The 72,089-nt window shown below is 34.7% G+C and overlaps 2 protein-coding genes across 2 annotated transcripts; both read left to right on the plus strand.

The window, feature by feature from the left end:
• Positions 1 to 6,841: 6,841 nt before the first annotated feature.
• Smp_021280 (putative arv1) lies at positions 6,842 to 8,188 on the plus strand. The gene has a single exon (XM_018794609.1). The coding sequence runs from the start codon at positions 7,484 to 7,486 to the stop codon at positions 8,183 to 8,185; it is 702 nt and encodes a 233-aa protein (XP_018649004.1). The 5' UTR covers positions 6,842 to 7,483; the 3' UTR covers positions 8,186 to 8,188.
• A 58-nt stretch (positions 8,189 to 8,246) lies between these two features.
• On the plus strand, positions 8,247 to 49,356 carry Smp_133700 (putative udp-glucose glycoprotein:glucosyltransferase; the record flags this gene model as incomplete). Its single annotated transcript, XM_018794611.1, has 21 exons — positions 8,247 to 8,371; positions 8,669 to 9,120; positions 10,798 to 10,970; positions 11,688 to 11,784; positions 12,349 to 12,670; positions 16,194 to 16,407; positions 17,941 to 18,287; positions 18,980 to 19,298; positions 21,844 to 22,192; positions 28,420 to 28,835; positions 30,743 to 30,877; positions 33,722 to 33,908; positions 34,389 to 34,638; positions 35,850 to 36,216; positions 37,707 to 37,792; positions 39,625 to 39,777; positions 42,117 to 42,227; positions 44,322 to 44,589; positions 45,020 to 45,322; positions 46,958 to 47,276; positions 48,848 to 49,356. The coding sequence occupies 21 exons, from the start codon at positions 8,247 to 8,249 to the stop codon at positions 48,874 to 48,876; spliced, it is 5,022 nt and encodes a 1,673-aa protein (XP_018649005.1). The 3' UTR covers positions 48,877 to 49,356.
• Positions 49,357 to 72,089: the final 22,733 nt, after the last annotated feature.

Here is a 72,089-nt window from a genome sequence, read left to right on the forward strand (position 1 = left end):
CTATCATGATCATGGTTGAACCCTTTCACTATGTGTCCATTTCTTTACTCTCTCTTTTTTTTCCTTCTAAATAAATATTATTCTTAAGATTACGAAGCTTTGGATTAAGGCAATAACTTGTGTTACGCTGAAATCAACTTATCAGTCTCTTTTTATCTTCACTATGTATATACACCTCATACACATTGATTATCTTTTGCACTTAATTGAAACTTTCAGAGCATCACCCAAAACTATGACTGTGCTCGCACAAACACTTATTCTAACGTCATATCTTACCGCAATAATAAGTTATTTACTTATTAATTTATTCTGTTTTATTTTATTTTTATTACTCCTTTTTGCTATACATACATAGTTGTTTATTCTTGTTCTGCGTTAAGATATTTACGTCTTCCGCGTCTCCTTTATTTCTATTTCCTTAGTTTCTTCCTTTCCTCCTTCAAAATCAATTCAAAATTCTTGCTAATTACACAGAACCTCATTTATTATTACTATTCTATTATTAATATTTTATTTTCCTTTTCCTTCCTTTCTCAAACATGGCATATGTATTGTTAACATTATTGAAAATTGTGTATTATTGCATTTTTGAAGAAACCCGAAATGGTTTCTTCACAGCACTTATGTACCCATAAGGTGTTTGTGAATAATAATAATAATAATAATCTAGTGAAATGTTACGATTGTAACTACGAAGATCAATCGAAAGGACTTTTAATGCAGGTAAACTACAACCAATGTTTTCCACACGTCCAATGATCACGCCAACGTTGAAAGATAAATTGCCTAGACTAGCCACTTCTTTCTGTATCTATCAATTCAACTGCTCCTGTGGGGTAAGTTAGATAGGCAGACGTTCTAGGAATTTGTATACTCGGACTAGTGAACACCTTCCAGTGTGGTTAAGCAAAGGTGTACTCAGGACGGTTAACAGCTCTGTTTTAGCCCATTTAGTTCAGACGGGACATAGAGCCGACATCGAGCAATCTTTCACAGTAATATATCGTGTTAATAGAAGTCTACCTAATTCTGTCAGACAGAGAATCCTGCAGACGGCTGGGGCAATTGCTATTCGGATCACAAAGCCAGAGCTCTGCATCCAAAAGAAATATGTCCAGCCGCTCCTTTTACCCTGGCCAACTTCGGGGTCAACTTGTTAATAATCAATTTTGTAATATGGTGACATTAATATATAAGAACTCTCGTCTACATTAATTTGATTAATGTTCATTTTATATCTTAAACTTAGTTTATCTACACATCTTATCAGTCATTATTATTATTATTATCACACCTGCTAACCTTTTAGAGAAATTTATTCAGCGTCCACCCCCAATCTACCACATCTGACCTAATTTATATTATTCTACATATTACGTAATTTCTGATTTGTAATCCCATTTTTCTATCTCTCACCCCCCATGTCAACTATATATATTCTGATAATTTATCTTACGATTTTATTTCACCTATAAACCGATTCAAGTCAAAACTACATGTTAGTCATCCCAACATTAACGATTCGATCTTATTTTTATTTTATATGACAAACAATCCTTGATTCACATATTACAGTTACTTAAATAATGTACTCTGCCTTAAACTTGGCCAATTTTGTATGGATTATTAATTTATAATTGTAGAACCTGATGAGAAATTATTGAAAAGAATATTCTTCGTTCATATAATTGTGTTTATAAATTCTTGTACCAATTTGATGATAGTTGTAGTAGTTGTCAAAATTTCAGTTTCTTACGGTAGAACTGTGTTGACGTTCGTATTGAAGGTTGTGATTTTGATATTGGTTGACAGTTGTTTTGAGTCCCATATGTTCTTCAATTGTAGGAATGCGGTCCTTGTTTTGCCAATACTGGCCTTTACGTCTGCATTGGATCATCCTTGTTCATAAATGATGCTACTCAGATGCATGAAAATTTCCACCTCTTCAAGAGGTTCCCCATCGAGTGTGATGGCGTTTGCATCCTGCTTGCTGTGTTTGAGAACTTTCCCCTTGTAAATGTCGAAGCCCACTGCTTTAGAGGCTTTTGTTACACATCCACTGACTTTCTGAATTTTTTATTGATGCAGATATGATCTATCTGATTCGCTGTAGCGAGATCTGGTGAGATTGATGTAGTTTTGTGTATGCGTTTGTGTGGGAGCGTTGTGCCTCCTATAGCCGTTTCGGTGTATGTACATAAATTTTCAGACTTTTCTCTATTTTCGATCCTTTCTTCCAGTCTGACCATGTCGTCCTCAGATATTTTCATACCCGATGTTGTCTATCCCGACTTTGTCGCTCAAGTTTCTCATCAGGATGCTCAGGTCATTTGCTGTGCACTTCGCTATGATCGATTACAGACTCTCATAGAACTGATATCTGCCTTTGTTGTAGCTATCATTGGTGGATGCATAATATTGGATAAATTTCATTGTAATTCCCCCTGCCTTGTTTTGATGATCCTGGGCCCTTGGGATTCCCATCCTATAAATGCATTTCGCGCTTCTTTGGACAGCATCAGAGTAACTCCCTTAGCACGAGGAGCATTTTTCTCTCTGTCATCGGAATACAGTACCATCTCTCCCGAATCTATCGTTTTCTGTCCAGTTTAGGTCCAATGGCTTTTACTCATTCCGAGTACTGCCAAGTTATATCACCTCATTTTATCAGGTATTTGACTGGTCCTCCAGGTCAGCTACATTTTCCTGACATTCCATGCACCTATATTAATTGTTGCTATGGTAGTTAGAAAAAGCGTCACACTCGTGACCTCTGAAAAATCTGAGCTTTCATCATGAGGCGTCGCAACTCTTCTTTCAACTGGGAGGGCAGAGTTTATATGGTTTAAATTGTTCATTCTGGTTGGCGCTTGTTTGGCAAGATTGTTTTCTGTGGAATGGGATCGCTGACCCTGTGCCCAATCCTCCTTCTTTACCCTATCTTGGGACCGACAGTAATCGTAGAAGCGCTACATTGGAAGATATGAGATAAGTTGTGTCAAGTGTTGATCACGTGATGTGACTTTGACATGATGTAGGGGATTGTAATGATAGTAGCATGTGATAATTTTAAGTATTTGAATTGTATTATAAATTAGTAATCCCAGAAACAACGCAATCTAATCAAGAAGTATTAGATGACCACGAACAAATGAACGGTATTTGGAACTCGAAATCAAAACAGTCGTCAACACAAGGAAATCATTGGTTCATATAAACACCACATCCACCACAGCTCAAATTGGAGTGTAAGTGTCTGTAATCGATTGTACGTTTTCTTCTTAAGTTGATCTTACGTCTGTTCGATAGTGTATTGGAAATAGACTCTGTATTATCTAGAATGCACTCGTTAGTATTAGAATTAACAACCAAAATTAAAACGGACTCACCTGGGTCCTGGAATTGTATACAATCACCATGTCGGTTGTGTAGTGAAACCACTTATATCTAAAATTTGGACCATAGATTTTCCAACACTACCCTCCCCCACGAAATAATGTTGGATCTTCATATCCCTAAGTTATGAATAATATGGCTTCATTTAAAACATATTTCACATATTGACTAGAGTATTCATTAGAAGTGACTTCATGATAAGTATAAACAACAGTTGATATGAAGTTATCCGAATTGTGATGAAAATCAAGCTCACTTAGTATTCGTGCTTCGCATTCGATAAGTATCTCACAAGAAGCAAATGCATTATGAGAATAAATAATACATGATATGACAGCAGGATTTGATTTTTCTGAAATATTTCCCTCAAATTTATTAAGAGTTTTATCAAATAATAATGGATCATTAGAAAACTCAGCATCTATCAAGACTGAATCCGGATTGTGATCATGATTTGACTAATTTATTCTCAGAGTTGTAAGAAATTGCATCAGAAATATGCGAATTATTACGACAAACCATATCTGGCACAAAAACACCAGAAATATGGTAAGAATTTGGTTGATTAAAATCTTTTGTCTCATAATGATTCTGGGTTTCATTTAACTCGGGACTGTTATGTGACGTTATACCGCTTCTAGAGGTCTTGGATAAAGGTAAGTGATAATTGGGAACATCCAACTTAATAGGATCACAATCGCAAATTCTAGCATTAGCGAAATGAACCATGGTATTACAAACTGACTGAATGTGTCCAGATTGACCACATTTAGAGCATTCGGAATTAAGAAATACATATGAATTACAGGGGTGAAACATGCCATAGAACAAGCATTTACCAAACTTGTGCTCATCTTCGTGAACTGTTTCACAACTCAATGAATTGTTATCTGAATAACCTTGATTACGTATTAGACTGGGACGACGTAGAAAAGCAGTGAAATTCCTGATTTCCTGTAGAACCATTTCATTGAATTTTTCTCCTTCACCGCACTCGGAATTTGTATACTTTACATGGTCCAGTAATTGTTGCTTGAGAGTTGCATAAGAGAGTGAAATCGGTTTGTCTGGAAATGCCAAAGTCTGTAGTAAACTGTATGCTCCTTTTCCGATGAATGAAAGCAAATGAGAGATAATATTAAAATCCTCAATACCTTCCTTGGTCATAGCCTCTCCATGTATTTCTCAAAAGCATCAAAATCTGAAAGTATATCCAACCGTTCCATCACAGGCTCCATCACGACGCAAATGTAATTATTTGAAGTATTTGAATTGTATTATAAATTGGTAATCCTAGAAACAACGCAATCTGATCAAGAAGTATTAGATGACCACGAACAAATGAACAGTATTTTGAATTCAAAATCAAAACAGTCGTCAACACAAGGAAATCATTGGTTCATATAAACACCACATAAAATCACACGCGTTCCTAACCACACGATTCTTAAAGCTGAATATACAGCAACTAAGACTAATTACATCAACCGTTAAAAACTTGGATAAGGCCAGTAAACCCCGACGTAATAAAGACTACACGACTCTTCCATGAACGCGTGGTTACTCTGTATGCTTCCTATATTATCCAACCACTAGCCTAAATGTGTCCTGTCCAGAAATGTTTTCACGTACTTTTTGTACCCCACTAAACCATCCTGAGATTTCCATAAAGAGACGTGTGCTTTGTATGCATCTTTTTCCTTTTTCGCATTTTACGCGTGGTTTATTTTCATACATAAGATTACCTATGCTCAAATATTGTGAGTAGGTTGCGGCTTCTTCCCCTGTCTGGATCCTTCATAGTGTGTCTTCCTTAGTAAATGTACAAAAATCTATGTTTTCAAAACACTCTTGTAATGAACTTATTTTATTCCATTAGAATCATAGACCGGTCTAACTCAGACAACCACTGGTAACCTGGAAGCACAGTGTGGCTGCTTTACCCCAATATAGGACTCCTCAGAAACATTCCTATACCGCCTTGCTATAAGAAATCGAACCTAATACATACAGTCACATGAACGGACGATTAACCTCCAGAAACTGAGGTAGATTCATTAGTGGGTGAAATTAACATCAATCAGCCTAAGATATTGCATGAATGTCTTCCATTGTCTTCAGCAGCCACCTTCCTCACCTTGACACGGTTTGGCTTCATTGGTCATGGCTTATCACTGGAACTGTGAGATTTCCTCGAACTGACCACTCTTGACCTTGACAATATCCCAATGTGTAGTGACCAGCCCTCTGACAATGAAAATGTTTCCACGATTTGGTTATTACTTAGCGATGTCTTATTTACCATACAGGTCTATATTTCATCAGCATCATTGTATTTAATGGAGTCAATAGGGAAGTATGTAATACAACATTAACATACAAATTTTCTATGACTGCTTCCATGTAAATATGTCCTGTTTTTGCCCTGTTTAGGACTAGCGCCCTCCGAAAACATCACGAAAATGAACTAAGATCGAATGTAACCGGGTTACATTTCTGCCGTTCTTACTGAGTGGTCACTGTCTGGTGCTCCATACTCAGATGAATGGTAATGTCCACTTCCTCAATGCCTCTAAAAATAAACCTCTTACTTCCCCAAGCTATCGAAATAGGTTAAATAGCCTAATAACCCGACTAACGAAGATCGACAAACAAAATGTGGAGCTACATAGCTCGCGTGTGCTGTCTCCATGTATACAGAATACATACATTCACTTAACAGATTACCTCGTGTACTCAAATTAGTTTCATTTCAGCTGCTAAGTCAAATGGTGAGATTTATTCAGATACTACTTCATACCTTTATGACAGCCTTGGGGATCCAACAATCGTTTATCTTGTTACACGTCAACGCGGCAGTTATGAATATTTTACATATTGCTGTTTTTGATTGGGCCTCAGTGTTCATATTACCAATAGGAATTTATTGCTTATTTACCGCTTTTTACATTTGTTTATTATGTTTATGTTTGATTTTTGACTCATCATTACGTTATCTTGTGGTAACCAAGACACATACTCAAATGAACATGCTTCTCTTGTTTCATTTTTCCTTTGTTTAGTATCACTCGTCCAAATATTTTCGGCATCGCCTTAATGTCAGGTGACAACTGATAATGTTTCTTTTTATTTTGTCTTTTGAATTGCATACTATCAATGTTTTTGACCCAACTCGAAACTGTGTCTTGCGTCGTTGTTGATCAGTAAGATCTTCATGTCTATGTGTGCTGTAAGAGTTTTAAAACCACAACCTAATTTGATAGATCAAACAGAAAAATGACCCTGATCAGCTGGTAAGGGCGAACAGCTGAGTTACCAGGATGTTTGTTACATATTCCAGTCACCTTAGTCGGTTAAAGCTTATACTTTCACCAACCTATCTGGCAACTCTTGGGATTTTCGGACTTAGTGTATTTAATATCCAATTCTATGATCCTTTTGTCGCTTTCCGATTCATTCAAATGAAGCTTTCACCATGATTTTACTTCTAACAGTGGTTAAAGTATGTATTACAAAATAGTTTTCTGACCCAATATATTTTAGGTAGTAGTGGCTTGTACAGAGTCTCAAGCCTTGGCTTAATAAACAGTAGAGTCTAATTTTCTGTTTATCTCCAGAACTTCCTGTACAGTATCCAAAAATATCTTTTACCTAACCCACACGCGAATAAGAGCGTAGCTAAAAGCTGATTAGGTAAATCTGCACTTGGTAAATAAATCGCATAAGTTAAACTTAGTCAACTGGCGTAGCGAAATTTTGTGAAGCCCGTATCCAGTTGAACTAGTGTCCGTATTGTAAAACAATTGTTAAACTGTGTTACATATATCAGAATACATGTACCACTTAGTCGTCTATGAATCATGTAAATATAAGCTAAGCAAATCTTGATTTTCTCTTAAGGATCATCAACAATTTACCTTATAAATTCAATGTGAAATGATCCTGACAATCTCAAAAATCTATCTAGTGGATACCTTTGAAAATTTATGATGCAATACGTTTTTTTTTTACAGGTTGTCGTTCATAATTCGATTTCCATGTGATTACAACTTCCTCATATTTCATCATCCCATGAAACTACATAATGTCAGAAAATTCATATCACTGTATTTACTGCAATAGTCGTGTAACTGCTCTTTACACCCAATATGCTGAGGAAATAATTAAGATTGAACATTGTCCTAGATGTGGGAATGTTTCTGACAAATATATCGAATATGATTTGTTTCTAGTTATTATCGATCTTCTCATTGGTCGTCTTGAGGCGTATCGTCATGTTATTCATAATGTTCCCAGTCTCAGTCTTCAAAAGATACTTTCTATGTCTATTTTGTTGAATGCTTTTGTGTCTTGGCTTAGTGAGCAACCAAAAACTGAGAACAATCTGGCTAATCTTTCTTTTTCTTTCAATTCGGATCTATTTATTCACATTGTATCAATTTTCTGGTGGTGTTCTTGCTTTTGTTTAGCAATTATATTTTTGTTCCCGATCACTAAAATAACTACTGTATCCGAATTAATTAAAGTGTTGCTTATTGTTAACCTCAGCAGATTATTAACTTTCCTTCTAATTACGTGGAAGACTGAGTTCGATTCCATTTTTTTAGGAACATTACAGTTTTATCCTTTTGTTTCCACTTGTGTGGCATTAACACCATGTATACAAAGTTTAAGAGCTGTAAATAATCTCAATTTAACCACAGCTTTTTGTTTGGGCACATTTATATGTACTGTTTGTTTTCTCTCATCTACCGTTATACTACCAAATATATTAATGTTTCTATAAACATAATTTCGATTGATGATTTTTAATACTCAACTTTATTCTCTCCTATTGTTTTAGCAAAATGATCACATTTTGGGCATTTCTGGTTCTATGTTCTACTTCTCTGGATACATATTTGAGTGATAACAGAGTTTCTGTAACTTTGGTTCCAAAATGGAAAAATACACCTCTGTTATCAGAAGCCAGGTAACTTGTTTACTTGAATTTTAACTAGATTATCTTTGCATACATAAATTTACTGCTTATTTTGTTGTCACTCACTACTTAACAGTATTTCTCAAAACACTTATATTTTTGAAAGTATGCTGTCGTCAGAAGAAATTCTGGGCTGTATTTCGGGTCTATCTAAGCCACTTGAACGATATACATTCATGCACTTTAACTCAGTGGTATGTAGGCATAAAAAACTAATATATCTCTACCATTTCTGAAGTATTTTGGTAAGACATGACATTTATCTGACTTATGTTTTTTCTCGTTCAGTGAATATGTTGCTCGTGAATCAAACTCTGCATTTTGGAGATTTTTGGATCTTATTTCAAAGGACTTGGACTTCATAAGGACAAATCTTATTCCTCCTGTAGATGATTACCTTTTGCTATCTAAGAATAGATTGTTGGAGAAACGAGTTAAAGAGCTTGCCATTCAGGCCATTAGTGCTACTAGTTTAAATAATAGCTCTTTAGAAATCCGTAATCGGCTGTTTACTTTGTCCGTCTCATCTAGAATGTTTTCACCCACAGTTGAAATGTCACATCAACTTGCTCTGACTGATGCAAGTTATTTGTTAAATTGCTCACGTGAAACTGTTCTAGCTGAATTAAAACGCCGAACCTCCGGAGTAGCTTGGGTTCTTGCCGGGTCAGATGCCGTTTTTTCCATTGACAAACTCAAAGAATCTATTGAGAAAGTTGTAGATCCTAATTCACAACCAAGTAAGTTGATACGATTAGGGAAAACTGAGAAGTATAATTTATATACTCAGTCCTTTTTAATCTGTTAAGCAATGTATAATGTATCAGAAACAAGATTGGTCTTACTTATTGTTTATATGTTTGAATTATTTGTGGTCTTAGTGACATTGTGAAAAGAAAGAGGAAGGAAGGTGAGTATAGTAAAAACACAAAGGAAAATGAGTGAATGAGAGTAAAAAATAATGGGAAAAGCAGTTCAGTTAAGAAAAGTACATTTAAGAGTTCCTCCAGTTTAAAAAGTTCCTCTGAGTTTTATGAGAAAAGCAAAAGAATTACAGTAGGACTACCACTAGCTTCTGTTCTGAGTTGTCTAATAATGTTTCAAGCCATTGTGTTAAACTACTTATAGGAACCCAAGGAATGAGTCATGATAAACCGACAAGAGTCAGTTCTGTACAAATTTATTTCACTTCACGACACCATGTCTACCTTTCCGCTTTTTCCAAGCCTTCCCAGCATCGGCAAATAATGCAAGATGTGGAATTCTCTGGGACAACATTCGTAGCACATGTCCAAGCCACCGAAGTCGGTGTTTCAGAATGGTGACACCAATTGAAGTATCGTTGCTATGCCCTAACACAAGCTGACGAACCTCCGCATTACTGGCATAGTTTTGTCACTGGATGTCAGCAATCTTTGGGAGACAACGATGATCGAACAAAGAGAGTAGCTCAGCATTCTCAATTCTATGAGGCTAAGTTTCACAAGCATAAAGCAACACCCTCCTCATCAACTTGTATGAATGAGTAAAGTCAAGCATTGTCATTTGAAATTTTTAGCACTTAGCGTTCAACTTCAAACGTTCTGGTTGTTTAATGTGAATGATGATTGATTAAATTTGATCTGATCACTCTATTTATTTTGTTTGTTGATGTCACCATTTGTGGTCTGCACAATAGCAGCGTATCATTTTAAGTTAATGAAAATGCAAAAGCACAACAAAGAGGAATCAGCTAATGAAACAAAATTGAAGAAGCGTACAGAAGGAAAAAAATGAGTGAGGTTGAACTAATAAACGTTCATTATTATTCACGAAAATTTATGCTTTCTTGTTCTTGATATTCGGGACTGAACTTCATCAATCTTTATTGCTTTATGATCTGCTTGAGGTGATGCCACGATTCATAATCTGCATTCAGTTGATAACTAGCAGTGCGCTCCAAGACACTTTTTGTCCTATTTGAATCTCGCCAGCTAGATTTACCTTAACTCGATTGTTGATGTTCACACTATGACTGAGTCCAGCACCAGTACCCATCACTTCAAATACCTGCATATTATTCACCAAAATACTGAGTCATCATAGCCCCATCAATGGTTACTTTGCTAGTCACTACCCGAAAGTATAGTAAACACGTAACAGTCAATACATTGAGGGATTCATCTAATAATGTAGCATGCCAAGAAGGACTAGTCAAATTCACTTCTAAATGACAACTGTGAGAAAAAATCTCTACAAATAATAACAAAGATCACTTCTGTCGAACATTTGTGGTCGTTTTTTCATAAATAATTGACTTTAGTCTAAAAACTAACCTGAGTCTATCGATTATACTTTCGTTTATTTCACCATATAATTAAATTCAGTAGGCTACTATTTACCATTTATCATCTGTTGTATTGTCTATTATTTTCAAGCTTTATTTCCACTTGAAAAAGTGTATTCATCACCAAAAGATACTTCTAATAACATTCCTACAGTAATTCTATATGGGGATTTAAGTCATCACGAATTTTACTCATGGCATAGAAGTTTAAAAGCATTGTCTGATGATGGTCTATGTAATTATGCATTCAGACATTATTTCCAGGTGAGTATATCAATGGTAATTTTCCGCTGTCGTAATGGATATGTTGTACAGTGGCATAAATAGTTAATTTACAACCATTCAGTTCTTGGTTTGTAATCTCTCCCCTATTACCGAATACATTTTTATGCACTCGGTTTTCAGCCACACTTCATTTGGAAGCTAGTGGTGTTGCGAATCGGCTACCCAAATCGAAGTAGTTAGAAGCTGGGATTCAAACTTGTCACCTAGCAGCCAGACGTCGAGAGATCTAACCGATTAATTAGAATTTTGCTGTATATACGTCTGTCTGGGTAGCACCAGCCCTCGAACAAAAATAACAAATATGATTCATACCTCCTAGTATCTGTAAGTGTACAAATTGGCTGATTTACATTACTTTCCTTGTTATACTTCTACTGTTAGTTGTTATATTGATAATGGATGCTAAACGATAATCTTGAACTGTAGTACGATTGTGGTACAGTTGCCATACTTTATTATGTAGTATATCATCCCTATTCATGATACATTAGAGTGAAATTCAATACTGAGCACTATCGCTTCCTGGGGTAAATCAACTTAAGTTTACCTAACCCAGTCTGTTTAGTTTTTGTAGGCAGATATATGACAGATGAAAAACATTCAATATTTGTCTAACAAGTTTCAGTTTCATCATTAGTTTTCGTAACATTATTATTATTATTATTATTATTTATTCGTCTAACCTTCTTTTGAAAGAACCGAGATTTGAGTGGAACAAGTTTAAATGGTTATGGTGTAGAACTAGCTTTGAAAAGCACTGAATATAAAGCTATGGATGATACAAAATCAGAAGGTACGTTTCATCGTTATTGTGTTATACAAACTATAAGTCCCTCACTGTTTATTTAACGGTAATGTGAAGTAAATTTACGTTATTTATTGTTGTCATTACTTATTATCACTACTAATATGTTACAGATATGTAACGTTTTCTGTTTTATAATAGATTTAATCCCTATTGTCTCGCATAAAATTACACTAAGTAGTTCGTTGACAACTTACTAGGTTTTCTGTCACTTTTGTTTCGTATGAAATATTCAGTGACCATAGCAATCTACTTTAACTGCGTAGGGCTGCAGTTTATAACCGCTCTCCACCTACGTTTGTTTGGCCAGTCGCGGTAATTTTTACCATGAGTTATATATATATATATATATATATGTTGGAGTAATGGTAAAGTGTTCAAAGCATTTGACTTTCAATCACTAAATCACATATTCAAAAACTCCCTCTACCTCGGCTTGGACGACTGGGTTATATCACTAGTTCGCACGCATAGAGTGTGACTTGAACCCAAATACATAAATCTGTAAATGATACTAAGTTAATATTAATAATAATGTATTGTTTATTTCAGAATCAGATAATGTATCATTAAAAGAAACGGATAAAATTGTTGATGTACCAATTGTTGCAGGATTCAATTTTACACAACTTCGAAATATTCATCCAGAGTTAACTAAAGAACTCAATGAATTTCATAGTCATTTATTAACTACAGATGATGAATTACGTCCATTGAAAGCTTGGCAGTTTCGTGATTTAAGCTTACAGGCTTGTCAAATAGTTATGGATGGATTTTTATCAAATATGAAACATGAAGGTTTTATTGGGTCGTATATTAATTTAGGCTTATGGAGTTTACGTGATATCAGTCAAAATTTACCAGCTCGTGCGAGGTAATTCAACACTGATGACGTTTTGTTTTCTTAGGTGGAGTTTTGTTCTCTAAGTTGGGTCGTTTGGTCGTGGAGCTTTCATTGCTCTTCCGAACCGCATCAGTACAAACTTCAGGTAGGAGTAAATTGTTCGAATTTCTCCACATATGACTCACAGTTTGACCTGTTGACCGCGATCTTGATTGGTTATTGTTGACATTTAACCTGTCATTGTCTACCTCTTTATTTTGATTGTATCTCCCCTTTATTTAATTCTTGGTCCCATATCTGTCCATGATTTTTCGGATTTCGTGCCGATAATGTTGCTCTAAAGAAAACAATGTAAGCTCCATAGCCAAACCATCCACCTCAGAGAACAAAAGTCAACTTAAATCATCCACCCAAGCTACAAATCTCCAGCATATTAAAAGTTTTATTCTCAGTTTAATATGATGTTTTTATTCTGCAAGTAGATTTTACTATCAACAATTAAACTTGTAAATTGGTTCTAGAAGGTTATTTTGTAAAATTCGTCCCTTTTCTTTTTACTTTTTATTTGTTTATTTATGCATTGCATTCATTTAACTCTATTTCAAACGGTTACAACTTTTCTGAGATTTTCAAGAGTACAAAATAATAATCATCACTTGTCTTTAGTAATTTATTGTTGATGGACTTCGATAAAAATAGTTTAGGAAGTCGTCAGATTAAAATATACCGACCATTATTTAAATCAATATAGATTATTACCGGGCTTCATGGCTTTATGAGGGTTCTATTAGGCAACTGAAATAAGTGTTTAACATCAATCTTGGATAATATTGTCCTTAGCTTATTTATTATGCAACCTTGTATCAACAGAAAGTTTTTTAAATCAACTAACGTATATTGATTTATTCCCGCTCTTATTTTTTCTCCCTCAAGTTTATTAATATTCCTTTGCTTTTGGTACAAAGGGGAACCGACTACATATGCGCCGCACAAATCTCATTTGATTTGTGTCAGGGCTGTGATACTGCCCAGGTGCCCGAACCGAAGCAGTTGTTTTTTTCAGGAGGCCACACCCGGAGCCTTTGACCTAAGGGTCTGATCTACAAGGCGGTGGAGCATCGTGAGGAGATGCAATCCCATGGTAGCCGGTGACCAAAGATTGATTCATACGCCATTTGTTTCCTCAGGATACTGGAGCCCATGTGCACCATTGGTTTAGAATCAGAGTTTTCCAACTCCCCCACATGGACTTTCCACGTCCACCAACCCGGCTAAAGAACCGGACATTCGCCTTTCGTCCTCTCAATTTAGTGAACAACACTTCCGCCATGAGAAGGCAGTGAGTAGGACTTCCCTGTCAGAGGCTGTATACGCGTGGCCATATGAGAGCATTTGGACAGGGAGAGCTGACTCTCTCCACTATTGGCCGTACCAGGGCATTTGGGGGCTATGTGTTCAAATAAATAAAATAAACAAGTTTATTACTATTCCTTTGCTTTTCCTAGCAACTTTCATCGTACGTTTACAATTGTTGGAATTTAAATCTTTATTAATTAATTTACTTGCTTAAATTTATCTTTTGTGTACTGTTGAAGAAACAAGATGACCACAGTCAATGCTTGTTTGCAACTTGTTTTGCTGTCAGTAAATAAAATAAAGTATCTGTTTAGTATATTCAATGGCATCATCTATGAATGTTGTGTTTTTTACTTCAGAAAATTCAGGGCTTTATTTTGTAAACAAACAGACATGATTTATCGTCATCATGCAAGAACCATTTATTGGTTGCATTTCTCCATGACTCGAATAAGATCAGCACTCTAGTAACACGTACAGAAGTTTTACGCTTCAAGGTTATAAAAACTATCAATTTATCAATATGTTAATAGAACAAACTATACCAGATGACACAAACGGCGTGTTAGTACATAGCTATTTCACATTCACTATTATTCTCAAAATGATTGCGTTAACATTTCGTATCTTCTACGAAGTCTTTCTGAAAAAAGCTTTAAAACAGGTTCCCGGGTCGTCACCTAAATAACTGCACGAAAATCAATTAAATATAATTTTGTGTCCTAATTCAAGGTAGCTAGTTATAAACATCTTAAGGCATGATACAAAAGTTTATTGTTTCACACTGTCACACTTAACAAACAGCTTGATCAGGAACAATCAATATAAGCAAAACCAACTGTATGTTAATACTGATTAGAAACTATATCATCTGGATCGATTTAAAAATCTTTTCTTTTTGATGGTCTTATTATAATAAGTTTTAGCCTGTTAAATTAGAAGTCTCTGAGACGATTGAGGAAGTTAATTAGTATATTTGTGTACTTTGTAAGCTTATGTAACTTCCACCAATCCATCACCGTAAAAAAGTTGTGTTTTCATGAACTCTACGAGTTCTTTAAAATTCTAGCGGCATCATACTTACATTGAGTCTGACCTTACAGTTCATCGTCTTTATTTTAATTATGATAGAAATATTTATAACGTAATCAAATGAATTCTCTTAGTAAATTCTATTAACTATTTCATTCATTAGGATAAATTTGGTCATACACTTCTCGACGAACGCGTCGACAACTTCTCTTATCTTGGAAGTCTGATCAGCCCTGATGGGTTGGTGTCTGACGAAATCTCAGCACGGACTCAAAAAGCTCGTTTAGCTTTTGCCAACTTACGTCACCTATGGCGAAGACGAGATATCCGTCTATCAATTAAGGGACGAATATACTATGCAGCAGTCCACTCTGTCCTACTTTACGTCTGTGAAACGTGGCCATCAAGAGTAGAAGACGCTCGTAAGCTACTAGTATTTGGCCACAGATGCCTTAGAAATATTGCTCGCATCTGCTGGGATCACCGGGTAAGTAATAGTGAGGTTAGATACAGGGTATTAGGGAATGATGGTAAATCAGTTGATAAGGTCATAAATCTTCATCGACTGAGATGGTTAGGCCACGTGTTACGTATGCCTGAACACCGATTACCACGACGCGCTATGCTGACTAGTGTAGGTGATGGTTGGAGGAGAGTTAGGGGCAGCCAAACCAAAACGTGGCATCAGTGCTTGAAGTCGCTAACTTCGGGTCTTAGTCATGTTGGTAGATGCAGACTACTTGATTGGGGTCCACGTGACTATCGTAAACAATGGTTGGAGACTCTAGGTGACATGGCTCAGAATCGATCACAATGGTGTAGGTGTATACACTCTTTATCTTCCCTTAAACCTTAAAATTAAAATTGCTTCATAACTTCCTTCCTTCCTATACTATATCCTTATATACAACCTTCTTTTATATACTATCACCACTAAATTAACTATTTCTATGAATTTGGTGTTCATCTTGTTGTTCTGAGGTATGGCAACTTGGACCGATGCATATATGTGCCTGGTCCTACGTTGTAGCTGACTGACTGACAGTTTATTGGATAAAATTATTTTTCTTACATTGAATTAGTTTCATCATTCATTATCCTTGACTTGAACATTCTAAATTTATATTTATACCACATAATATTCATTATTTTTGATTACATCTAGCCGCCTTGTCAATGTAAATGTTAATTCAAGTCTTCGTACAGAGTCAAGTAAAAATCAACATGTTCTAACTGGAACATACGGTATACAACCTGGTCAAAGTTTACTTCTTCTAAATGGTATTTTACTTTCACCTTCTGTTGATATATTTGCTTTATTGGATGTTATACGTCAAGAGTCTAAAATGATGACACAACTACATGATTTAGGCATACCAGTAAGTATTAAGTACTAGTTATTATTTCATACTTATAGTCAAGTCTTTAATTTCATATTTATTAAAGAATATCTTCATCTTATACTTCCCCTATCTTCACTACTTATGATAGTCAACTGTTGAACAAGTTTATTGATTCAGTTCTTACCTTCATTTGTCACTAATTTTCAAGTTCTATTAGCTATTCAGTCAATCATAGCTAACGTAGGACCTAATGCAAACGTTGTTACAAATAATGGGTTCCAAACAAAATGATCTCGGATGCTGTTAGAAATTATAAGGGTAGTGATCACCTCCTCATTGCCCATACTGTGAAAAGACATTTCTTCTTGAGAGACCTGAAAAAGCAACTACGTTGGTGATGGTCTTGGTAACCACTGAGTTAAAGGGCCAACTTTTTGAGGTCGGTTACACATGACCTTGTGGTAGGTTTTTGATGTGTCAGCTCTATATTTTAAAAGGCCTCACCGCTGGAGACGGAAATTTGTGAGGTGTGACATTTTTACGGTAGAACTTTTATTACATCTTCCTTTTATTGTGAGAAGGCAACATCGCTAAAGATGCTGGTTGTCTGAAGGAAATACTTTACTGCTGCCACACCCTTCTACAGTCGGCAATATGATTCCGCCCTCGGACGAATCTCAAATAGGGGATCTGAAAAAGTATATAGAATGTATTTATATGTGACAATATCAATTTATCACTCCGTATTACAGTAGTTTGTTAATTTAACTTTTATGCATTCTGAATTCTTTATATGGGATGTATGTATCCCGAGGTTATTTGCAAATTTACTCAAGTCCAGCAGTGTTTTTTGCTTACATCATCGATAGATACATTGATTTGTCTTACGCTTTCTCAGATCATATGGAAACTGTTTGTATAGACGTGTTCTGTAGTAAATAAAAGCTTTTTAAAGGAAACCGCTTTTCATCATTTTTTTTGTGATTATCATTATCAAATGTTAAAAATATTGTTACCTTTCATATTGTTAAGTTGTAGGGAGTTCATATCGATCATAAAGCTAGTGATTAGTATGTACTCTACTAAATGGAAGGAGTAATATATCAAGAATGAAATATACGCCTTCTGTTCTGTGGTTCTCAACAGTTCTCTATTAGATTTCTCTAATGTAAAGAACAACATTTAAGCTAATATACTTAAAATAATCCCATTTGACAGTTGATTATCTTATTTTTCTCAAGACTTTTTGATTTTCATAGTTGAAATCATGAGTCAATCGAAGCTAGACCACCATGGAAAACCTGGAAGCACTGGACGGCCGTTTCGTCCTATTATGGGACTCCTCAGCAGTGCGCACCCACGATCCCGCACTCGCGAGATTCAAACCCAGGATCTACCAGTCTCGCGCCAGAGCACTTAACCTCTAGACCACTGAGCCGGTCTATATCCAACGGTGTTAATGTTTAACTTCAACCAATCCACGATTTTGAGCAACCGTTCACCAATTGTCTTCACTTAACATTTGCACAATTTATTCATAATAATATTTACTGTTTTCTTGTTTTTCAGGGTTCAAATATTTCACAGCTAATCATTGAATATGGTTCTTCTAGCGGTTCTGTTACCAATAAAAATGATCCAAATTTACCAGGTTCAAGACATAGTATATCTAATCAATTTGTACTGGACTTATCCAATGCACCAATTAGTTATATGAATAATTTAGAAACTGATCCAGCCTATGCTTATTGGCCATCTTCTCTGCATACATTATTCAATTTTGATTTTTCTGGTGGTCTACGTAGAATACGTAAAAATTTGTATAATGTTATTCTAATAATTGATCCTGTTTCATTTGAAAGTCGTGAAATGTTAAAATTGACGGAATCGTTTCTTCTTCATATGACTCCAGTACGGTAAGCTATGTTCCATACACTTTTTTTTGTATTTTCCATTTGCGATTCAAATTGTGAGAATGATACATATCAACTGAGCCACTTACTAAAGTTTTTGACTTAACAACAACTTTAAGGAATTTTATAAAATGTTGTAGGCTGTTTTTGTGAAGGTGTATAATATGTGAAATCTTTTGTATTTTCTGATCTCTGATTCACTATTCGAATGATTGCGAATAAATCAGATGGGAGGATATTATTTATACACATGATTCTAACAATAAAACTACTCTACAATTTGGTTTGACAATTTTACCTCTTTTTGCCAATGGAGTATGGTAACTCGAACCGAAGTACATGCATACCAGGTTCTAATTCGCCACTGACCGATTGAAATTGGGAAAATTATCAACAAATATAGTGAAATGACAAATCACCTAAAGAGTCTGGATTCCCAGGAATTGTATAGATATGTTAAGCTGGGGAAGTTGAGCATGGTGGGAATCATTGATAAGTTGTCAAGAGGGCTTAATCCATGAGAATAATTTGTTTACCTCATTTGTTCAATATCGCCTATTTTTTTGGTACCCATTTACCTGTTAATATTTCACACAAATTTTTCTATATTGATGCTTTATTACATTTTTTGTGCAGAATTATTTGTCTTTGATGATACTCTTTCTTTGTTTCCTTTTTAAACTATCTCTTTTTAGTTTTGGTATTATCTGGGCAGTAAATCCTAAATTAAATTCAACTAGTCTTATATTAACCCGTATATTTTCATATATATCATCTACTATAATGAATTCACACGAATCACCATTTCCTGTTCAAATCAATGGTTTAGGATCACCTGGTCCTATGGCAGCATTATCATTTTTAACAGAAATTTATGCAAATGCTGAAAAATCAAATAGTGAATTAAGTATTGATTTAATTAAACGAAAATTTGAGAAATTATTTCCAACCGCTGATTCTGATGATATATTTACACCGGAATCTGGTAATAGTGATTATGACAAGGAAGTTACTGTAAGCTATTGGTTTTTCTTTTGCTTTCTATTATCGTATTTTTCTTTAGTGCTTATTGGTTAGAATATTGGTTAGAAAAACACAGATTTAAGCGAATAATACTTTTTTCAATTAGATCGTCATTAAGCTTTACTCTAAAATACAGTAATATTGATATGGATATATGAAAATATCATAATAATCAAGGTAATTTATCAGTCAGTGATCACAGTGAAATAGATTACAAAACTATACACAATAGATAAAAAGTAAAAATTGATGGTAATTAGACAGGTGTAAGGACTGGGACAGAGGTATCACGAATTTCCTCTGAATATATAAATTAGAGTTATAGGTTTGGATCCTCATAGCTGCTAATTTATCCAGGAGATGGGATCAAATTCCAAAGTTATACGGTATATTACTCAAAATGGTTTGATGTTATCTACAATATGACCAAAGTCAACCAAGTTTGTCACCGTAGAGTCACGTATTGTCTTTGTCTAGCCTAGCTCTTTTCAAAGCAAGCTGAGAGGTGTTTACTAATTTGTTGGTAAAGCCCCCTGCTAGTACGCCCAATATAGCAACCTGTACAAGAGCAGCTCAGTTTTTAGATGCACATTGAGGAGATAAACTCAGGTAATTTATCCTTTGTTTGAATGAATATTACTGGTGTACTAGAAGATGTCGACGCAAGATTAGCTGCGTAGAATGTCCCATTAACTGCCTTTGCTAATCTACCATACAGGATATTATTAGCTACGCCCCGTTGAATTGTAGTTTTGGAAATAGGGGTTTCTTACGAGTGGTCGATATCTCCAACTTTTTTCCCTTCACAAAAAATTCTCGGATAGTTGATCTTCGACAGTATGTTATTAATGAACATCAACTTCTTAAGTGTGGTATCATCTGAGCAGAACTTTTTTGCTCTGCCTTTGAGGCATCGAACTAGATTTCTTTTGTAGAGGGTGTAAAACTATAGATGTATTGAAAAGCAAAGCAACTCTTTCTATACACGCTTGTACTTAAGGGGTTGTCATCCCATCTACTTAATGTGATATATATATATATATATATATATATATATATATATCGTCACATTTGTCCTCACTGGTGAAAGTTAATGACTGGTGTACACTTGTACTTTTTACCTATTTTTTTGTTAATCTAATCTATTTCGTTCTTATCACCGACTGATAAATTGCCTTGATTAGTTTAATATTTTCGCATATCCATATAAATATATCTGTTCATTAAAGCCTGATGAAAATCTAATTGAAACAACATTGTTCCCTCATGTGTGTTGTTCTAGTTTTTACAATGAGAATCTTTAATATTACATTGGTTAGTCTTATACGAGTAAGTATAGCGATACCTCAGCTGGTGAGGAGTCAAGGCTTAACCACCGAATGATGGGTTCAAACCGCCCTCCATGTGTTTGAGCTAAAGAAGCCCAGTAAAACCACTAGTCCTCACCTTTGGAGTGTGACTCAAAGCCAAGTATGCGAACCTGTGCCTGATAAACAAATTAAATAATAATAATGACAAGTTAACTTTGATACAAATATTTACTATAAAAGAAATATTCTTTCAGAATACCTAACATTTTATTAAAATTAATCTAATTTATTATTTAAAAAAAACTATTCAGTCTACGTAACAGTCAAATAACTAGTCTTTTCAGAAGCTAGTGCATTAAGATGGAAGTGTTCATCTAAAAAATTTGTTTGTCCCTTGTCTTGATTTTATTGGTTCGATAAGAAACTGGGTATATTAAGAGTGAGAACGTTTATACACTTTCACTAAGATAGTTTTTCAGCATATTAGTTACTTAAAAAAATATTCACATTGTGTTTTATGTTAGACAAAGGACTAAATAAAAAATTAGATTTCCTTCAGTCTTAGATTCTTTGGTATATGTTCATCAAACTGAAAATATGCCTATTTCTATTTACCTAGTGTAGTTCTTTTGGTTTCTACATATAACTTTCTAGGTTCAGTTGTTGTTAAAACAAACTGAGAATACATCGATTCTCTATCAAACTTTAATTTTCGCATTATTGTATCTTTTGAATACTAAGCGATTAAAGACAGGCTTCTCAACGATAACATTTCGTCTTTCTAACTTGTACGATTTTATATTTGTGAATAGTTTTGTGGTATTCGTCACGCAATAAACCATTCTCCCTAAGTTTCATTTCCCCTACCTATTTATGAGCGCATAAATTTCAAGTAGTTGATTAGATAGCAAATTTTATGATGTTGCACATCCCGAACGTCGCCTACGTTGACATGCTATCTTTTTCAGGTTACAAGTTACGGGATTACTGACTGTTAGTATGAGCCGTATTGATAGATGCGGACTTCGTGGTTGGGTTCTGCGCAATACCTTAGGTGATATGATTTCAAATTAGTTGTTGATCCGTAATGTTGTTTCATACTTCCGATTCCTCGATTTTATTTACTTCCTTCGGACTATATTTCCTATGTTTAGTATTTTATTGTAATTAACACACTGCGAACCAAATAGTGTTATGATTAGGTTTTTTAAAAATTTAAATTTTAGTCCCACCATGAATTTCTTATTCGTTCTGGACTCCAGTCAATCAAGAAGATTCCACTAATACTTTTTAACGGAATTATATTAGATAATGATGGGATTAAAAAAATTGGTGGTTTCGAAGATACTGTTGTTACTCTGTCCATGGAAGAATTAATGCACGTACAGTCAGCTGTATTTCAAGGTCAATTGAGTAATTCTCAGGCAATATTTGATTTATATCAAAAGACAGCAACTATTGTTCCACGATTTAATGTACGATTATTAAATAAAAAGAAGGATAATTCAAATCAAGGGTCTCTTAATTCACCGAAGTACATCAACTTCAATGGATATTCTATACCAATGGGCATATGTATGTGTAATTCTCTTGAAAAACATTGTTTTTATTTGATTATTATTTTAATTGTTTATTAGTGAATAAGTTTGAAAAGAATTCACAAAGCTCCAATGAGAAGCCGTAAACACTGTAGTTCAATTATGTCGATAGTAAGACGATTATCTCCAATGGCAGTGAATGATTGTATAATATCCCAAAGTATGTCGAGTTGTACATGAAAACTACAATAATCTTAAGGCACTATATTTGGTTCAAGGCCTGTGGGTCCTAGGTTTGGTTCCTGATGGGATTATGGATACACACTGCTGACAAGTCTCCTAATGAAACGAGACACCTCTCCAACATCCCCTGGTTTTCAATCGCTACTTACTTAAGCCTGTTACCCCTCGTGGAGGAGCATAGGTCGCTCACCAGCATTCTCTATCCAACTCTGTCCTGGACAATCCTCTCCAGTTGTTTCCACTCGCTATTCATTCTTCTGATATCTGCTTCCAATTTCAAACGCAATGTGTTCCTTGGTCTTCCTCTTTTTCGTTCTCCTTCAGGATTCCAAGTTAGTGCTTGCCTCGTGATGCAGTTTGATGCATACCACTATGTATGTCCTAACCGCCTCCAACGTTTTTTCCTAATTTCCTCTCCAGCTGGAAATTGGTTTGTTCTCTCCCACAATAGGATGTATCTGATGTTATCCGTTCAACGGACATTGAGTATCTTGAGTAGATAATTGTTTATAAATTCTTGTACCATTTTGATGATAGTTGTAGTAGTTCTCAAAATTTCAGTTTCGTACGGTAGAACTGTGTTGACGTTCGTATTGAAGATTGTGATTTTGATATTGGTTGGCAGTTGTTTTGAGTTCCATATGTTCTTCATTGTGATTTGGTTAGTGTTCTCCGTGTCGTATTTGAGGATCTTGCATTACCCCTTGCGTATCTTGAAGCCTACTACTCCAGAGGTTTCTGCTACACTGACTGTCTTAACCTGTAATCGTTCCTGTGTATGAGATAGAAGAGCTAGGTCATCTGTGAAGTCCGAGACGTCCAGTTGTATCCTTGCTGTCCATTGTATTCCGCGCTTCTTCCCAGATATAGAGGTCTTCATAATCCAGTCAACCACCATAAGAAAGAGAAAGGGAGAGAGTAAACAGCCTTGTCTAACACCGATCTTCACTTAGAATGCATCTGTCATCTGTTCTCCATGCACCACTTTGCACTGTAGTCCGTCGTACGAATTCCGTATGATGTTGATCATCTCCTGTACACCTTATCATCGAAGAAGCCTTCATAAGGTTCTCCTATCTACACTGTCAAGCGCTTTCTTATAGTCAAGGAAGTTGATGTATTGTGATGATTTCCATTCAATTGATTGTTCATTAATGATCCGTAGGGTGGCGATCTGGTCTGTGCACGACTGGTCCTTATGGAATGCAGCCTGTTGACCTCGAAATCGGGCGTCTACTGAATATTTCATCCGCTTCAACGTTTCCTGGCACTGATAATAGTGTGATATCTTTGTAGCTTTCACATTTACTCAGATCTCCTTTGTTTGTCATCTGGATGTGAGATATCTTTTTTTCCAGTCTGTCGGCGGTATTTATCCTTCCCATTAAATCTCCCTGAATAGAACGTGGAGCATGTTTGAAGTTACTTCTATAGCTGACTTCAGTGCTTCAGATAGTATACTGTCAGGTCCTTCTACTTTCCCACTTTTGATTTGTCTGATGACTGGCCATCCTGATTTCTTCGGTCGTTGGTGGAGTGGTATCTATAGGAAGGTTTGTGTGTGCTGTTTCGATGTCCGGTGGATTCAATGGAGCTGATCTATTCACCCGTCTGTTCCTCTGTTTTTGAATATCTAGTTGGTTTGTCTCGTTTGTCTTTACCGGTCTCTCTGGTTTACTATGTTTCCCTGCTAGTTTCTTCGTTGTGTCATATAGTTTTTTTCATATTTTGTTCTCTTGAAGCTTTTTCCAATCTCATTGCTGGGTCTCCCACGTATTTCTGCTTGTCAGCTCAAATGCTCCTTTTCACTTGCTTGTTTGGTTCTGTGTATTCAGCTTGTACCTTGACTTTCTCTGTTCTTGTTCGGCTGTTGTTAATCACTGTCTTTTTGTTCTTCCTTTCTTGAATCTTGTCTAGTGTTTCAATGGAGATCCATTCCTTATGATGATGCCTCTTGCAACCCAAAACCTCGTGACGCGATGAAGCTAGTGCTTCTTTGATCCCTTCCCGGATGTTTAGATAGTTTTAATTGCTTGTTCTGGTTATCGTTTTTTAGAAAGGTTGATTTCTACAGGATGGATTTGCTGACCCCATGCTCATTCCTCATTTACCTGGGCATGGGGTCGGTAGTAACCCTAGACGAGCCACGGGCGGAATTTTGAATTGGTGTCTAGTTAAATGTAGTTATTAGTGCAAATTATCTCCGGTATATAAATCTGTCGTTAGTGATCAAGCGTTTACACAGTAGTGAATGTATTTAACTTTTAACTATTAACCTCCTGGTTCAAGGATCACTTTATACTTAACCGCAATCCTATGCAGTTAGTAATCTTAATACCTTCGAGGCTGTATGTCATCACTATTAATAAGAAATCTCTCGTTTTCCATTCACATTTATCTCACACATTTACAATATTATCGGCACAATAAAATATCCTACTATTTTCATGTAGAGTAAGACGTGACTTGCAGTATCTAAGGTTCATTTACTAGTTGCTCTGAGTCGAATAAGAGATTGTACGATCTCTTACTAGGACGCTCAGTTTTACAAATCAGTCACTAAAACACTTCAAATATAACCATCACTTATAATCAAAAGGAGATTTGGTCATTCTTCATATTCCACTTAATTTTAAACTGCTTCAGAAGTGAACCATATTTACTTATTATATCTTTTCTATATTTTCATCCTAAAATATTTTTACTTTTACTATAGGAAGATCTCATGTTATCTAGATATTTTTGTGAATAAATGGTTATTCTGACATGTTAAGGTTAACTTTGATGACTTTCTTTTATTTCATATTTCCCCACTAGCCTTTTCTATCGTTTAACTGGTTGTTCTCGCTTTTAGTTTTTTAATTTTCCTACATCTCAACAGCTGTTCTACTACAAATTCAACTTCTTTAAGCATTAAGCTTTTCGATGCATTACTGACTTCCGTTATGTAAGGGGTTTATTGTTGAAGTGATATGTATATATCATATCATTTTTAAAATTACTAGTATTATTTGGCAACTGGTTTTAGGAGTACAATAGAAGATTCGAAAATATTGTTCATTAATATAGAGATGGGTAGTAATAATAAATTTAAACTATGGTTGTTTTAATGTTTTTCGTTGGAAATTCTCACAACTTGCACTGTTGTTTGTAGAAGTCTAAATTGTTCTTCATTGTAGGTGTAGGATTAAAGATGATAGATAGAATTTCTCATTCAGTTCATCGTATAAATTTCAATCGCTTATGTTCACATAATAAACTTGGAAAAAAACATACTTCCATGAATGTATAAGAGATATATATTCTTTTTTTCCTCATTTGTTCATTTTGTCTTCTCTTCGTTTCCATTTTCATCTATATACATGTACACACACATTAGCCGATGAGAATGTACTACCCACGTCACAGTTGTTGAAATCTTTTATGGATCAAATGCGCTATTTTCAAAAAGGAGGTAAGGTGGATGTAAGTAGTTTTTTTCTTTATGCTTCATTTGTCCGCCTATTTGTTATTATCCTGATTTATAAATGGCAATTATATATACGACGAAAATAATATCCACTTCGTCAGCTTTACACAAATTGACGAATTTCCTGGTTTATACGGAAATCTAAGTCCTACTGTAGTGAATGAGAACACGGGTGGGGACAACCGCTTATGTGTTTAGCAAAAATTACGAAGTTGGTTGATAAGATAGAAAAACCATACTCTGATACTTTATTTGCAAAATGTTCTTTAATTGTCTCAGGCTTCATTGTTCCTGGATTTCCACACCAATTGCTTTCTGTTTCTGTTCTTCCCTTCTCGATCTTTTCAATCTTCAGGTGCCAGATATTCTATCTCTGAATCACGATATATACTACTTATGTCGATATAAGTAGCCCACACCACACTACTATTGTGACTTTGGGGTTTATATTTGTAGACTTTATAATTTTTTGATAAATACTATTTCAAATAGGTGTATGATGAAAATGTTTGACAATTAAATATATTCTGCCACGTGGTTTATGCTTAAGAGGGTTGTTCATTTTGAGGCTAGTTTCTTTTATGGTTTGATGATATACCAATCATTCAAGACAGCAGATACACTCAACAATTGTTTTAAACTAGATTGACAGAAATTATTAATAGCATGTGCCCATACTCTGCATGGGATCAAACTGGGGATCTTCAGTTTTTTTTAACAGTGAACATGATATTCTACTAAACTATCGAGTTCAACTCCAGTAGTCTATTTATATATTTTCCAAACAGAAGACGATTCGCGATACAGTTTATACCAGCCAGTCATGAGATTTATCTTCAAGTCAAATGTATAACTTTCTGTTTTAAGTGAAACACTATCCTGTTTACTTAGAAGGACAGAGAATTAATTCACGACATAAAATTTGTTTTTACTAGTTAATCACTCGCGTATAAACACTGGAAACTTTTTCATTTATTTTAATTAATTCACTTATCAGTTACAGATTTCTGTACTTGGCTTCAAACGGTACTCTAAGTGTAAAGTTTTATAATGCTACCCGGTTTCCTAAACCAAAGTCAGTCCTGTGTGCTATTAGAGGTATAAGAATGATTACTGTTTCTTGGTTACCCATACCGTGAAAGGATACTACTTGAGGTTCTTAGATTAGTGGACTGAGCTAGGAGTGGTCTTGATGGCCTTGAATCGTGACCACGGTGCTTAGGGGACGATTTCTTGAGGTAGATTACAGATGATCTTTTTTAGTAGTTTTAAGTGTGTAGCTCTGTTATTTTAAAACATTATGGAAAACATTACGGAAATCCTTTGGGCAAGATGAAGTGTGTTATTTTTAGGCTCGAGCTTTTCAAACTTCCTCCTCCCGTTGTGAGAAGACAGGATAGCTGCAAATTCCAATCACCTTAGGGGAACTCCTTACTGTCAGCAGTACGACTTTACCCTCGAGTTGCGAATTTCCTACTTTTAGTTTTACGGTCTTCCAACCGACTTGTCTGACGTGGTAAGACATGAAAAAAGGAGTGTTCCAGCCAAAATAGCTCAAGTCATCACAATACGCAAATCCAGACTTCGCGTCAAGGTAGCAGCTACGGTCGGACCAGATTGAAGTGAAACCTGTGACTTAGTGTCTAAAAGTACATCATTGAGTCACTTTTCTTCCCACATTTTAATTTATAGTCGTATGTAGTGTATTTTATTGGTAGAGATTAAGAGTAATTAGTGCCAACAATTTTTGTTGCTCATTGGTCGTTATTAGTTAGAATCCTATACTGTGGTCTGTGCCTCGTTCAAGAATGTGATAATCAAAATATGTCATTTTGTACCTGCCAACTGAACAGTATTTAGAGCATTCGACTTTCAAGCATTAAGCTTTAGGCTAAAACTTTGTTTTATGTACCTCAATCTTGCTAATAGAGTAGTTTCACTACCTGATATGCTTATCACTATTACAAGTTCACCTTACTCGGTAAACGGAACGAAGGTCAATGACACAGTGACACGATAGGCTAATTCTAATCCATTGTCCCTGGCCGTGCTAACTAGATCAAGAAGTCTTGATGAAGCGTAGAGAATGTATTCTACAAGCACCCAGAAAATACGAGGTCACTAAACACACAAATCAAGCTTATTTATACAATGATAGAAACGCCTTTGGGAGCGCCACAAAATAGCGTACTGAAAATATCCGTCAACCAATGACAGTCAAGGATTTCCGAGTGAGAAATGTAAGCTGTAAGTCAATTAAGCGTTTCTTGGTGCGAAAACATAAAATTCAAACTTTCAGAATAAAGTTACAAAATGAGGACCTTTTCCAAGTGAGTTCTGTGGATCTAACGTCCCCAACACTACCCTTCAAACAAAATAGGCTGCTCAACACTGACTACACAGACCCATACTTAGTGAGTTACATCTATTATTTTACCAGCCGATAATATTCATCTAGCTGTTATTTTCTCAGAAGACTCATACTGGTTTTCTCTTAAAGAAGATAATTACTATCATTATTTTTCAAGATTTAGAGGCATCTATTCGACCAGTTACAATGTGGATAGTTATCGGTGATTTGGATCAAATTTTCGATTCCAATTTACCTGAAGAACATCGTCTTCAACTTCAAATGGATTGCAATTTAGCTCTTAATGCATTAACATTTCTACGTAGCGCTCATTCTACAAAAGGTTTACGTATTGGTTTCGTATATAACCCATTAAAAATAATTAAAGAAGAAAAGAAATCAACTGATCATTGGTTAACACGTGTACTTTATCTTGTTGGTAATCCAATCAATATAACACTACCATTATCTAATCAACTGAATAATGAAATAATAGCAAAACGAAAATATGCTGAACAAATGTCAGGACGTAATTTTGCTATACGTCTTATCAAGGAAATATTGGAATCAATCAAAACTTCTAAACCTATGAAATCTTTAGAAGAACTTTTAGTTTCAGTGAGTTGTTTTTTGCGTCTTCATCTCCCATTGTTCCCCGTTATTATTTTATGGTTAATATTTTTTTTTATTGTTTTCATTATATTTGGTAGAAATATAGTGACTTGTAGAAATGTTCATAGACTTAATTTCAACATAACTATATCATCAGTACAGTGACTGAAAAAATTAAGATGATAGAAAACTAGAGAACTCCAATGATAATGTCAATGATACTAATTTAGAAAGCACAATTCTAAGGAAAACAAATGAACATTACCAAAACTCTATATTAAGAAGAAAAGAAAAGAGATAAGAATCGATTGTCTTTGTGTAAGGATATCATATTATAATCTAGCCACACTCCCCGTTTTTTTAACTAATAACTCCATTACTAACCAACATATATTATATTGAAGTAGACGATAACTAGAACATGTGTTATACATACTTGGTTAAGTTAGCCGATAAACTTTGTCAATCTGATCAATCTATCTTCCATATCTATCTAGTACCTGACACCTAACCTCAATATTACTTATTCTATAGTCTCAATATTCATGGCCAATGATTCAATGATATCTATAATTAAATAGTAGCAATCTTCATCTGTATCCTATTTATAGAAAACCTGTTTTACACCTCTAAATTAACACAGTGGAATGGTGCATAGAATATTATCCTTTCAATTGACAAAAAGCCACCAAATGCCGTGGTACAGCCGAGGGTAGGGGGAGTCAGCTCTCCCTCTCGAAATGCTCTCATATGGCCACAAGTATAAAGACACTATCACGGAAGTCCTACTCACCACCTTCTCGTAGATGTAGTGTTGTTTACGAAATTAAGCGAACGAAAGGCGAATGTCCGGAGCTTCAATCGGGTTTGTGGACATGGTGGGTTGTAGTATCGGTTGTTATGTTAAGCCCATATACTTTATTCTAGCTTTTGGCCAAGCTAATTCGCCTATCCATTATGAGTCATATTTTGATCTTGTTAATTATTCGCTTATTAACCTTGACTACTTTTTATATGAGCGTATATGTGTACCCTTCGTATCTTATTCATCATATGTCTGTCATTCATTTTTGCCTGATTATAAATATTGAGTAATCCTTGCTCATAGCGAGTTGGCTTCCCAGCCATCTCCACTATGCGTCATCTTTGCTTCGCTCGCTTACACTTGCTCATGTGCCCACAGCTTTCTGATCTGCATCATTTATCAATATAAATGTAGTTGCCGCTTCCTTTTGCCTTCTGATTTTATACACCGTTAAGATTGGTATAATAACGGTTATCGAAGTGAACTATTATCGAAGCACGGCACTACAGGGTCAGCTTAGGGGAGTTGGGAAACTCTAGTTGAAAACCAATGGTGCACATGGGCTACGGAATCCTGAAGGAACAAATGGAGTATGAAGCCATCGTTGGTCACCGGATACCATAGGACTCCATCTCTTGAAGTTGCTCCACTGTTTTGTGGATTAGACCTCTCGGTCAATGGCTCGGAGATTGGCCCCCTACGAAAACCAACTGCTTCAGTTTGGGCACCCGGGCAGTATCACAGCTCATACACAAATCAATGATCACTACCACTGGCCTCATTGTTATTTTGTGGCATATATGTATTTAATGCCCTCTTGTACCAATGTTTATCTGTTCAAATAACAATAATAATAATACATCATTACCTCGTATCATAGTTGATGGAAGTTGGCAAAAGTTCAACAAATTCTGCTCTGTTTTTGTCAATATTTCGTTAGCCACTAACTCATCAATGTTAATCAGGTATACACTGTAATATTACCACTTTACCAATTGATGAATTATATTGATCTTTAAAATGGTAGGCTTCAGCGATCAAGTATTTTCATTAGATTCTTTGAAAATTCAGATTTCACTTATGTCTCTTTTTATCATGTGTTATTTAGGGCATGGATTCCAAACAGATACATGATGCTATTCAATTATTTGATAGAAATAGTTTTATGCAAATGCACTCAACTATTGCCTGTCAGATTATTGGTCTGAAACCCGGTGAACGAGCTGTTGTTGTGAATGGTAAAGTAAGTTTTAAAATACCATTTGATAAATTTTCATAAATTGTAAGTTTAGTATATTATTTTTAATTTAATATGATTCATTTACCAAGTATAGGTTCATGTACAGATTCTACTTTAAGTTCTACTCTTCAAGTGTGAGCTAGTGATACTATTTTTGCGGCCCAGTTGGACTGTACGAATGATGATTGTTATCGAAATATACATCCCGGCTGCTCTCATATATAATTATCAACTAAAATTGCGTTAGTAAATAACGGAATTAAAAAATTCAAATACGAAAACGGATTTCGAATACTTATATTTCATACAATCGTTGGTCGGAACAGACAATTAGGAAGACGAAGCGAAGCGAAACTAAATGACGCTCGGTGAAGAAGGCGTATGAGCCAGCTCCATTTGACATATAATGAGTAAGGTAATCAACACACACTCAAATAAAGACATTCAGGGTTAATAAGCAAATAAGTGACAAGGTAAGAATGTTACTTGAGAAGAATGAATAGATTGGTCTGTTCAGAGGCTAGAATAACCTATATGGGCTTGACATAGCACCAGCTCCCTACTATTATTATTATTTAGTTGCCCGGATTGATGTATATGGAACAAGATTTAAATTAGGAAATCTGATATTTAAAAGTCAAACTTATTGCAATTTCTGATCCACCATTGAAAACGTTTTCAATGCTATCTGTCGATGATTGTTTACAATCACCAGACAAAAAATGTCTGTTTTAATGAATACTTATATCAATAGTCTGTTTATTTTACTATCAAATTTCCAAATTTCCAAGTTCATATCAGAAGTTTGAAGCAATTGATATCTCCTCTATGCTCTGAACATTTGAACTCGGTGACCTGCTCAAATTTCTGGGCCATTTATGTTTTCCAACTTTACGTGTATTGTTATTCAGTTTTTCTGTTTTGCATTTTGGTTTACCTAATTAAATCGTGTATATATTAACTTCCTAATGTGTGTAACATAAGTTTAAGAATCCAAGCAGTTTTATTCCATTAAATTCTTCGGTTGCGCACTACTTAGTTTAAATGGATATTTGTCAATAATGACGTATAATGATGTACAAAATAATACAATAGCGTACGTAAGCAGTGTTGGTCACAGCAAGGACAGATACAAAATAAACAAAATATATCTGAAAATACTTTCTCCAGCCATTACAGTCACTAATTATTACAACACCTTGTATGATCGAACTGTAAGAAATTAAGGGCTTAAATTGTTAAGAATATGAACTGATTGCTTGTCATCTAGAAAAATGTATTCCCACTGTTTATTTATTTATTTATTGATTGATTTGAACACATAAATATTGGTACAAAGGGGCGCCGAATACATATACGCCACACAGCTCACTTGATTTGTGTGTGAGCTGTGATACTGCCCGGGTGCCCAAACTAAAACAGTTGGTTTTCGTAGGGGGCCAATCTCCGAGCCATTGACCGAGAAGTCTAATCCACAAGACAGTGGAGCAACTTCAAGAGATGGAGTCCTATGGTATCCGGTGACCAACGATGGCTTCATACTCCATTTATTCCTTCAGGATTCCGTAGCCCATGTGCACCATTGGTTTGCAACCAGAGTTTCCCAACTCCCCTCAGCTGACCCTCCATGTCCACAAATCCGATTCAAGCGCCAGACATTCGCCTTTCGTTCGCTTAATTTCGTAAACAACATTACATCTACGAGAAGGTGGTGAGTAGGACTTCCGTGATAGTGTCCTTATACTTGTGGCCATATGAGAGCATTATGAGAGGGAGAGCTGAATCCCCCTACCCTCGGCTATACCACGGCATTCGGGGACATGCTCCCTCCGAGCAAGAAATGATGTTCCCTTCGAGAAAGAGAAGGATTCAGTTCGCTCCATAGGTAGTGATCAGCCAAACTATAAGATAATAAATACTGTTTGAAATCATGCAACCAATTATCAACTGTTGGTATTAATAAACATCTCTAACTAACTCGTTTCCATTTCGCTGATATGGAACAAGATCAGTCAATCAAAGCATGGTATTCCAATATAGGTGCTAAAAAGGGATGAATAACAACTAGGAAGAACTGGAAAGTATTGCCCAGAATATGGTTGGATGGAGAATGCTGGTGGGCGGCGTATGCTCCTCCACGAGGGGTAACAGGTGTAAGTAGGTGCTAAAAGAGAATGTTACAATAGAACGAGAGTAAACACAGTAAAATCTCCAACAAGTTGGTTGAAAATCAAAATCTGAAGCCAATAAAATGATAATAACTACAAATAAATCCGAAAATGAACATGATACAGATAGCTAGATAAGTAGCGTTCAGTCAGTCAGTCAGTCACAACGTAGAACTTCGTACGTACGTACATCAGTTCGAGTTGCCATACCACATTAGCACAGAGATGCAGTTGTCGATTCAAATCCCATAGTGGTAGAAGTAGTAGGAGTATAATCAGAAATCCAAAACATTACGGTTTGAAGAAATTATTGAAGGAGTATAGTACAGTGAAATAAATTTGGAAAGAGAAAAAGATAAAGACATGAGGAATTCGGAAGATTAGAATTTGGTAGAACACAAAGAGTGGATGCACCTTCGCGTAGCGTTAAATGTAAAGGGCAACAAAGAAATGCCGCGAACTGGAATGTATGCATGGCAAGGGGTTTTACACTCACACAAACTTCTTATAACAAGCTTACAATCTATCATGATGGTAATTACTACTGAAATCATATGGAGCATTTTAAGGTTTGATGTGTTTTTCTCTTCACACATTCCCTGAAGAAACGAGGTATTGAATCGAGAGATTGAGATGATAATAATTATTATCACACTATATTTTCACTATTTAATTTCAGATAGTCGGTCCATTCGAACCATTTGAAGAGTTTCTGTCTGATGATTTTCGTTTAGCAGAACGTTTAGCATTAGATAATGGTGCTAAAGAGCTTGGGGATAAACTGGAAAAAATTTTAGGCACAACAGCTGGAGCTCCTGATATTATCTCTGAACTCACTTGGCAATTATCTTCAGTGCTCCAATCAGGTATTGAAGCTACCAGTTCAGTCATATCTGAAACGGTTAGTCCTTTTTTATCTCACTGAAATTATACTATCTCATTTCTAGTTAATTTGGCACATTGTGTAATAAAACATGTAATGATTAACAAAGTGATCGAATAGTTCCATACACTACACACAGTTACGTAATTGTTCGAAGAGTAGTGAAAATTGATTAAAGAAAAAATAGTAAATTGGTTACAGATGAGAAGTGTAATAGATAGATTTTGACTACTTGGAAAAACATAAATAAATGTTAAAGGCAAAACGAACGGATATAGTATTAAGAATTCACAAAATAAGATGGATAATGTAAGCATAGTGATAACATGAAAGGTTGAAAAGGTAATTCAAGTGACTAATGATTCATATAATCTGCACAATGGTTTGTTTTACTACAAATCCATTAACCTACTAAACTGTGATGTAATATTTTTATTGTCGCTATTCTTCTAGTCTTCCGTAGATGGGATCTCGGACAAAAGTCAAAATGGACATAGAATACTTCTTCATGGTGTATCATACAATCATTCAGGTTTCATTATTCACGGAAATAAAAATGAACCAAATTTTGAATTAGTCGCTATCATAGATCCGGCTTCTCGTGATGCTCAACGTCTATCTCATATACTGATTGTACTACAGCACTCTTTGCCATGTACTGTAAAAGTTTTATTCAATCCATCACCTTCGTTATCTGAACTACCAGTGAAAAGGTATGTAGATAGTTTTTTTTCTTATGGTAGGGAGATGTTCTAATGTGAAACTAATAGAATTATATAGATACACCTTGTTCATAATGATTTTTCATTATTCAAATCACGAACTGATCTTAGCTAGATCATCATTAAAAACCCGAAAGCACTGAGAAGCTGTTTCATCGTATTACGGAACTTCGCGGCTTGAAGTTAGACATCTACACCACTGAATACCGACTCATTAAGGTTAAGCAGTCGCATGTGGGACAAGTCTTCAGTCAGATCACTTAATTTGGGGTCGTGGTTGGGCACCGCTGAGGAGTTCCAAACTAAAACGAAACAGTAGTCCAGTGCTTTCTGATTTTCAGTGGTGGTCAAGCTAAGATAAGTTCGTGATTTACACTGTGAAAACTCTACAATCTCAAAAAATCTCCCACACTAATTAAGATGATTCGATTGTTATTTGTCACTTTACTTCAACGCGCAAACCTACCCATAGTTAGGTATACTACTGTAAAGCACGGCAATAAGCAGTTACAAAGCGCTTGTGTAATACATTATACACAACTTTCAATTGTTCATTTGCATCTTTCGGTGTGTTCTACCATTTGAACTGTATTCTCGCCTGGTCTCCAAGTGTTCTGCCAACGTGGCGCTTTCAATGCATTAAAGCTCTTCAATCTATCTGTCTTCGAGGTCACGTTCCGCTACACACTATCCGAAAACAACCTTATAATTAGCGTCCACTACACTGCATCGGATAAATGAACATTTTTATGTTTACATAAAACAAAAAAACTGAAGTGTATATTTTGAAGATATTAGAACTTTCAGATGTCGATAAATTTTGGACGTTGTCCTTCGTTTAAGACGTTACAATGTATATTCACTATTGACAAGAATAATAATTGTGTCTGGACTTCATTTTACCAATAACTCGGTCATGATTCTTATCAAAAATTAGATATTTTAGATATCATAAGCACACTTCAAAAGGTATGAATGTCAAGTGTGTTTATCTATACAAATTTTGTAGAAGTGCAGATTTTATTGTTATCTTGATCAAGGTATCATGACCAGTAGAATTTGTATAGTTTCAATGAGACTTCTACTGACTAAAGTTGGGCACTGGGGTTGAAAAAATGTTCTATATATTGAGATGTTAATTAACAGATAAATGAACACTAGTAATCTTTTAAAAATGTAGCAATTTCTAATTGTTATTTCAGTTTTTATCGTTTCGTATGGGAACCATCATTGTTTCCAGAAAATGAATCTATACTCAATCCATCTGTTATTGTACCTCGTGCTTATTTTACTCACTTACCTGGTCAATCTTTGCTTACATTGGGAATGGATGAACCACATGGTTGGATGGTTGCTGCTATTAAAGCTGTACAAGATCTAGATAATCTACGCCTAGTTGATTATCACTCTACACAACATTTAGTGGAAGCTGTTTTCGAATTAGAATATCTTTTACTTGAAGGTCATTGTATGGAAGAGGGGAGTATGAAACCTCCACGTGGACTTCAATTTACGCTTGGTCCCACACCAACTACCACTGAATATGATACAATTGTTATGGCTAATTTGGTAAGGCAGGTTCTGAAGAATTTCTAAAGTTCGTTATTGACTGACTGTTATTATCTTATTGTGTGAGGTGTATTCTGATATGATTTGTAGTACATAAAATGAAAGGTAGGGTAAAAGCATAACCCGCGACAGAAATGCGATAATTACTAAGCGATGGCTTACATCATTTTGTTATTTTTGCTAGCGTTTTTCTGTTGATTAACTACTTAACCGACATTGTTTATTACTTTAATTTTATTCATATATTATATAATAATAATGATAATAATGGACTTTCATTGGAACACAACATCGACTGTTTTGATGGCTCAGTCAATTTGGTAAAATACTGAAGTCACTAAGATGACCGTAGATTTATAGTGTGCTCAATGGAATCGGACTCGAAATTTCATTTTGAAAAGACAGTACCATTAGGTAGCTGATTATATAAATAAATATGAAGCAAACAGTGTTATTGTCGTTTATTTGTAAAACGTTCAACTGAAGTAGAATATCAGAAGGGGGTTTTATGGAGATTTTAGTAATTTTGTAGTTGAATTCATGGGTCAATTGTAGCTAGACCACCACTAAAAATCTGGAAGCACTGGACTACTGTTTAGTCCTAGTGTGGGACTCCTCAGCAGTGCGTATCCGTGTTCACGTCCCGTAAGATTCGAACCCAGGACCTATCGGTCTTGTGCGCAAACGCTTAACCTCTTGACCACTGAGCCGGACGGTATCTAACGGTGTTAATGTCTAACTCCAGCGGAGTCTGTTATGAGATAGCAACTCACTGAAGACAATGGTAAACGGTGGCTCAATTTCGTGGTTTGGTTGAAGTTAGACATTAACACCGTTGGATATAGGCCGGCTTAGTGGTTTAGAGGTTAAGCGTTCTCGCGCAAGACCGATAGGTCCTGAGTTGGAATCTCGTGGGGCGGGAACGTGGATGTGCATTGCTGAGAAGTCCCATACTAGGACTAAACCACCGTTCAGTGCTCCCAGGTTTTCAGTGGTTGTCTAGCTACAATTGATTCATGAATTCAACTGTAGAATGAGGTAGAATAGACGGGTCTTAGCTGTAAAATCTAGGATACGCGTTTCATCTTATTCTTGACTTATCAAATGCATTCGCCATACATTCAAGTATTAATGTTAACACAGATTTAATGATGAACATACGTCAACTGAAACCAGTCGGAAATTCAGTCCTGAATATCAACAATAGGATAATTCAAACCTTTGTAGTATCTAGTACTATGTCGTACTGCTCCGTTATTCTCTAACGCGAATTAAGTCGATTATTATGTATGACGGTAGGTGGCATGTATATTTCGTTAATCTCTTCATTCGATCAATTCAGATTCAGATCAACGTCTTAAAACCGATGAACCTTAATATTCAAAACAGCTAGTGCTAAATTAGGTTTATAATTAACAGAATCTACGCTATATATATATATATATATATATATATATATATATATATATATTCATTTATTTATTTATCAGGGTTACTTTCAACTCAAAGCCAATCCTGGCGCTTGGCATTTGAATATTCGTGCGGGGAAGTCTCAAAAACTTTACGAAATATCCGGGTATGGATTTTACATTCTTTTGTACATCGCATTTTCTAGATTTAATATTGAATTGTTTAAATTATTATTTATCATTTCAAGTTATTTCCACCATTGACTAACGTAAATTAGAAATTAGGAAATAGAAGAAAGCTATTTCATCTTTGTTTATTAGGATTTCTTAGCGCCGCGCCCTTACAATAATCATTAGTCAATGTCATGAATGTGGATTGACGTTCCTAATGATTTATCCCCTGTGAATTCCAACTAAATGATCAGTGGTTTCAAGTTAACATATTCACTTGAGACTTGAGTACACTGGTTTAGATCCTGTATCGAGTTGTAGGTGCACACTGCTGTGGAATCCTATAAAGAAACAGTTATTGCTTAATACCCTTTGTTTATTAATAGTTCTTTAATCGATGTCAATTAGTCACAGGAAGAACTATCTTCATAATGAGTAATCACCGAAATATATTTAACTATTATTTATAATTCAGTACTTTAAGTATCAAAATATCTAATGACCTTTGATTTATCCGGTAAAGGTATGATATACCAATAATCTTGAGTGACCTATCAGCTAATTGGGAAACGCTGCCTAGTACAGAAAAATTAAACGCGAAAAGTATCATCACAACAGTAGAACAGTAGCTTTGATCTTAGTAATCAGCCTTTACATGTCGGTTTATTCTTTGCAGTAAAGGAAAAAGGTTATGTTGTGGATATATTAGGAGTCGCGCTAGGGTTATCGCTACATCGAGTTTTCGCCATCAACTAATATCAGCGATAATCCGAAATGGTTAGGGTTAGGCATCAAAAATTAAGCTTAAGTCCTTATATTAGTCTACAAATTAGGATTAAAGTTTTTATCACAAACTGTTATCAGCTATGATCTAATGCTTTGTCACCCTTCCGTTTACAAACTTAAAAAACTTAGGGTTGAAATTAAGAGTAAGGGTTAGAGTGGAAGAATAATATCTAGCTTCATGGAGCACTCTCAACTACACATTGAGTCATAGAGTACTTTAACATACAATCTGCCTTAGGAATGGGTATATCCTGTAATTTAGCTTGAGAACCGTCTTAAATTCACATTTTGATTGCATAATAGATATTGCAATAAATATTGCCAATATTCACTTCGTTAATAATAAGATACAAGTTATCTACCACTCTATTTTAAATTTCGCACAAAATAAGTGGGGTGTCATTGTAATTCTGATTGGTTAACTCAAGCCCGGCAGTATACTATACCTTTATCATTTATCTTTTTCAATATGACATACTTCTTCATCTGGGTTGAATAAGTTGATATTTGATTATATTAATTCACTCTTCCAGTTTAACTAAAACTAGAAAGTTTATGTATGTGATTGTAAGATATGATAAAGCACGGATTCATGACATGTTAAATACACGTTGGCGGGGAATCATTAAATTTAAATTGATTCCCTTTCTCAAAGTGTCGAGTTACATCACAGAAAAGTATTAAAATCTTAATGCACAAGACAGTTGTTTCATCCCTACACTAACTGTTTCAATAACAAGTAACTAACAAAAAAGTTTATCAGATACATATTTATTTGATCACTGGGGATTTTCATAGTTGAAAGCGTGAGTCAATTGAAGCTAGACCACCAGGGAAAACCTGGAAGCACTGGACGGCCGTTTCGTCCTACTGTGGGATTCCTCAGCAGTGCGCGTCTTCACAAAACCCTTTCTGATAATAACACTGGGGATTTGTTTAAGTTTAGATTGATTTGTTGAAGTAAATAAACTAGTTTGTCCAATAGAAAAATGTCTAATAATAATCTACTTCCTGTCATCTCTTTTATTATAATTACATATAGCCAAGAACATACTGATACATCTGTTAATTCTAAAGAAATTATCACATTGATTAGTAATTTCCGTTCTAAAATCATTGAAGTCTCTGTTAATAAACGTGCCGAATTTGCCAGTGAAAGTATGTTAGATGATAGTTCTGAAGAATCAAATAATTGGTTAAATAAACATTCAGAAGTTTGGTCCACATTATCGAATTATGCTGATGAATATTGTCCTTCTTGGCTTAGTGGGTAAGTAAATATTATGTTTGTTTTAATTATCTGTGTATTCAGTATGGAAACCTTTATAAATAGATAGACGTATGATCGGTTTAATTAAATTCTGACTTAGAGACTAAACTATATCAACTTTCTGGCCTCTATTTCTCATTATGTAATAAATATGGGACGCTAAGGATTTGTGAACTATGAAAAATTAATTAGTTAGTCCTCTCTGATATTCACCTATTTTCTAGTTGTTTATTTGTAACAATAATAACGCAAAGAATTCTAAAATAGTCTATCAATTTGCTATGATCGCTTGATTTCTATGACACAATTCTGTCGAGAAATTGGTCAAGTAGTCATGTGTATTATAATAGTGAAGGAAATCCAAAAAAAGTATAATCAGTTGCGGTTATTTGCAATTTATTTGTTTATTTAGACACTTGGTACAAGGAGACACCAAATATACATGCGCCACACTTCGTCATCCGATTTACGTGAGGGCTGGAGTACTGCCCGGGAGCGCAAACTGAAGCAAGTGGTTTTCTTAGAGGGTCACCTCTCGAGAGGTATAATCCACAAGGTAGTGTAGCAACATTAGGAGATACAGTTCCATGGTAGCAGGTGATCAGCAATAGATTCATACGCCCTTTGTTCCCTCAGGATTTTGGAACAACAACAACACCACATCCACGAGAAGGTAGTGAGTAAGACTTCCCTAACAGTGTCTTTATACTCGTGACCATGTGAGAGTATTTCGAGAGGGAGAGCAGACTCTCCCCAACCCCGGCCTTATCAAGGCTTGTGGATTAATAGGGATCTCACTTCCTCAATGTTATTCTCCGAATACGCGCATGAACAACGGTATTATGCAGTTGCTGTAATTGATTCGATCACCTTTCCATTTTATTGTTCTAATTACAGTCAATTATAAATAGAATTTGTTCGGTAAAGAATCCAGCGTAAGAGAGCATCGATGAGTACACGTATGTTTGTGTCTAGATAAGTTTACGTATATTTAACACTGATGACCTCGCTTTTATTATGATTGAAAACAATGAACAATTATGACTAATAAGATGTTGATATCTTTTATTTAAATATTCCGAACATATTTAGTCATTAATAATGTAGAACCTGAAAAATTTCTTTTTATCGCTCCAAGTTGCCACATGAACGATGATGTCTGGTTCAACATTTTTATTATTAACTTGTCAACTGTATACTGTTTTTTACTGAACATAACTTTCATTTACACCACACTTGGTTTTGCTTATCTTTCTCTCCTCTCCCTTTATGAACCGATGGAAAACCAGTTGTTAGGGTAGTAAATATTCATCAACTGAGGTGGTTCGGACGTGTGTTACGTATGTCCAATCACCGCCTACCTCGACGGTAGTGTTTTCCGGTTCAGGAGCAGGTTAGAAGAAAACTAGGAACAATCGAACCGAAACGTGCCACCTGTCTATGAAGTCATTGACAAGTGGATTGAACCATGTTAATAGATGTAAACTACCCGAGTGGGGTTCGCATGATCATTGTAAACAATGGGTACAAACTTTGAATGATTTGGCTCAAAATCATCTGCAATACAGCATTATCCAAATTTATTAAAGGGACTAACTGTTTAAAATGTGTCAATCAATAATCAAGTGTGTACAAAATCAGTACATATATGAGTATGTTTGGTCTTACAACGTCGTGTTTTAGTGAATCAGTACACCTTCATTGTACCGACCTTTGTATCTTACTTTGTGTCGTGGGAATTACAGTGGCTCCTATTTCTAGTTATAAGCGGTAGAACCTCTGATATTACATAAGGTACAGATGACATGACTCGGGAATAAAGAATAAATTTGTTAAATAATAAATTACGAATAATTTTAAAAACCAGGACCTAAGGGAAGATAAAGAGTGAATGCATCTGCGGCATTGCAACGATTCTAAATCATATCACCCAACGTCTCTAACCATTGATAACGATAATCGCACCCACCCCAATCAAGTTGAAAAGAACGAACAGCTAAACAAAATGCTTATCCTTTGATTGACAAAAAGGTCATCTCTATTACCCTTAATAGCATTTGTGTTCACCTTAAATATGTAGCAAGCTATTTAAATGAGAGTAATTTAAATATATTTCCTGATTAGCAACTATCGATGTTCTTTTGTTACTCATTTAATTTTTGTGCAAATAAGACTCCCTTTCTCACATCCAATTAATTTCATTATACCAAATGATTTCAACTGTGATCAGTTGATTCCTAAATTTCATTTTTTTTATTTCATAGTCTAAAACATTCAATTGCATCTCATTTACCTTGGCATAAATGTGCTTCAAATCAAGAAACTATCAATATTTTCTCTGTTGCCTCTGGTCATTTGTATGAACGATTATTAAGGTATGTTCATCAGTTTTGTTTTCGATAATAGGTTTTTAATCGATCATTACGTAGATAATTAACTAACTCAATTTGAAATGGATTAGATAACCCGGTTGTTGATAATTGGATTGAAATCAGTCTTGGTTGGGATATGTGCATCCTGTGACTATTATCTCGATTTACCCATTGTGACACAAATTAGTACATAATAGATGTATTATGGCTAGCAGCGGGATATAGGACACGCGTTTCTTCTTATCCAGGACTCATCAGCTGGTTTCACCTCCATGTCAGATATGATTTCATTTATTTTTACTAAATGCACTGGTATATATCCTTTCTAGACAGAATAAATAGAATATTTTGATTCTTCCCTAATATTTTTTGGTAATTAGTATTAGAATATTTAAGGAATGTTAATGTCTCTATTTCATGTAATATATCTTGCAGATATCATTATGAGCTATCTTTAAAAGGTACTAATTTGGTTTCAATCTTTTCGCAAAATATCTAAGAACTTTGAGGGATTTTTGTATTGGTTGTTTGAATCTTCCCATTGACGTTTAAAACTGCAATTTACCAGTCTCTTATTGGCATATGTGCATCCTGCGTGGATTGCCTCGATATTGCTTTAATCCATAAGCATTATAAGCAGAAATGTATGGTAGCTAGTAGTGGAATCTAGGACGTGTGTTTCGTCCTATTTTGGACTCGTTAGCTAATATATCTTCATTCTGTTGGTAGGTTCAAACACCTCATTACACTAGCTAGTGGCTACTTGGACTCAATAGCTAAGTGGATAACATTTCAAGCGAAATGTACTGGGAGCGAGTCACGGAGTGAACATCAACTATGGGATGCAGGTACATTCAGAGGGTCAGTTCAAAGTAGGAGAAAACGCGCGTCCTGAACTATACTGCCAGCCACCATCGATCCCTGCTTAAGAAGTTGTTGTATCTCGAACTTAGATTTCTTAGTCTATCGCACGATACTTGAGCACTCGAACGCTAGAACCCTCTCAAGTCACAAATCAGAAAACAGAAGACAAGTAGAAGGAATGTTATTCCAAACAGTGTCGATTATGGTACAAAATTGTCAGGTATTTATAGTTTTTAGTAGAAACAAAATCATCATTATAGTTATCCAATCCGCACACAGGGAGTCATCAGCAATGTCCAATAGGGAAGCTCCACGTAGCAATTCTAGAATATTCTTCCAAAAGCTGATTGGATGGAATATGTCGGGCTCCTTCTGGGCTTCTCAGAGCTTCCTCGACTTCACCTGTGGACCATCCTCACAGAAGTACTTTAATAATTGCTTTTCGGGGGTGTAGTTAATGAAACATCTGTTGTGTTTCAATATGAATGTTAATAAATCAATAAATTCAGCACTGAATCTTAACTACGACTTCCGAAAGTAATATAAAATTAATTAGATAAATACCTTCTTATCCCTAGTGTCAAAACACCAATCCGGAATAACTGTCCTGCAGTCATAGTCTTAAAAATTCCATTCTTCTTTAATACTTAACATAAAAAACCCACTTAGATTTTCATGATAGCCTTATTCATATTTATCTTGACTACTGATTGCCTAAAGTCTCAAAATTCATACATAATAATTTAATATTTGTAAAATGTATTACATTTTCTCTTAACTACCGTACTACAATTATACTGTGATAGAAATATAAACTAAAGAAGAACATTCTACTCAAACATAACCGTAAAACAGGAAAGTTCAACCTAACAATTTCGTGGATCGGTTGAAGTTAGACATTAACACCGTTAGATACCGGCTCAGTGGTCTATCGGTTAAGTGCTCTGGCGCGAAACTGGTAGGTCCTGGGTTCGAATCTCGCGAGTGCGGGGTCGTGGAATCGCATTGCTAAGGGGTCCCATAATAGGACAAAACGGCCGTCCAGTGCTTCCAGGTTTTCCATGGTGGTCTAGCTCCAACTGACTCATGATCTCAACTCTATAAAACAAGATCTCTTTTCTCAGCGACTTGATTTTTAAATATATATGTATATATATATATATGTGTTAACACACCTTTAATTCTTTACATTAACATGTATATTTGTATATTTTGTGTTATTTATTTTCTCAGAATTATGATGTTAACTGTAATACGACATACCAATTCTCCTGTGAAATTTTGGTTCCTTAAAAACTATCTTTCACCAACATTTAAAGATTTTATACCATATATGGCAACAGAATATGGTTTTGAATATGAATTTGTTCAATATAAATGGCCACGTTGGTTACATGCTCAAACTGAGAAACAACGTATTATATGGGGTTATAAAATTCTATTCCTTGATGTTCTATTCCCATTGAATGTGACCAAAATTATATTTGTGGATGCTGATCAAGTAATATTTCCTTATTTGTTTTTTACTTATTACTCTTTGGTTTTAATTAAATGATTCAAATGTGTATAGTTTTCAGTTAACTAAATACAAAGTAGAACCTGATAAATGTGCACATCAGTTCAAGTTGCCAACCCTTGTTAGCACAGCGAAATGGAATTGTTAAGGCAAATCTTAGAGTAGTATAGTTGGTAACAGTATAAGTGATATTAGGAGTGATTGGGCATTCAAGCTATGCTTCCAGAAAACATAAATTTAGCGAGATAATAAAAGTATTCATGAGGAGTTTAGGAAAAAGCTGTTTATTATGTTGCAACATTTCAAAGCTTATAAATTAGTGATCAAGTTTAACAGGCCTCTGTACTTATTTATTAAATCAATAATAATATGAATTGAGTATATTCTTTCTTGATTCGATTTATCAATATGTTAGATTGTTCGAGCGGATCTAAAAGAATTAGCCGATCTGGATTTAGATGGTGCTCCATACGGTTACACACCATTTTGTGATTCTCGTAAAGAAATGGATGGTTTCAGATTTTGGAAACAAGGCTATTGGGCTAATCATTTAGCTGGTCGACCATATCATATTTCAGCTTTATATGTTGTCGATTTGACAAGATTTCGTCGATTAGCTGCTGGTGATCGACTCCGTGGTCAATATCATGGTCTAAGTCAGGATCCAAACAGTTTGTCTAATCTAGATCAAGATTTACCTAATAATATGATTCATCAGGTTAGTTTAACTGTAGTGACTTAGTAGCAGCTTTAATTTAGTTGTTTGTTCATTGTTTTGTTTGTGTAAACTCTTGGTTATTCCATCTAATCGCTCAATTTCCAGCATCATATTCACAAAGCATTTTATACTCCAGCTCTAAAGAAGTGAAATATGAATGAATTTTCCAACATTCATTTCTATATTCTTTATAACCGAATCGTCTAGTGTATTCAGTTATGTTGGACTATAAAAGTTAGACCTAGTAGCCTTTACTTTGGATTTTCTTTTCATAATATTTTTCACTACTCGAAAAAAGTCTTATTTCAAGGTTTATATTTTCCAGTTGTCAGGACTACATTTAATGAGGTTCAAACATTCCTCCACGTGCTTTGGTTTGGGCAACTGGGTAGTATCAATTGCCCTCAGACTTGGAATACAGGCTAAACCTGAGTATATGGTGAATGAGTTACTCAAATTTAAATTTCACACTCGAATAGGCTCTGTCGCCATTTATTCATCTTAAGCTGATGCCCCGATATCCCCTACATACTGTTAGTCACAATCCATGGGTGTACTAAAACAAATGTTTAACAAGTACCATGTTTCAGTCAGTGTGAACATCAATATTCAGCTGATGAATCTCGAATAGGAACTTGAACTTCACAGCTTTAGTCACGATCTAAAAATGTTATGGAAATCTTCGATAGCTTCAATTGGCTTACAATTGAATCAGCATGTAAATATCCGTTCAATATTTATTTTTGAGACTACGCTTCCCCGTATTTAATCATTTATTAATCCTAAAATCGGATATAGAGTAGGAAATTAGTTCGAAACACCAAAGTAAGATTAACCTGAGTCGACCAGCATTCTTCAACCCACTCTGTCCTGGGTATTCCTTTCTAGTTCTATCCGGTTGTTGTTCGTTCTGGATAAAACTAGAAAGGAAGACCCAGGACTGGCCTGTGGCCTATGCTTCATTGAGGGTAACAGACTTAAGTAAGCAAGTAAGTAACAAACTGTTACGGATAGCTATGTTTACAGTATTTTTGGAAGTAAATCGAGAAACTATCATATTAAAAGAACAGTGCATCATTTAACGAAAGCACCTTGATCAGAGAAAAAATGATAAACATGGGATTTTCAATGTAAATAAATTCGAAATTACAAAACCTTTATGTACGTTTATGTGGGAATATTGTGCCGCCTATAACCATTTTTTGAATGCATATAGGTTTGCAAATCTCTCTCCACTTTAGTTTCTCTCTCCCAGTCAATGTCGTCCCATATCCAGTGTTGTCCATCCCGACTTTGTTCACTACAGCACTTGAAATGGGTATTTTACAGAATAACCTTACCACCTTCAACAAACGATAGTTGTTAAATTTATTTATTTATGCACCAATAATTTGGTTTATGGGATATTTTTTATTTCAAGTCTAGAAAAGTGCAAAACAATCACACTTTCTTCCAACTATATAGATTGAAGAAACTACCTTACTCTTATCTTCAATTTATGCTGGTTTCTCACTTGTAAGAAATAGTCACTATCAATACAACATATATCAGTTTTTTGACCGGTATCTGGTTGTTTGTATTCTTTTAAAGTACTTATTTGAGATTCAATTAGTTTATTTGACTTACTTTGTTAAGGTTCCAATTAAATCATTACCTCAAGAATGGTTATGGTGTGAAACATGGTGTTCTGATGAAAGTTTAGCTAAAGCGAAAACTATCGATCTGTGTAATAATCCACGTACAAAAGAACCGAAGTTGACTGCAGCAATGCGTATCGCTCCGGAATGGGTTGATTATGATCGTGAAATTAAAAAATTGTGGAAACGTGTCTACGTCTCTCCTGAAAGCAGCAGTAGTAGTAGTAGTGCAGCTTCTGCTTCTGAATTTTCTACAGTTTCAACCACTGCTGAACCTACACATTTGAAAGAAAGTCCAGTAGAAGGCTCAAAAATTGGTATGTACACTGCTTTAGCAATATGTCAACTCATGTTTGTCATTATTGATTTAAGTAGAATATGATTATGCTGTACAGATTCATTGTGATATGGTAAAAGAGTTAAGAGAGTTTTTCAATACTGGATTTTCGAAATAAGTAGTTCAACGCAACTAGATAGCAACAGTCATTTTCCCAGCATTTGTTGATGAATAATTTCAGTTCAACAGAAGTCATACTAAATTTAACTTTGTAAAACTCGTCTTTCAAATTATGGTGAAATCTTTATGGAGCGATGAGAATGCATAATTGTTGTACTTGTGCTAAGCATTCTTACCAATCTGGTCATATGTATGTAAATATGCGTGTGTGTTATGATGACTCAGGGTTTGTAAAAGTGCAGCATGACCTTTTTCTAGATCCAGTTTTTCGCACTTTCAGTTGACTAGTTCAACTAGTCATATAAATTACAAGACGGTTGGAGTGCATTATAGAAGTGCAAAACTGTATGTGAAAAAGTAAAACTGAAATTTTACATTTCCTACATCAATGCATACATATTTATATGTGGGATTAGATTACTATAAGTGAACAGTGCAAATGAATCACATTTCTTAGATTTTCATTTATTTATTTAAACACATAAATATTGGTACAAGGAAGCACCAGATACATATGCGCCACACAAATCTCATTTGATTTGTATGAGGGCTATGATATTGCCCAGGTGCCCAGACTGAAACAGGTGGTTTTCTAAGGTGGCCACACCCGGAGCCTTTGACCTGAAGGTCTAGTCTACAAGGCAGTGGAGCATCGTGAGGAGATGCAGTCCCATGGTAGTCGGTGACCAACGATTGGTTCATAGCCATTTGTTCCTTCAGGATACTAGAGCCCGTGTGCACCATTGGTTTGAAATCATGGTTTTCCAACTCCCCTAGGTGGACCCTCCTTGTCCACCAACCCGGTTAAAGAACCGGACATTCGCTTTTCGTCCTCTCAATTTTGTAAACAACAGTAATGCCACGAGAAGGCAGTGAGTAGGACTTCCCTGTCAGAGGCTATGTATTCGCGTGGTCATGTGAAAGCATTTGGAGAGGGAGAACGAACTCTCCCCACTCTCGGCCGTACCAGGGCATTTGGGAGCATTTCTTAGATCCACTTCATCTTCTCATTGCTGTATGATGAAATCACTTCAAATTCAGGAATTATGTGAATAGTTTAGTAAACTTGTAGTTATAATAGATTGGCTAACAATATTCTATTCAAAATATTCGGTCCAAATTTAAAAGTCATCGAAAAATTTACCACAAATCTCCTTAATCTATGGTTCATAAAGAAATGTAATTAGCGAGTGTGAACTTGTTTTGCAAAAATAAACATACTACTTTTAGTTTTGTGAGTAGTTATGTGTAAATTCTTAAACGTTTATGGTGATGAGCTGACTTAACGTTTAACGCATGTACCTATGTGGTCGGAATACCTAAAAAAGCCCTGAGAATATGCACGTAAAAGAAACTTATTATGTAATATATAAAAATGTAGTTTAAAATGTAACATATTCTATTTTTTGTCAATTACTATTTCATTTCCAGATGATGATACAGTGAAAACGGAATTGTAGGTATTTGTTTTTATCACCAGATGGTTTTTGCTTCTGATGACATTCATCCAACTATATATTTCACCAACTAACCATATGTAAATTAAAACCTGTATTTTCTTTGGCTGTGTGTATGTCACTTTTCCTAAGTACTATTGAAGATAAGCTTTTTTTCAACTATTCATTTCTTTTTTACACCAATTCATTAATTATCTATTTCAAGAGAATCTTCTTCGATTATTGGCGATTCTTGATTCATAATCTCCTTCCTTTTGCCACTCGCTGCTTATATCATTTTTCATAGTCTTTGTATTCACATGAACTGTTGTGTTGCATTCCTTTCTTCCTTCAATACAAAGAAAAACAAGTTCTCGATCAAGAAAATGCCCATTTTTATTGTACTATGTACAGTCTGTAATAAGCTCATTGACATGCATATATAGTATTTTTATTGTTTTAATTGTATCAATGTGCTTTTTTGAAGTATTAGTTAAACATTGTAAACAAACTTATAGTTTTATGAATTTGTTATGGCAGATACCAATTGCGTTCGTTTATTTATTTATTTAGACACATAAACATTGGTATATAGTGGTACCGAAGTATACATGTCACACACATATCATTGAATTTGTATGTGGGCGGGAATATTGCTGGGCTGCTCAAACGAAAGTAGGTGGTTTTATTAGGGAGCCAATCCCCGTGCCTTTTATGTAGAGCTCTTATACACATAATAGTGGAACAACTTTAGGAGATGCTATTTTGTGGTAGCCGATAACCAAGAATAAGTTCATATGCTATTTGTTTCCTCAGTATCCTGAAGTCCTCCTGCAATACTAGTTTGAGATCAGAGTTTTCCAACTGCCTCCGTACTCACCAATCCGGTTTAAGCATCGGACATTCGATTTTCGTTTTCTCGTTTTCGTAAGCGACACCGCCACAAGGAGGTAGTTACTAGGATTTCTTTGAAAATGGCTATGCTCGCGTGGACATATGAAATCATATTTATATATATGCATGTACAATGTTTAGCATTTTCCATTCATTTAGTGAGTGAATGCTACATACAGGAGAATAATTTTCACCGAGGATTACAATTAGAGTTCTAGCTCTCAAATTATTTATCGATTGGTTTTCATTCAACAAGTCGGCATGTGCCACATTCTCGTGGTCATAGAGGATATATCTAGTTAGCTTTAAATAAATAAAACTAAGCCCCTATGAAAAACAATACATATTTACAGCACCCACTAGCTAAACAAAAATGTTAGAAATTGTACGTTTAATGAACTTTGAAAATAAAATGGTTTCCTCACATCTTGATTATTCACTCAAAATTCATCTCGTCACAAACAACCGACCAACATTAGAAAAGCAAGTCAAATGTATTTTATTGTTCACACTCAAAGAGTCATGTATTATTATCAGTATAAAATGTAAAACAACAACACTGTATAAAAAGGTCTACACGGATATAGAATTAAGACGTTTGTGTACAAAGCATTTTTGTAGTTAATCAGTTATCATTTATAAATGTCGGAAGATATCGCAGAGGTTTACTAATTAGATGGAAACTTACAATTAGGATAACAGTAGAAACACCAATGGCTTATGGTAATTGTCTTATAGCTAACAAGTGGAATCCAGGACGCACATTTCGTCCTATTTCAAACTCGTCACCTAGGTGTACCTGCACTTCAGCATTGATATCCACACTGAAACTCCAGTCCACTGCGGATCGTTCTGAAAACCCAAAGCGTTATCTACTAAGCTACTATTGTAGTGAACGAAGACTTGGTGGGGTTAATCAATTTATTGTTAAATGCAAAATTAGAGTGCTTTCTTAATATATGGAAACCACACATTAAATATAGTTTGCACATCTTACTTCAATTATCCTTTGCATGGCTCACGATTCTTTCAATTCTGCATTTATTACATTTACTCTCTGTTTTCCTTCCTGTTCTCTTCAATTCAGTCCTCTGCTGGTAGGCATTCCACTTCTGACTGGAATGACTGATATGTTTGATACGAGTTCGCCCTACTCGGTAAACGGAACGAAGGTCAGTGACACTATAGGCTGATTCTAATCCGTTGTCCCCTGCCGTGCTAACTAGATCAAGAAGTCTTGATGAAGCGTAGAGAATGTATTCTACAAGCACCCAGAAAATACGAGGTCACTAAACACACAAATCAAGCTTATTTATACAATGATAGAAACGCCCTTGAGAGCGCCACAAAATAGCGTACTGAAAATATCCGTCAACCAATGACAGTTAAGGATTTCCGAGTGGGAAATGTAAGCTGTAAGTCAATTAAGCGTTTCTTGGTGCGAAAACATAAAGTTCGAATTTTCAGAATAAAATTACAAAATTAGGACCTTTTCCAAGTGAGTTCTGGGGACCTAACTTCCTCAATAGTAGCATACTACTAATACCTGTCAACATAAGTAGCATACACCACACTAAGTCCACATATTAGCTTGTTCGATGAATGTGAAGACAATAATAGTGTTTTGTAATTCACTATTGCTTATATTAGGGACTACAATTATACAGTCTTTTATCGAGAACAAGAACCGACCTAAATTATACAGCTATTAAAAACGTAGTAGCTTCAGACGTCTGTTTTGTTCTAGTATGGGGCTCCTCTGCTGAGAAGTCATTCAGTACTTCTGAACAATCTCCGTTAGCAGATGTCCATTTTGAGCGAAATTAACGCTACATGCTGACATATGACAACAGATTTGCTAGGAAAACTCAAGATAAAACCCAAATAAGTTGAAATAATAACCATTTATTTAATAATACGAAAACGTACTTATATATTTACAAGGTCAAGGTCAAAATATTTAATCGTACACAAAATGAAACAAAAAAAAAACATTTTCAACGAGGTCATCAAAAACATAATTGAAATTTTACTATTGATTAACAAATGGATCAGTGGTTCAGTGACTTTTTTACTTTCAACTGTCAGATCATGATGTTGATCATCGTAAAAATGGTTGAGGCAATCCGATTGTATCATATTTTATTTCATACAGTTAATATTCTTCACTGCCAAGTTTATAAACTTCGCTCGCGAAATAAGCTATATTAAAGTAGACGAATGATCTTGTTACTGGTATCGTCTTCAATTGCACTATTGACAGATTTCTCACAAAGTAAATGAATTTAGTCATTGTTAAGATCAATTGATTTCTTTATTGACTAACGATTTAGAGCAGGTATACTGAAGGAGTAAATAAATATTTATTTAAAACATTTTGTTTTTATTCTCTATAGAACCAGATCAAACGTTTTTATGAAATAAGTAGTAAGCAGACGACTTTACAAAAAATTCTGGTTTGGAGGTTTGATAGTTTCTTTGTGACAATCATAAAGTCATAAATAAGTCAGTATCCATACCATCAAGTATATTTCTTATTATAGTCGATTACGCAAATAAGCAAACTCATTTTACAGTAATTTACCATTAACTTTTTAGTTATTTTTATTGAGTTCGCGAACTGATGTAAGGTAAACCACCATTGAAACCTAGGAGCACTGGAGAACTGTTACGTTGCAGTACGAGACTTTTCAAAAGTGCATATCCCCGAACCTGCCGCTGGGAATTGAGTCCAAGATCGGCTTCTCTCCAAGGAACCACTCGCCAAAAGCGCCTATTCTTACCTTCAAATTGTACTTCCTACTTGGAAGGACTGTAAATGTTATTGGTTCGGTACCTCTTTTAGTACGCTATTTTGTGGCTTTTCCCAAGAACCTTTTTATGCTATATATATATGTTTGGGTTGTGCGCTTGTTTTGTTCATGCTTCTGGCCGATTGTGGAATACATCTTTCCCTCGGCTGAACCTGGTCTTCTCCCTCTAGTTAGCAGGGCTGGGGCGTAGTGGAATAGTTTATCTTGTCTTGTCGTTGTATTGCTGATCCTTCATTCCCTTTCCGATCTCGTAATGTCTTCAAATATAGCGGATTCGGTAGTAAGTCATGAATTTATTGAATAAAAGATATAAGACAACTTTCAAATAGATCCAATGAAAGACAAGGAGAAAATCCATCTTCATTATTATGGTAGATTCTAAACCATGTCACTTAACGGTTCCAACCATTGATTAAGATAATCGCCTGTACCCCAATCAGCCAGTGTGCATCCGCCTACAAGACTCGCTCCGACATTCAATGACTTCATGGACTGACGCCATGTTTAGTTTGCCCTTCTATAGCTTTCTATCAAACTACTATACCAATAAATATTGTGTGTCGAAGTAGATGGTTTCTGAGCATATGGAATTTATGTCCCAGTCGCCTCAGTTAATGAATATTCAACTGATTTACAATCTTCATCTCGCACCCTACGTTTGAACTTCAAGTCTCTCACTTGGTCAGTCTACAACACACGGGCTTTGCTCCTAAGACACTTTTGTTCAAGTATTGATACTCTTTGAGTGTTCCTTTTTATTAAGGCGACGGCTTACACCTATAAAGTAAAACAGAACAAAACGTTACACAACATATCCTATCTCATTTACTCCTTAAGTGGTGCAATATAACAAAATCCAGAATCTCTGAATCCGTCCCGAGAATTAGATAGACGCTAACACACCAAAGGTAATGAGACTTACAAAAAGAACGAAGTGGTCCACTCACTCAACAGCTTTATTCCTTATTATTAATTTTGTTATTCAGACAAACCTGTTAAATATATGTATTCTATTTATAAATGCAAATAGAGACGTTTCAGGAAATTAGTTTTAATTGACTTCAACCTAAACTGATTTTATGTAATTATCAGGCGGTTCCATGTGATAATTAGAAGTATCCTAACTAAACTTCAAAGAATTTCCGGGAATAGTGCAATTTATGTCAGGTAAAACTAGATAATCATAACTGGACGTAATTCATTATAAACGTACAATCAAGTACAAAGGAATCATCTGTTAGTGCAAATATCACATTTTATTAGGATGAATATTGGTTCATCTAGTTAATTGACTGACGAGAACACACGCCCCTATCAGTTTGCCAACCTATAAAAGTACGTAAACTAACAAAATTATAATTTGGCTTTTGTCAATGAACCCTATTATGCAGAAGTGATTTATTCTTTCTCATAACTGGTTAATCTACCATTAGAATAGTGAAAGCAACTAAATCAAGAGCATAAAACATAACAGAGGACCTCATGATTAATAGTTATCTGAAAGAGAAATTTTCAAAAGTTCTAATCAAGAAACGATGAACTGCTAGGCAGGTGCCTGTTAGTAACTTCAAATGATAGTCACTATATATCACGATGAGACTGAAGTTGAAAAATATAAATTATTCAAACTTCTACTAATTTGATTACTTTGCGCCTATATATAAATACTTGTGCCTTTTTGATAATGGATCAGAAGGGGTTTTTGTGGATATTTCAATATTTTCATAGTTGAAATCATGAGTCAATTGAAGCTAGACCACCATGGAAAACCTGGAAGCACTGGACGGCCCTTTCGTCCTATTGTGGGACTCCTCAGCAGTGCGTATCCACGATAATGGTTGTAGTAGTTCTCTAGATTTTAGCTACGTAAAATAGAACTATGTTGACGTTCGTATTGAAGACTGTGACTTTGATATTGGTTGACAAACAGTTGTTTTCAGTTCTATATGTTCTTCAATTGTAGGAATTTCGCTCCTTGGTTTGCTAACCCTGTCTTTACATTCCTATCAAATCCTCCTTGTTCGTTGATAATGCTATTCAGGTACGTAGAGACTTTCACCTCTTCTAGAGCCTCATCATCAAGTATGATTGGTTTGGTTGTTGTGCTCTGTGCTTCATTTAAGAATCTTGCCTTTTTCCCTTGTATATATTGAGGCCTATTTCTGCTACATTGGTTATCTACACCTGTGTAAAATAGCTAGGTCATCTGTTTATTAAAGCAAAAACAATTCTATCTTCTATTATAAAAGACAACAATTATAGTTTTAATGTATACTACTCAATTTTAAATCTAATTATATGTTTGACATTATCCATATCAATATAATATCTAGTTTATAGTAAACATCATAAATGTCTTATTTATTAGTTCTTACCTGTTATATCCTAGTGAAGATGTAAGTACAGGTAACTTCTGGGACCTATTAATGGACTATTATTCTCTATGATAAGCAAAGTTGAATAGTGGCTAGCAGTGAAATTCAGGACGCGCGTCTCGTTCTATTTGGGACTCTTCAACTGGATGTACCTGCATCTCAGAGTTGATATTCACTCTTGGACTCGAACCCAGGACGAAACGCGCGTCCTGAATTCCACTGCTAGCCACTATCCATCTTTGCTTACCATGCTTGTGAATTAAGGCTATATCGAGGCAATACGCACAGTATGCACATATGTCAATTAGAGACTGATCAGTTGCAGTCCTAAAACATCAATGGGAAGATTCAAACAAACAATACTAAGTGAATATTATTCTCTATATATTCTTATTGTATAACTATTCAGTGATTAGATTGTGTATATCTATATTTATCTTATTATAAGCTTTATTTTGACCTGTAGTTTATAATTATACGACTTACTGTTCCCAAATTATGTTCAGTTTATTGATTACTGTCTCACACGTTCACAGCTACATTTGGCTTGATCATGTACAAATATTATTTTCTATTTTATGTTATGTAGCGGTCTGTCTGTCTAGGATATAAACCGAGTATACTTGAAATAAATGATTCGCCTAGCAGAAGCTATAATTGGTGTTCTGGACTCAATTGGAAGGGCGAGGCGGATAAGGGATCAATAAGGATGCTAAACTGCTCTTACCAGATGAACATCATTGATTTGGCATATTGTTAAGATTAGACAAAGTCGTATTTCGATTGGTGGATAATTCACATGATAAAAAGCCGAACATAAAATCATAACACATTGGATACAGCCTTCTTTGTTTTTCTAAATTCATAACATTACCATAAAGGAATATAGATTTGTAAATCAACAAAAATCATGATTATACTGGAAAGATGTTTCATTACATCTAGACTATTTGAGTTCACTGAAAGTTAATCAATGAGTGTCTTATCGATTCGAAAGACTCGAGAATTGGTTACTATTCAATGATCAGGATTCCACAAAAATTCCATTATGATTCGAATAGTTAAATGATAGTTTTTCTCTTTGATCTTCAATGGTGCCTTAATTTTAAAGATACTCCCTGTAGACAAATAGTAGCTGCCATGAAACCTAGGTCGAATACGGCTTTCTATCTAACCCGACTAATTTATCTAACATAACTCTTTCATTGTATTAATTTCCAATGACCCAACCACTTATTTTAATATACAATCAACTTAGGTTATTTATTAGAAATAATCACTTGGCTCTATATTCACTTGATATTGTTTACTTGAATCTTCCCATTGTTGCTTAGGACTGCAAATGATAAGTCCCTTATTAGCATATGTGAACCCTGTGTGGATTATCTTGATATTGCCTTAATTTACAAGCATTATAAGCAAAGAAGGATAATGGTTACCAGTGGAATCCAGGACGCGCGTTTCGTCCTATTTGGGGCTCGTCAGCTGGATGTACCTGAATCTCAGGGTCTATATTCACTCCGGGACTTCAACGTAATACCGTTCACTTCAAACGCCACCGCGATATCCACTTAGCTACTGAAACCTGATAGCCACTTGCTTGTGTGATGGGGTGAAGTTTAAATTCACTTGGTTATGTTTATTTGAATCATCCCATTGATGTTTAGGACTGTAATTGATAAAACAATGGCATTTGAAGCAAATGGTACTGAGTTCAATTCAGGGAGCGAATAACAACTCTCAGATGTAGATACATCCTGCTGACAAGTCGTGAATAGAACGAAACGTATGTTCTGGATTCCACTGCTAACCACTATCCATCTCTCACTTGATATTCACTTTTCAAGAAAAACATAGCACTTTTTTATTAGTAATGTAAGGATGGCTCGTTGCCAAACTCAAGGAAGCCTAAATGAGCTCACAAACAGCCAAAGATATTTCATCCAATCACCGCTAGAGGAACATTCTATGATGTCAGCGTGTATCTTCCCTATTGGATGAATTAGAAGGACCGCCTATATGCCTATTGGCTGTCCGATATGATCAGCCAAAAACTATAAATACATGAAACTTTTTGTCCTATATTTGGACACTGTATTGGGAATAACATTCCTACTTCCTAGTTTTCTGTCTTCTCTCTTTGGTGACGTTTCAGATTCAATCGTTCAAGTAGTCTAGCTCGAGATATAACATCAGTAAATTTTACATCTACATAATATAAACAAGATTAATGAGTAATTTAATCAATACACCTCTCATAGAAAATCTTTTTCTCTACATACTAAAATTATATTAATTAATCAATAAAATTGATCCTTAATTTTGATTGGTCAATTCAAATTATTAATCTAAATCCATTTACAGTATAATAATAATAATAATAATAATAATAATAATCATAATGTGACCTTTAAACACTCCATGAATAATCCAAAAAAAAACAAAAAAATAATGTAGTGAAAAGATATTCACATAAACTACGTGTTAAATGTTCAATTTTCGTTTTGATTTTGTACCATTCATATTTTAAAAGTTACACTATTCATTATTATACATTTTGTTTTTTGTGGTTGAAAAACAATTACATGAACAATATGATTAAAAAAGATAAACCAGAAAATTTGGATCAATATTCATTAAATGATAATCATGATCAGAGGAACCATGGAAACTATTCGTATAAAACTATTAATTGTTTAGTAGATAGACATCATGGATGGTATACTGGTAAGTTGACTAATGAAATGAATGTTTGTTTTTGTTCTTTTTTTAAAAAAATTACTTACTTACTTACTTACGCCTGTTACTCCCAATTGAGCATAGCCCGAAGACCAGCATTCTCAAACCCACTCTGTTCTGAGCATTCCTTTCTAGTTCTATCCAACTGTTGTTCATTCTTCTCATGTCTGTCTCTATTTCTCGGTGTAATGTGTTCTTTGATCTTCCTCTTTTCCTTTGGCTTTCAAGATTCCATGTGAGGGTTTGTCTTGTGACGCAATTGGGTGATTTTCTCAATGTATGTCCTATCCACTTACAGTGATTCTTCCTGATTTTCTCCTCCACTGGAATCTGGTTTGTTGTCTCCCACAATAGGTTGTTGCTGATAGTTTCTGGCCAACAGATCCAAAGTATCATGCGTAAACAACTGTTAATAAACACTTGTATTTTCTGGATGATGGCTTTCGTAGTTCTCCAGGTTTACGCCCCATACAGTAGAACTGTCTTGATATTCGTATTGAAAATTTGTTCTTTTAAAAAAATTAAACGAACGATTAATTGTTCAATAGAAAGTTTCAAAGAATTTAATTTAGTTGTCATTTTATTGTAAGAATTAATGGATTGTTTGATTCTTCCATTGATGGGTTACATAAAGTTTAATGAAATAATAGTTTAGTAATTAAAAAGTATTGAACTTCTAATTATTGAGATGAAGGTTTGGATACAAACAATCTATTGTGGTTTATAAAACTAATTTATGAATATTTAGTCGACATACTACTAGATGGAGTTCAGAGCTGATAGTTCTATCTTTATATAGTTGAGATCATTAGTCAATTGAAACTAGACTACTATGGAAAACCCGGAAGCACTGGATGGCCGTTTCGTCCTATTGTGGCACTCCTCAGTAGTGCGCATCCACGTTCCCGCCTCGCAAGACTCGAACTCAGGACCTATCAGTCTCGCGCGCGAGCACTTAATCTCTAGACCACTGAGTAGGATGAAACGACCGTTCACTGCTTCCAGGTTTTCAATGGTGGTTTAATATTGGTCCATTCGTGATATCGATCTAAATTCAACAATCTCCACAACCATATACTGATAAATAATTACCGCTAGAAATGATGACGGAAGTTGTTATCTTTTTAACTATTAAAAATGTATCTTCCAAATTTTATAATATTTTTGTATACGATCGATGGGTCAGTGAAACTCCCATCCTCTTAAAAATACTCAAATTCCATAACTAATGACCAAACAAATAATCATATGTACTTAAATTATTCTTAGTCATCATTCACTTGATTACATAATTAGAGTACCAAAGCATAACATTATTATTTTCGGTACAAATTTGAGCAATCTAATCGTTTACAAGTAATTGATTATTGAGTAGTGAACAGCATAATGTTTGACTAGTCCTTAATGCTGATCGAATTCTGTGGAAGAAGTTCTAAAATAGACGCTAGCTTAAATGACTAGACATCGTAAGTGCTAAACTGAGAGGTTAGATGGTTGGAGGTAGTTTATAATGAACTCTTAAGTTTTGTTCTAGCTGTTACTCGTCATCAAGAGATATTTGTAATTTCGTGGGTATTATTGTTTCTTTTACGTATCTAACTCACTTCACTCAGCTTCACAGTATGAATTGTTACTACTGAGTTATTTGGGCAGCAACTGATACCCTGTTGTTATTAAATGGTTATCATTTTTACTTGGAGAGACACATTACAGGTCAAAAGAGAACTTCTGATTAGATCTACTATGGAAAGAAATACAATATGAAAAACATTTGATATATATACACTAACAAAAAACTACAAAAATTAACTCACTGAAGGATAACTACTGAAATTTAGGATTTTTCCTGTTTCTGCCTCTTTCTAATAAAAGTATGTATTATGGTGTAGTTGACTTCATGGAATGATGCTATCTCTTGATCATTTACCTGTCTTTATCTTATTTTCTAACCTGGCTACTGTCACTAAGAGCTGTAAGTAGGGAATAAGTCATCATTCAGTGTGGAAAATAAAATTGTTCTATGAATTTTCATAAAATGATAGAATACCAACTGAATTGTCATAGACTGTTACTTAATGATTAAATTAGTTGCAGAAAAAAAGTAGCTTTTGAAAGCAGAAAGTTCACATGATTTAAACAGGTAGTTATTTCATATTCACCTCACAAAATACATCAATATACATATTCAATAATATTGATCTTGTAACCTGATATTCCAACACAACCTTTTGTTCCAATGATATGTTTATGAGGATTCACTAGTGCATATACATATTAGAGCGTGATTATCTGGTCACCAATATGGATAGATTAAAAAGGTCACTATGGTCTCTTACCCTCATTTAGTTTACTATAGTAGTTCAAAATATGGTTGAATCATGTCTTTTTTGATGAGTTAATGAATTGATAATGATAATAATGATAGTTCTCCAGTCTGTTCTTTGTCTACATGAAATCTGAAAGTAAATTGAAGTCTTGTAAGCAAAGATGGATAGTGGCCAGCAGTAGAATCCAGGACGCGCGTCTCGTCCTATTTGGGACTCGTCAACTGTATGTACCTGCATCTCAGATTTGATGTTCACTCTGGGACTCGAACTCAGTACCTTTCGTTATCCACTCGGCCACTGAGTTCTGATAGCCACTTGCTTGTGCGATGGGGTGAAGTTTCAATTCATTTAGTATTGTTTGTTTGAATCGATGGGAAGATTCAAACAAACAATACTAAATGAATTTAAATTGAAGTCTATTTTGGAAGTCTATATTACTAAACTTTGGTTAACTTATTACCATATAATTGAAACTTCGTACAATACATGATCTATCTTATGAATTTCAATCTTATATTCATGAATAACATTGTTATTTGAGATTAATTACATTATAGATATTTTTTTTCTCTGGTTAGCGTTTTCTTAGAGAGTTAGGGCCGCTAACCCCATGCCCAGCCCTCCTCCTTTACCCGGACTTGGGACCGGCAGTAACTCTAGAAGAGCCACAGGCGGGGTTTATATCATAGATAACTTCCTTAAATTGTTTGATCTTCAGTAACTCTCAAAAGAGTCCTATTTTCAAAAAATATTTCTATAAAAAACACCTTTGATTTCTTTGTAAATGTCTCGTTTTTGCTACTATACTAGAAAGATGTCAAAATTCCTAATGTACAAAAGATAATAATTATTCATTTCAATGATCTTTAGGATGTGACAATGTCATTTTTGATTGAGTTAGTGATCGTGGAAACTCAATCTAATTGTATACGACTGTGTATTGTCTAAAACTATCTTAAAGCTGGTAACTAAACAGTTGTTAGATTTTACCTTGAATCTACATAATGTTAACTTGCTATGTAAATAATTATAAAGAACCAACGCCCGTTCACATCATAGTTTGGCAATAATTTACTAATCTAACGAAAATATGTACTAATCAATATTTAGTAAGGCGTTGAATCAGTATTCAGAAGGTAACCAGTTCAAATCCTCTTTTGATTCAGTCCTTTCTTTGATTTCAGTCATCATTCTTGAATCTTAAACTTATTTATGTTAATCTATTCAATATTTAGTATCATTTATTAATTTATTACATAATGTTAGCATCTTTTAGCATAATGTACTATACTATATCAATATCTTTGTTCACTCTACAGATTATGGCTTCCCATTAGAAGTCAATGCTAGTAATTTCAAAAGTTTTCAGACAATTTTAATTTTAATAGTCCAATTAAGAGAAAACGAAGATTACCAAAACTACTTAATACATAGTGGTACAATAAGTTTCAAACACAATCTGATCGGATATTTGCTTGTATTAAGGCTTGTATTTTCAAAAACAATTTATATTGTGTTGTTTATCCGAATCTTCCAATTGACATTTAGGACTGCAATCGATCAGTCTATTATTGGGATATGTACATCCTGTGTGGATATTGCTTTAGTTAGCAAACATTCTAAGCAAAATGGATAGTGGCTAGCAGCGCGATCCAGGACACGTATTTCGTTCTTTTTGAGATTCGTCAGCTGGATGTACCTGCATCTCAGAGTTGATGTTCACTCTGGGACTCGAACCCAGTACTGTTCGCTACTGAGTCCTGATAACCACTAGCATGTGCGATGGGATGAAGTTTAAATTTATTTTGTATTATTTGTTTAAATCTTCTCATTGATGTGAACATCAACTCTGAGATGCAGGTACATTCAGCTGACGAATCCTAGATAAGACAAAACGCGTGTCCTGGATCCCACTACTAACCATCATTTATCTTTGCTCATAATTTATACTTACGCTAGACCCAATGTGGTGATATTAATTTATTATCCAGAATAATTAATTATCAAACAAGATGAATAACCAAGTTTAATACCTTTGGACAATAATTTGAAATTGTTACACATTACTGACTAACAAACTGATCGTTTTTTGTAAAAGAAAAATCGCCTAGTTTTCAATTTTTTCCAAGATTAATTGACCTTCTTATCAAAATGGTCACGTGTACCATAGTCAAGGTCAGTAAATAAGAAAAAAAATCGATAATCAATTTCTTTTTTTTTTGTTTCCGACATTCAAAATGAAATGAAATTTTTATCATTTGATCTTGATGTCAAATCTTAATGATAGAAGAATAAAACACGTAGTGAATTATTAAATTAAATTATCTATTAAGATTAAATCGTATTTAGTTTCATATATTTTAATAGTTGAGATCATGAGTCAATTGAAGCTAGACCACCATGGAAAACCTAGAAGCATTGAACGGCTATTTCGTCCTATTGTGGGATTCCCCAGCAGTGCTCATCCACGTTCCCGCCTCGCAAGACTCGAACTCAAGACCTATCAGTCTCACCCACGAACGCTTAACTTTTAGGCCACTGAGCCGGCCGGTATCCAACGGTGTTAATGTCTAACGTCAACCGATCCTAATTCATATATGTTTGATTGTTAAAATTGATTGAAGTGGATTTGTTCAAGTTCCAATATGGACGGTAGTTTCGGTAGCTTGAAAATACAGAAGGTGAATTTTATCACCAAGATATCTAAGACCTAGGTTTCAATCTTTTCAATCATAGATTAAGACTAGTTAATAAATCTCAACAAAAGTTTATCCACAAAATATTAGTTACTAACTTAATAGGTGTTATTGTCTTAATCAGATTGTCATTAACGTTTTTTTTCTCACTGTTAATCAGCATATCACGTTGTGATAGTTGGTGGCTAGACATAGAAAATATCGATATCATAATCAGTAGTCACATCTGAATTTAATACTCAATAGCTAGTCTCAGGGTTACTTACACAGGAGTATCACCATACATAAGTAGCTCAAAGAATATAGCTCATGATTACTTACTTACTTACTTACGCCTGTTACCCCTCGTGGAGGAGCATAGGCTGCACACCAGTATTCTCCATCCAACCCTGTCCTGGGCAATCCTTCCCAGTTCTTTCCAGTCAACATTCATCCTTTTCATATCTGCTTCTATTTCCCGACGTAATGTGTTCTTTGGCCTTCGAATTTTCCGCTTCCCTTCACCATTCCAAGTTAGGGATTGCCTTGTAATGCACATTGGTGATTTCCTTAATGTATGTCCGATCCACTTCCAACGTCTTTTCCTAATTTCCTCTTCAACTGGAAGCTGGTTTGTCCTCTCCCATAGTAGGCTGTCGCTGATAGTATCCGGCCAATGGATGTTGAGTATTTCGCGTAGACATCTGTTTATAAATACTTTTACCTTCTTGACGATGATTGTAGTAGTTCTCCACGTTTCAGCTCCGTACAGTAGGACTGTCTTGACATTCGTATTGAAGATTCTCACTTTGAGATTAGTTGACAGTTGTTTTACTGAATCAGTGAGGAGCTACTTGGGAGTAAATAAAAAAGCTTACAATACAAATAAGAAATTGTCATAGCTTATAGTCTAATTTTACCAAATGATGATTAAATTTTTTAAACCGATTCAATTAATTACAACATGTACTAGATACAGGTTTATGGAGGGAATCACAGTGTTATGCTACTTTGCTAACAAACATAATCAACTGACCTAGTTCAGTTAAATCATCCTTGGTGAATTTTGAAAAGCTGATTAAGACTAAAAAATAATGTCAATCTATAAGTAGAATGTATATTGACGTCATATGTTTAGTTTTCATACAATCGAATAAAGACATAAAGATACAACATATAAGTGATAAGGTAATCAGTGAAGCTAACATCTCAACATAGTGAACAAAATGTTCAGTCATTCAGACGAATGAATGCACTATAACTCGATCTATAGGATCTTAGTTAATATCCGCTGATGTGTTAGTTTAAATATCTCAGTCCTGCGAGGAGAACAGCTTTATCTGAAACAGCTCAGAGATAACGTCTCAGATTGTGAAAGTTGGAAGACAGGCTTAGATCTAATAAGCACCACAAATTCTTTAGGGATTGTAAGTGAAGAATACTAACAAGTGCCAACTAGCAAAAAGCTTAGATTTAGAGTTTTCTGCCAACTACTTACAGCCACGTAATAATCATGGTTCCAAAATTTGCTAGAATTGCTTGAACACCATGCGAGAGGTAACGTGAACAACTTTTAAGTAATACATTTAGCCTATAATACATTATGGAACACGTGAATTTTGACAGTAAAAAAATATTCGAAATATTAAAATCAAAAGGTGGATAACCTTCTGCTTTTAATGACTTGGAATAATCGGTAATTCTTCAAAATATCCTTCAGATTCCAGGATAAGTGCTGAAAATTCTTTGACTAGTCAACATTTTCTGAAAACTGTCAAAGAAGTCGAGAAAAAACTAATTTTATTGTCTTAATTCTCAATCGACTTACACATGGTGTAGAAGCTTTGGGGGATGTAAAAACTTTTACATATCTGGGCAACATCATCGATGAACACGGTGGATCAGATGCAGATAGGAAGACGCGAATTAGCAAAGTAAGAGTAGAATATTTACAACTGAACAACATCTGGAACTCAAAACAATTCTCAACCAACACAAAGATCAGAATTTTTAATACGAATGTCAAGAAAGTTCTACTGAATGGAAAGGAAACCTAAAGAAAAACGAAGGCCATCATCCAGAAGATACAGATGTGTATTAACAATTGTCTACGCAAAATACTTCGAATCCATTGACCAGACACTATCAGCAACATTCTATTGTGGTAGAGAACAAACCAGATTTCAGCGAATGAAAAAATCAGGAAGAAGCATTGGAAGTGGATAGGACACACATTGAGGAAAGCACCAAACTGCGTCACAAGACAAGTCGTCACATGGAATCCTGAAGACCAAAGGAAAAGAGGTAGGCTGAAGAATACATTACGCCGAGAAATGAAGACAGACATGAGAAGAATGAACAACAATTGGATAGAATTAGAAAGGAAGGCCCAGGACAGAGTGGGTTGGACAATGTTGGTCGTCGGCCTATGCTCGATTGGGAGTAACAGGCGTAAATCTATGTAAAAAAAATGTAAAATGTATTGTCCTGATTCTGTTTAAACAGTTACTAAATTCGTTATTTAATCTAACATCCTTTTACGAAGCTTCTGAAATCCTAAAGTCTCCTATTATTATTTCATAAATATTCTTATTTCGTGTATATAATCTAACTTTTGAAGTAAAATTCCTTTGATGTTTCCATTTGAAGTTTAAGATTCTATAAAAGGGCTAAAGTGTAAGTATTGAAAAGGTTAAAAGTTTAAAAACTAAATATATAACTTCTAAGTAAAACTAAGTTCAATCTGTATTGAAATGTTAAAAAGACTTTTATATAGATACAAAAACTTGAATAAGTACGGAGAAATAACCATTAAAATGACAGATTGAAGAAAATGATATGAAAATTATTACTGAAGTGTTTATTAATTTACTTTTTTAAATCGAAAGGCTAACACTAACATTATAGAGCATTATTATCTGGAATCCTGTTGAACAGGTAATGATCTAAACTACTTTCAATTTTTGATGAATTTAAATTTAACTGCTAACCAGTTAAGTAAATTATATATAACATTGAGGTTCCGCTATCATTATTTAAATTAGTGCATTAATAGATCTTTATCGGTAGTCTTAATATTACTTACTTACTTCCTTACGCCTCTTACGCCTCTTACCCCTAATCGAGTATAGGCCGCCGACCAGCATTTTCCAACACACTCTCTCCTCGGACTTCCTTTCTAGTTTTTTCCAATTCTTGTTCATTCTTCTCATGTCTGTTTTCATTTCTCGGTGTAATGTGTTCTTCAGTCTTCCTCTTCTCCTTTGACTTTGGGGATTCCATGTGACGACTTACCTTGTGACGCAGTTGGGTGATTTTCTCAATGCGTGCCTCATCGATTTCCAGTGCTTCTTCTTGATTTCTTCTTCCGCTGGAATCTGGTTTGTTCTCTACCACAATAGAATGTTGCTGATAGTGTCTGGTCAACAGATTCGAAGTATTTTGCGTAGACAACTGTTAATACACATCTGTATCTTCTGGATGATGGCTTTGGTTTTTCTCTAAGTTTCCTTTCGATACAGTAGAACTGTTTTGACATTTGTATTAAAAATTCTGATCTTTGCGTTGGTTGAGAATTGTTTTGAGTTCCAGATGTTGTTCAGTTGTAAATATGCTTCACTTGCTTTGCCGATCCACGTCTTCCTATCTGCATCAGAACCACTGTGTTCATCAATGATGCTGCCTAGATATGTGAAGGTTTTTACATGCTCCAAAGCTTCTCCGTCAAGTGTAATTCGACTGGTGCACGCTGTATTGTATCGGCGAATCTTGCTTTTCCCTTTGTGTATATTGAGATTTACTGCTGCTACATTGGTCTTTTTCTCTTGTATTTGTTGTTGCGTGTGTGATAGAAGAGCTAGATTATCTGCAAAGTCTAGATCATCCAGCTGCATCCTAACTGTCCATTGTATCCCGTGCTTCCCGCCACCCAGATGTTGACGTCTTCATAATGCAGCCAATTACCAGGAGAAAGAGAAAGAGTGAGGGTAAGCAACCTCGCCTAACACCGGTCTTTACCTCAAAAGAGTCAGTGAGTTGTCCTCTATGCACAATTTTGCAGTTTAATCCATCATAGGAATTCCGTATGATATTGACTATCTTCTCACGTACGTCGTAGTGTCTAAGAAGCCTCCATAATGTTGTCCTGTCCACTCTATCAAATATTTTCTCGTAGTCAATGAAGTTGATGTAGAGTGTAGTCTTAATATACTTTCTTATAACTAACTATTTTAGTTCTCGCGATCAGTTATGCAGGAATAAGCGACCAGTTGTGTTGTAATCACAATAAATAACATAGTAGTGCTTTTTCTTCCAAGCTGTAGTACAAATGTTTATTTAAAATTTTGTACACACACCATATCGGAATGTTTACTTAATCTACTAATTAGTGAGCGATGTAATGTATGACAATTACTGGTTACTTTTCAGATTTGATTGATTTTCTGTAGTCATCTGAAGGTGTTCAGTTCTAGAACGTGAAAGTATTTTACTGCGGCACTTTTCTTTGTCATTTTTACTTTGTCTATAATAAAACCTTACAGTCACTTGAAGCAAGTGCTTATTTATCTCAGTTCATTCTAGAAAAAGTCTTGCTGAATAGTCTTAACTACATAGTAATATATTCTTCTCTCATATATATATATATATATATATATATATATATACATATCGGCGAATCGTATTAGATCCCGATGATATAATATGTTAACCTCATACATCAATACACATCAACAAATGAGGACCTCGAGCATAATAATCATCCAAAATTGCTGTCTAACTTTTGTTGTCCTCAAATGTCTCGCGTCGTAATAGTTTCAGTTAGTTCAGTAAAATCATACATTCGTCAAAGAGTTTTTTTCAATTTTAGTCGGCATTCATCTAGGTCTTTGAGTCAGACAAAAGCCTAGCATTATACTAGTTATTTAGTGTTTGACGATATTTTGAAAGCAGTTTTTCAATAAACTCCTTCCCGATTGCGATGTGTAAGATGGTATTTGGAGGAAGTCGACAAGATCTAAGTTTCATAACATTTGGCATCCATCAGCAGATCTGCCCATAATATTAAGGGTACTGATAAGTGTCAAATAACACGAAACTCAGCTACAGGATTCCTTGTCGATTAACTCCACCTAACACCTTACATCTCAAAATAGTGAATGCGATATCGAGTTACCTAGACCAGTGGTCGTATTGCGAATTGGTCTATAAAATTCTATCAGCACTAAAAAAGGACGTGATCTACGTGACACTGGTCATCATTCAGGGATCAATAAACCGTTAACTAAGATATATCTTAAAATGTAATTTAACAGTTTATTAGTAGTATGAACAGAAAGACAAACCTATTGTTTGTTTCTATGATTTTTCATTTCTACCTCTAATCAACCATTAATTATCTAATTAAAAAAATCAAGTTGTCCAGGAAGTTGTAACACTTAGATTACTTCATTATTTAGTCTAAACAATGAATACATTTTATTGAAATGTAGGTAGAATTTCGATATTTATACACAACCCAATCAATTTATAATACGGTAATCCATTTAACAGTTAGTAATTGACATGAACAAAGAAATAAAGAAGCCATGACAAACAACGGAAGCTATTCTTTGGGACGTTATTTCACCCTATTCAAAGTTTCTGAAAGAATAATATTTAGTCATATCCATAGGTTACTTTATAAACCATAGGCTTTCGTTCAATGTATGATTCATTGGCATACCCTTTTCTGTTCAAAAGCTATTCTAATATAAACGTAACACTTAATTCCCTCTTTTTCTACACTAATTCCCAGTTTGAACATAATTGTATTTTTCTTGTTTGTTCTTCGTGGTCATGTTAGTCATCTACTTATTCAGGTATCTTTTACACAAATCGGAATCGGGGAACAGGATAAATCGAATAGTGTTCCAGATGACTCGTCTTCTCTCTCCAAATCTCACTTGTCAAACAATCAGGTGGTGAGGTAGTCTTCGTCTCTCTATTCAAGGCAGTTAGTCTGGATTCGGACTCACGAGTTTTTAGCTTCAAGTTTAAACCGATTAACCTGTTGTGTCAAATCCTCTGTTGTATATTATTGGGCGGACGGATCAAGGACGTAACAGTAATATGGTATTGTTAATTTCTGTAAATCAAATGATCTTAGTTGATTGTAAGATAGAGAAATTATGAAGATTAATTTGGACAAGTTATTTCAACTGAAAATCAAAACAAAATAGTGCGAGAAAATACTTTACAATTATTTTGCATTTAATCTGTGTCTAAACTAACCATCAAGTAGTCAGAAATCTACAGTAATATGTAAATATGAATGTTATACGAGGTATAAAAAAAGAACAACAGAAAACAGAAACAAACTAAGAATATCAGAAGGAGTTTTGTGGATATTATAGTGATTTTAATAGTTGAGAGCATCAATCAGTTGAAGCTAGACCACCATGGAAAACCTAGAAGCAGTGGACGGCCGTTTCGTCCTATTGTAGGACTCCTTATCAGTGCGCATCAATGATCCTGCCTCGCGAGCTTCGAACCCAGGTCGCTCAATTTCGTGGATCGGTTGAAGTTAGGCATTGACAGGCTTTCCATGTTGGTCTAGCTTCAATTGATTCATGATCTCAACTATTAAAACTAAGAATACACTAACTTATGAAATAAATTTATCTCACATACATCATGAATATAGTATATGATAACCTAAAGCTAACGTCATCACTGTGAGATCGATACTCATGGATTCGGACCTTGGCAACGTCAAGAGATTTTAAAACTAAACTAAAACTTCTGTCTAGTTTTCCGTGGTTTTCAATGATTATCTTTCTGAAACCAGTCTGTGATAAAAAATGATAGGTGAAAGATGTTATAAATATGATCCATAAAGTTTGTATTATTTTAAATATTATATTAACTTATTTTCAGATCACCAATTCTAAACCGTTTTTTCTGTTAGATGGTTGTAAGTAACTGACATGAAACTCTAAATCTAGGTTGCTCGCTAGTTGGACACTTGTCAGCATGTTGTAAATACTATATTGAAGGATCTGATATTCTTCAACGGATCTGATAATGAATCATCTAGTTTCATTGACCGAAACTTTTTAAACAGACTATTCTTGATACAACTGACTTCTCATATGGTTAGAATATTTACATTGATTAATGAGTGAGTAGTTACAAATATCATGTTTGTCTAGTACTTTAGCGATAACTAGATTACATTGATTAACTTGAAATATTACCATTAGTCTGATTAACTGGATATCATGTTTATTACGTTGAGGCAATTGATCGATAAAAGTCGACAAATATTAAAAGACTCGAAAAACATAATTTACTTGATAAAATTAAATATGTTGACTTCCTCTAACTCTCTTAGTACATATATATATATATATATATATATATATACTACGATGATTACTTAATTTACTTACTTACTCCTGTTACCCCCAATCGAGCACAGACCGCCGAGCAGCATTCTCCAACCAACCTTGTCCCCACCCTTCTTTTCCAGTTCTATCTAATTGTTGTTCATTCTTCTCATATCTGTTTCCATTTCTCGGCGAAATGTGTTCTTTGGTCATACTGTTCTCCTTTGACTTTGAGGATTCCATGTGACAACTTGCCTTGTAATGTAGTTGCGTGCTTTCCTCAATGTATGTTCTATCCATTTTCACTGCTTCTTCCTAATTACTTTCTCCACTGAAATATGGTTTGTTTATCTCCTGCATAGAAAAACGTAATATTGATCATTATTTAGTGGATTTCGCTTTCAATCATTCTGTTTCAATAATTCTACATAACAATTGTAGTAAACAATATCATTAATAAACAATCATAAATGTTTATTAATGAAAGGTATTATGGATTATTTATTTATTTACTCATATTTTTCAGAAATGATTCCTATAGATAAACAATATTATCATTATTAGGTAGATCCTGGTTTGAAATCCCGAGAGGCGGGATCGTGGATGCGCACATGCTGAGGAATCCCACAATAGGACGAAATGGCCGTCCAGTGCTTCCAGGTTTTCCATGGTGGTCTAGCTTCAATTGACTTACGCTTTCAACTATGAAAATACTAAATTTCCACAAAACCCCTTCTGATAATTAGTATTATTTATTTATTTATTTACTTATCTTTTATAGAAATGATTCCTATAGATAAACAATATTATTCTTATTATAAAAAACATCCATGTGATTATATTGTACAAACGAATTACATAACAAATAAAATGAATGAAAAATTGGTTAAGGTTAGACATTAACACCGTTGAATACCGGCAGGCTCAGTGGTCTAGAGGTTAAACGTTCTTGCGCGAGACTGATATGTCCTGGGTTTGAATCTCGCGAAGCGGGATCATGGATGCGCACTTCTGAGAAGTCCCACAATAGGACGAAACGCCCATCCAGTGCTTCCTGACTTTCCATGATGGTCTAGCTTCAATTGACTCATGATCCTAACTATTGTAGTAAATCATATCATTAATAAACGTTAATGAAAGGTATTATTTATTATTTATTTATCCTTTATAGAAATGATTCCTATAGATAAACAATATTATCCTTATTATAAAAAACATCCATGTGTTTATATTGTACAAACGAATTACGTAACAAATAAAATCAATAACCCAATCAATAAATCAATGAAAGATAATGAAAAGAATCTAATTGAAAAATCAAAACTATTATCATTTATTAATTTATCAAATCATAAAATGTTAAAAACATATAAAACTGAAAAATTTCGTATTAATTTAATCTTAAGATTACGTAGTATCTGGTCACGTTCATCATTGAAATCTCAACAAATTGAATCGAAACATATTCATAAATCATTTACAAATCATCATCAACACCAACGTCAACAGCATCAACAGCATCATCGTCATCGTCGTCGACATCATCATGATCATCATCACCATCATCCACATGAACATTATCAATATCAACAATTAGATAAAAAAGATAATAATAATCAATTGATAAACCCCCATAATAATAATAATACTCAATCTATCAGTGATACATTGAATAATTCCATTAAATTAAAAACCGTACAAACAAGACATACTACTGAATTATCAAATCAATCTAATAATAATAATATACAAATATTGTTGTCAAGGCAATATCATTCTGAAAGTTGTTTATTATATCCATATAATATGCATAATCATATTCATAATTGTTTACATATTCATTATCATTTAAATTTATGTTCTAAATCAATAAATAAACAAATAAATAATAATAATAATAATATTAAAAAATTATCCCATCAATTATCGAATATAAAATTACAATCATCTTATATGAAACATTCTTTAACAACTAATAATATATGTTGTTTATATACATTAAATTGTGTACCATCACTTGAATGTATAGCACAACCAATATCAACAT

This window comes from Schistosoma mansoni, chromosome 1, assembly GCF_000237925.1.
Source record: "Schistosoma mansoni strain Puerto Rico chromosome 1, complete genome".
Classification (NCBI taxonomy): Eukaryota; Metazoa; Platyhelminthes; class Trematoda; order Strigeidida; family Schistosomatidae; genus Schistosoma; species Schistosoma mansoni.

What these genes read in the sequence shown, in the direction of transcription:
- Smp_021280 (XM_018794609.1), top strand. Translation starts at nt 7,484, where the DNA reads ATGTCAGAAAATTCATATCACTGTATTTACTGCAATAGTCGTGTAACT.